This window comes from Coloeus monedula (genome assembly GCF_965178545.1).
Source record: "Coloeus monedula genome assembly, chromosome: 5".
NCBI lineage: Eukaryota > Metazoa > Chordata > Aves > Passeriformes > Corvidae > Coloeus > Coloeus monedula.
In genome coordinates, this window is record NC_138785.1 from 25,917,729 (window position 1) to 25,989,817 (window position 72,089).

General features: G+C 39.1%; 1 protein-coding gene across 1 annotated transcript; it reads right to left on the bottom strand.

Moving 5' to 3' along the window:
* Positions 1-10,092: 10,092 nt before the first annotated feature.
* GLRB (glycine receptor beta) lies at positions 10,093-54,982 on the bottom strand (the record flags this gene model as incomplete). Its single annotated transcript, XM_082281792.1, has 9 exons — positions 10,093-10,389; positions 19,961-20,253; positions 24,379-24,531; positions 27,811-27,951; positions 30,588-30,670; positions 34,032-34,261; positions 40,746-40,813; positions 43,373-43,479; positions 54,861-54,982. 9 exons carry the CDS (start codon positions 54,980-54,982, stop codon positions 10,093-10,095), a joined length of 1,494 nt encoding a protein of 497 aa, XP_082137918.1.
* Positions 54,983-72,089: the final 17,107 nt, after the last annotated feature.

The following is a 72,089-nucleotide window of genomic DNA, read 5'->3' on the forward strand; positions in this document are numbered from 1 at the left end:
ACTCGAAGAAATACTAAGTTTGTTGAGGACACTAAACTGGGAGGAGGTATTAACTCCCTTGAGGACAGAGAGGTCCTGCAAAGAGACCCTGAAAAATTAGAGAGATGGACAATCACCAACTGTACGAAGTTTAACAAGGGCAAGTGCCAGATTCTGCACCTGGGATGGGGCATCCCTGGTAATGTGTGCAGACTGGGGAACAAGGAGATGGAGAGCAGTACCATGGAAAGGGACCTGAGGGTCCTGGTCCATGGCAAGTTGAACATGAGTCATTGTGCCCCGGCAACTGGGAGGGCCAAACTTGTCCTGGGGTGCATCAGGCACAGCATCGCCAGCAGGGCAGGGGAGGGCATCATCCTGCCCTGCTCTGCGCTGTGGTGGCCTCACCTCAAGTGCTGGGGGCAACTTTGGGGCACCACAATATAAAAAAGACATTATTATAGAGTGTCCAAAGAGGATGGTGAAGGCTGTAGAGGGGAAGCTGTATGAGGAGTGGCTGAGGTCACCAGGTGTGTTCAACCTGGAGGAGACTGAGGAGAGACCTCATTGCAGTTACAACTTCCTCATGAGGGGAAGAGGAGGGGCAGCCACTGATCTCCTCTTTCTGGTGACCAGACTGGTCACTCAGGGAATGGCTTGAAGTTGTGTCAGGAGAGGTTTAGGCTGGATAACAAGAAAAGTTTCTTCACCCAGAGGGTGGTTGGGCTCTGGAACAGCTCCCCAGGGAAGTGGTCACAGCACCAGCCTGACAGAGTTCAAGAAGCATTTGGACAATGCTCTCAGGCATCACATCCCAGAGTGATTCTTGGGGCTGTCCTGTGCAGGGGCAGGAGCTGGACTCCATGATCCGGATGGGTCCCTTACAACTCAGAATATTCTATAATTCTGTCATGATTGAACATCCCATGGCACTCATAGCTCACTCTGTGCCATGGCAGGGGATGATTTATTTTACAGGGAACTGGAAAAATACATGGCTTGGTATGCATGCACTTTGCAAATACTTGTCAAACAAAATAATATTAATAATGGAAGGAGAAAATACTGGTAATTTATTAAATCCTGATGCACCATTTTCAAGAAGGCTTAGTCCTAGGGATGCCATTATATCAAAAATAGATATTGATGCATATGCATATTAAATTATAAATGGATAAATGTATCATTTTAAAAGCTACATCTTCTTCCTTTGTTTCTCTGCAGAGTCTTCTGAGGAATTTGGATCCAAGTAAGGAACTGTGAGGTTATTTTAATCTTTTTTAGATATAAGAAATCAGAAATATTAAAGGAAAGAATGCATGCATGTGTGCAGTAGATTTGATTCTCCTCTGACAATAAATCAGAAAGAACTACAGTGGAAAGCCAATGTAGATGAGAGGGAAGATCAGGCACTTGAAATCATTCAGACAACTTCCAGAAATGTTAAGACTGGGAGAAGACAAATAGAGATATCACTATTTTATGCCACTGAATCTATGATTAATAATGACTGAAATATTTTTTATTGCTATTTGTGTGCATTACAGTAGTGCCTTAAGGCACTGTACAACATATTGTAAGATAATATTTTTTGCCCCAGCCACATCCAATCTAAACAAAAGGCCCTTGGCACAACAGAAAGCCACCTTATTGTCCTCTGTCACTTGGTGCAGAGGAATGCACCAAGAAATAATCTGCCAAACTTGCACTGGAGACCTGGGAAAGGGACACTTGGCTGTGCTTACTGGGTACGGTGGTTAGCTACAGAGCGTCACTTACATGCGATGTTCAGACTTGGGCTGTGCACAGAACTGTCCCCCAGCTGGGGCCCGTGTGCTCTCAGCCAACAGCAGCCAACTACTGCTTGGTCAGAGAAGAAATAATCCCATTGATTGAATTCTAGCAGCAGGAACTGGCAGAAAGACCATATTAAAGAAGAGCATGATGGCCTTGTGCAGATATGAGGTCAATACGGACAAGACCACCTGGTCTATTTTATAAAGCTTTGGTTTTTATTTTCATCTGAGGAATGAAAACTGTTGAAAGATTCAATGTTTAAGGATGGAATCTCCTTTCAGACAAAATAATTTATTCCAATTGTCAAAGCTCATCAGACTCTCAGCATGAGTCTTGCATAAATGGGTTTATTCCTGGCTGTTTCATTTGCACACTCCATGAAATTTTTTTCCACCTATTTAATTTCATCAAAAATTTCTTCACAGACACTAGCAAACTTGCTGCAAGAGCACTGTAATGCAAAACACACTATCTCTTCCTCATGTTCTTGTGGGAAAAAAATAGGGTAAACCACAATATATTTTAATAATTAGCATGCTTAGAAAAATACCCATTTTAAAATGCTGTTCCTGAAATAGGAAGAATATGGAAGCATATGACAAATAAAGCAATAAAGCCGTGCTTATGGGTAACAGATAATAAAGTGATGCCAGTTTGGATATGCACTTGCTGTTTAACATCTCCCATGATAAAATTTGTAACATTCTGTATTCTACAGTAGCGGTATACAACACTCCCATGAATTTGCAGTGTCTGGGAATATTACTGTGGCATCAGTGTTGCTATTTTTCTCAAGAAAGTGCCTCTCTGTTGCAAGAAAACTCATCAAGTGTTGAATGGGATGAACACATTATTGCAACGGCCCAGGGTTTGGGAAACGTAGCTGTGTTTTCCTCTGGCCGGCTTGCTTTGAATGCAGCTGTACAGAACAGGTCCTATGCAGGGAGGGGTCTTGTCCTGATCCAGCCTTCTGTGGGGCAGCCAAAATGACTTCAGCTGCAGCACATCTTCTGAAACTTCCTTGGCTTAAAGACCACAGTAAGGTGAGAGCTTTAAGTCCAGAGAAAAAAACCAAAGCTGCTGTAATCCTCTCCTGCCATCACGCACATTTGGTTTTATTAATGTAAGAATTATGTATTTAAGAAGCTTTCACCTTGGGGAAGCAACTAGAAAATATGAAGAATTATTAAATAAAGCCTAAAGTTTAATGTCACAAAGTAGATGATATCTCATGGTGGATGCTGTATATCATTGGAATTTGCTTGAAAAAAGATTGCTTCTGTAATAGCCTGGTCCTGAAGCACATGCAGAAGGGAAAGGGAAGCAGGGTTGTCTCAGAAGCTGACACAATCAGACAAATATTTTAAAAAGCCTACAAAGATTTTACCCCCTCCAGTAGGCTGAGGCTAAACAGGATCTGTCAGAAGCGGGAGCAGGTATCAAGACAGGCTTTGTCAAAAGCAGAAGCTGATGCTGGAGTGGTACTGGTAAGAATCATTACTCTTTACAGTCAGTTCCTGTCAGTATTATGCCTTTGAAATAGCCAGTCTCCAAATTAATGTTTTCCACTGAGCTGGCCTTTGAGAGTCAAAGAAACAAATTAATCTGGAAGAGCGAGCCTGCCTGAGACACTGATAAATCTGTTATGACAATGTAAGGCTTATTAAACACTGAGAAACATTATTTCCCTAGCCTCTGGGTCAGATGAAAGTTTTAAGGTTAATAGAGGAAATCAACATTTTAAAAAATGTCACATTGACTACTTTCTTTTTGTATTCTGCTTTTCACAGGAAATTCATACACTTAAAAATATAATGCATGTAGTGGAATTTTATCTAAATATCAGAATACTTTGAGGTATAGGGACAGAACTGAAATGGCTGAGCACATATAACGTTAAAATTAAAGAAAAAAGAAGGTCCCAGGTCTTCTCATATATTACCATTCATGTGTTCTTCAACATCACCACTGGCTTGCCTTTGTGAACTCTATCATAGAGTCCCACACACAGTCTTTGCTCTGACTGGATGGAGATGAAAGGTAGGATATCTAAAGTGTATTGCCAAGGAAATAACTCAGGCTTGATAAAAGGAGTGCTTTGCAGAACAGAAAAGCTAAACAGTACTATTGATTATTATGATGTATTCTGCAGCAAAAGAAGGTGGAAGCACAGGAGCTGCCTACACACAGACTTTCCTCTCAGAAGCAGCCACAGTTTCAGCAGAGGTTTTTCTTGCAGTTTATGTTGCTAGAGAAGATTTCCCCTGAGCTGAAAGGTTTTTGCAGGGGGCAACCATACAACAACTTGACCTGCTTTACTCACAAGGGTTCCTTGGCCCAAAAACCTCTTGAGTTTGCTTCTTCAAGTGAAAAAATGACTCCCACTGTGAATATTCATAGAAAGAAACAGGCTGACACAGATATATATGAAAAACCCTACACTTCCCACTGCCACAGCCCAAAGAACTCATCAGGTAGAAAAGAGTTATACAATACCTTATCTTTTGTACTCCACAATCCTCATATTTCTTCCTGTCAAAGCACATTATGTGGCCTAAGTAACTGCCTGATGGGACAGAAATCCTTAGTAACCCACGTTGTCTCTTTGGTTGGTCTCCATCACAGTAAACCACATTTTCACACAATAAGATGAAAGGCCATTAATATTCTTGTACTAAAAGACGTGTGCTTAATGTACCTGCTGCCTTTGTGTGACAGCTAATGGTACCAGGCAGCTTTAGATTTATCTCAATACTCAAAAGATGAGTTGACTAACAAACTTGAAGGCCCTTCAAATACCTCCCCTGCTAGGAGGGAGTCAGTGGATGCTGTTCTCCAGAACCTGACAGGCACTGACATGTTGAAAAATCCCATGGCGAAAAGCAATCAGTGTCCCTCAAAATTAGGGATGATCTCTATGGACAACCTGCAAGCCAAAAAGACTTTTACAGTCTCATTCTTGTTAGTCTCACCAGTTTCTTTAGTCTCATTATTCATTCAAAAGATTGTGATCTAATATCCACTGCTAGAGGTAGGGACTTTAAACAAAAGGGCTTATAAGAAGGATAATCTTATGACCTAGACTCAGGAGGAAACCTCGTTCATGCTCAGGTGGGCGAATCCAACTCATTCATTTATACGTGCATTGGTCCAGGAAAAAAGCAAACTGGCACTTTTTTGTCACTGCCACTGAATTCTCTTGTCAGTGCACAAAATTAAATATGTCAGAAATCCCGTAGGTGATCAAAAGCTGTGGAGAGAATGTTTTACAGTGCCATCTTTCACATCAGCCGTAGGAAGGATCGCTCCGTGCTGGCACACCGTGCGTCACCCAGCACACACCTACAGTTCACAGGCACGGGCTGCTGAACACCCACACGAGCTAACTTTAAACCAACTGCTCGAGCACAGCAGCCAAGGCAGCACAAAGCTTTATGGGGCTGAACTCCAAGCATATTTTTTCCTGCCCTAGCCAGCAGGTAGGCTTCCCAGCCACAGCTCACCATCACCATGGTGATGTTTCCAGCCCTCCCCAAAACAGCCAGTTTAAGGTTAATTTGGATAAGCCTGCACTAGCTGCAGACATTTCAGTGACTGCAGCATAGACATACAGTAGCAATGAAGGGCTTTCAGAAGCATTTCAAAATAGCCAGGTAATCTTTATTTTAAATGTCTGCTGACACCATTCCCACTGATGGAAGAAGGATAGGTGCAGGGGGAGTACAGGGGTGGGCAACTTTCTTGAGTAAGGCAAAATGCAAGGGAGTGCTGCAAGCAGCCCAGATTGCTTGTGACTGATTTGATACAGTGGCATAGACAAAACCACTATGATGAGGAATTTATGTCCTCAAATTTTTCTTTACATTCCACTGTTTACTTAGGTGTAGAGCTTCATGTGAAAAGAAGTAATTTCCTTATCTTTTGGGAACCACAGATGAGCTTAATTTTCCTGGTTTTTTTTTATTTCCTTATAGTAATATAAAAAGAAGGTAACTCATTTATATACAAAGCAAATTTCTAGACAAAAATTAAATTGTTGACACAAACAAAATTATTATTCAATTGATCTGTATCTGAATTTCTTTCCACATTACCTTCTCTAACCCCGGAATTAGTACATGAAAGCATCAAGTAAGAATGTCCTCTCATTCCCTTATCTGCTACACACCCCATTTGTACTCATTGCAGCACTACGATATCTCAATAGCCTGAAAAATCACTTGACACTGCATATATTTAGGCTGCAAATAAATAATTCAATGCTACCTATTCTATAAATACCCCCATTGCAATCCCCCAGTAACCATAAGGATGAGCTGCTTTAATTGAAGCAGAGACCATGGTCTATATTATAACTGTATTACAACATCTCTTAAGAGATTCCCTTAACAGCTATAACAGACTGCTTAAGTAAGGTACTGTCTCTCTTCAGAGTTAAATATTTTTAAATAAAGATTACTTGTAAGTGCATTTCCTTTAAAAGATTATACAGACAGATCAATCACTGTGGTCATGCCCATTGACACTAGCCCAGAAGGAAGTGTTGCTGCTTTCTCTTTAATAGCGAATAGGGCACTAAAGACATCTTCCTTTACCCTGTTAACAAGTCCAAATTAATCTGAAGACTTTGAAGAATGAAAGCTGCTTGGCAGTGTTTCCATGTGGTCAATCTTCTGTACAGTGCACTTACAAAAATAAACTCCTTTCCTCAAAAGACCAACTGCTCACTTACACCATCTCAGCTAGAATTAAGTGAAGAAAAGAGGAGATGCCATTACACGCTGAAGAGCTGCTCCTAAAACTGGGTGTCAAACATGAGCTGTGTACTACAAGGAATTAATGCATAGCAGCTGATACACTTTTCAAATTACATCCTTACTTACTGCCTACCTTAAATTTGTAGATGCGGTTGAGAAATGAATTAACAAATCTCCATGGAAATTCCTGATGCAATGTTTGAATGTGTTCTAAAATCCTGAAAAATGTCAAAAGATATCTAAAGGGTGATGATACTATAAAAGAACAGAATTAATACTAATTAGTATTTGAATATTACACCTCAATGCTTAAGAACCAAGAAAATACCAAGGTTTACCTTAAGGGTAGAACAAAAATTTGTAACTCTCCTTACCAGTTAAGCAGAACTTGAAGTAAATGTCAGCTGAAACACAGATGGGCTCTCCCTCAAAAACAGATTTTGCTGTCATGTGGTTTGTTCAGACATCATGACTAGTTAATTGGGTTACTAAGCTGCACTTCATGAACCTCACCTTTGCTACTACTTGAATGCCTTCATTTTTATACTTTCAAATTGTAACTGCAGGGAAAATTTCTATAGCTGTACATTGATTTCGTGCCCATTTATTTTTAATTTAATAATATTTTTTTCTTTCATATTATCACGATCAATTAGGATCCTATATTTCGTATACAGTTTTTATATTTGCACCTTATTCTGGAAATCAGTCATTAGGCTGAATTTTACAACTAGAGGGTGCTGGTGGACCATAACGTGAGATGGTATGCAAAACTCTTGATGACCTTTAGTGGAAAGAAGAAAAATAAAATAAATCAATTATTACTGCTCAGTAGGACAAGCGAATGTATTTCAAGATAATATAAATACTGCAATATTATCTAGTGTAAGTAAAAAGAAAATTCATACTTTATAGCTGATACTGGTTCATTTTAAATTTAGTTTCAAATTTGCTGTTAAACTTCGCTTCTGGCCTTAGTTTTTGTGATGTAATGAACAAAAAAACCCTTTATCTGAACAATATACATTCCTTTTGCTTCCCTTTGTGTGAGTTGGAAAGCAATTACAGTGTATTATTGATTAAGTGTTTTATGATAAAACACAAAAGCCGTCAAGTAAGCAGGAAAGCAAGAAGGAACAAAGATTAATTTAACAATAAAATCTATAATTGAGATTTTACAGATAGAATGTGGACACTAATTACAGATAAATCATTTAATAAGAGTTCTAACAAGAAAATTATCTTCCAAAATTCATATATTTTCCAACACAAGGTAATTATTTTTTTGCCTTCCAGTACTGTAAGAAAAAATACAAGTATGAGAATAAATAATGTCTATAAATATACCATTCTGTATGTATAAAAGTTCCCCCTCCCTTCCTTCCTGTCTTTCACTTATCCTTATTGCTTATTAAGTCTCTGACAATTCTGCAATTACCTCCAACTAACAGAAATATTCAAACTTTGAACTAGACCTTAAAGATACCATTTCCCTCAGCCCCTGCTGAACACAGCTCAATAACATCTGGGATTTGCCTTCAATTTCTTTGGATCAGAAAGAAATCCAAAGGACAAACTGTGGCCACCTGGTAGAGTGGCTGCCTGAAACCTCCATGAGACAGTGGCCAGGAAGCTGGTGGAGTGCATGTGACCATACTGTGAAGAGCAGATCTCTTCAACCCAAACACAAGTTGTTGCAGCCAGCCTGTTGATCACAAAGTGGCAGTGGTTTGAAAAAGCCCTGGGCATGCAGCTCCACCAAATGTGCAGTGAAGCCAGCGTGGCACGCCATTCCTCTTCTTACATTCCCACTTTTGACCTTTTGGTTGTGCAGGATTGCTGTATGTGGACAACATTCTCATTGTGGGCAACTCCCAAGTGATCCAACAGTCCACCCGTGGCCTGCATTAGCTCAGCACGTCCTGGACATGCCAGAAATGTAGCACAACAAGTGGGATTGTTTGTTTCCACACTATGGAAGGTTTCATGTATTTAAACCAGTCCCTTCCTAGCCTGTGAGGGGCCAATAGTCCAGATTTCTTTTTATGAATCACAAAGTTAGTGAGAACTGCCTTATTTTCATACTGTAATTAGCTGTGGTGCCCCAGCTTTACAAGCAGAGATGTATTTCTGTATGGCATGCTCTCACGAGCGGAGGCCAAGTCCCCGTTCTCTCTCACATGCCTACCTACATGCAGCTTTCTTTTGGCTGCATTTCTTCTCATGACTTGCCCTTATGAAGGGATGAACCCTGGCATCCACAGGAGACCACAGCTCCTGCACTATGCACACCAAGGAGCTCATGTTTAGGTAGTCTCCATGCCATAGGGTTTCCTCTGGAAAATGGAAAGCAGTCTCCTATCAGAACTGTTTCATGCACAGGACCTTATTCTCCAAAATGTAGAAGCCAAATCAATGAGCTGCTGGCAGCCATTAATTAACACATAGGCACACTGAGGCTCATGACAGTCTCAGCCCCTTAGACCTTTGGACATGTTTTCACTCCTACTGGTGGCTACGTGCTAGCTAGAACACAAACAGAAAAGGTATAATTTTAGTGGGGAAAATGGGATTTCGTCTTGAAAACTGGTTTGTTTAAAATTAAAGATTTCAAGGGGATAAACAAAACAAACCAAATAATAAGTGTCCAATGCAACAACAAAAAAATCGTGACTTACATACTGCAGGCTTGCCAGCTGCTACAGAAGCTGAGCCAGAGGACAAAGTAATGTAAAAATGTATAACAAACCTGATACTGAGCTGCATCTTGTGATGCCTCTCCAAAACTCCTGATACCTTTAGTCTAGAAAGTGGCCCGTTTGTTTTTTATGTACTGTATCTAGTTTGTGCCTAAGGAAACAGCAGTTAAAATTTGGCCCAATGTTTTATTGCCAGCATATTCTAAAATACTTAAGTGCGCCTGCTTCATGGACACAATTGTCGAGGATTTTTTCCTAAATGAGCTGATTTTACAAATTTAGTACTTCTCTGATCTTTATTTTTCCACATAGACAAGATCTGCTTATTTGATGCTGCCTCCACTTACAAAGTCTAAGTAATAATAATTACACCTTAGCTTTTTCTTCAACAGTGCCAGCTGAAATTATACAAGAATGAGATGTTTGGTGGGTGTTTCTTTTTCCTCTGGAAGTCAGCAGAAAAGCTGTTAAATACTACATATACTAGAATACTGATTTTAATAATACTCAACGTGCACATCCATTTCATTGTCAGAAACACTTGAAATTTCTGTATGTTACTAATATCTGAAGAGCGTTAATCAGCTTTATAATGTAGTAGGCATTGTCCTTCATATATATTCCTAAAGCAGGATGTATGCTGTACATTTATATACACAGTTGGTCAGAGCACAGACATTGCAGTGTCATGCTTTCATTCAAATTTCAGATGCCATATGTTCAGTACAATCACACGGCATCAAGATGCAACATATTGCTTTGCAAATGCAAATAATTTCACACAGTGGCCTTCATGACTGGGAAGGGATAATGAAATGGGCTATATTTTACACATATGAAAAAAATAAATAAAAGATTTATCATAAATATATGGACCAGTATATGACGTTGAAGAACAAGAAGCAAAAAGGAAACAGTGCTCTTGCATAAAGATCAATTCTCTTTGCTGCTGATGGAATGACAGGCTTGGGAGGAGGAGGCTTCTTGTTGTTCTTGGCTTGAGATTTCCCGAGCCCATTGTTGACTTCAATGGGCTTCCCATAACAGTCATAATTTGATAGTTCAAAATCCCTTGGCAAGCTTCCAACAATGCTGAAATCATTGGATCTCAGATCAGATTTCGAAGTGCAAACTTTTTTGCATCTGGTCTCACCAACCTATGAAATAAAGAGTGAGGGGAATCATGATCTACTCGCCACAACTCATTAGCAAACTTCATGCATCTGCTAAAGAACACTAAACAAACATATAGGAAATTACTTGTTGATAGGGATACATTACATCAGACTAATTTGTGGAATGGTTATGTTATAAAGTACTTAAGGATGATCAGTCAATCATATAAACTAATCCAAACATTCATAATTGTGTAATTTTTCATGCACAAGGTGCCTCATGCTCTGCAATCTGCTATAGTTAGACTCCTTCATTTTAAGATGATAGAAGGGGAGAGAACATTTTCATGGGGAGTATTTTTGGATATTTGTTCTGTGCTGATGAACCTGCAGGCTTGATACTATTCAATACTTGCATTTTTCTGAGCTCTGAAAGCCATAGTCAGAATTAACCCTAAAATTCAATGTTTGATGCAATTAATTTTAGTTTGTTCTGGTTCTAAAGAGTTGCCAGGGCAGTATCCTATACCTCACCCTAGGGTGACCACCTTGCATGGTGAGAAGCACTTTCTTTGTACCTGCGGAGCTTGGTGCCTCTCTAAAGACAAGTAACACAGATGTAACTTTGATTGAGGCTTTTACTCCCACTATTGGCAAAGTTGATTCTTGTGGAAGGTGGAAGAGAAGCATGGCACTACTCCTTCTGCAAACAGTGGATACACCTTCCCAAATTTGCCAGAGTTATATTTCTCATGAAAGCAGTAAATTTTGAAAACAATGCACTAAAACAGAGGTGCAGGTTTGTCCTGGCTCCAGGACAGGGCTAATTTTTGCAGTAGCCAGGAGGGAGCATGGCCAGGGCACAGAGGTTATTTTATACCACCTCATGTCACTGGCAGGGCTGGAGAAAGGAATTCTCTTCTGGGGTGAAGGGGTTCCTTCTGGTCAAACAAACGTGGTGGAGGGAGCCATCCAGTATTGTCTATTGTCAGGGAATTTTTCTGTGTGAATTATTTATTTTATTATACCTTTTTTAATTAATATTATTGCTGTCAACTGCTCATTTTCTTAACTCATTGTTGTTTTCAGTAAATTTTTCTTATCTCAAACCATGATCTTTACCTTTTATGCCTCCCCTTGGAGTGAGGAGACAGAGCAGCATCTGGTTTTAGTGGGAGTACTACACTGGAGAATACCATTTCTAAGCCACCACAAAATCAAGATTCCAGGGTATAAAAAAGAAAAATAGGATAGGTGTTCCCTGACGGTAGGACAAAACTACACATACAAATTTCTTGCAACTGTCTCCCAGTCCTCAAAGACCTGACAGCCTAACAGTGTTCATTACTGGAGTAGCAGGGGCAAACTGTCTAGCAAGGCAGTGACTAAGACACAGATAAACATGATTATGTGACCCTAGGTGACAGGATGCTGTTATTCACTGATCTGAGACATTCCTTCCAATCAGATCAGACCCAATGACATAGGTAATAAAGATATAAAGCAGACCCTTGTGCAATGAAAAGTGAACTTGCAGGACAGGGGTGTATGTTAACTGAAGAGTCACAGGAATATTACATTTTTTCTATGTTTAAAGCTAGTAAGATTTAGTAAGGAAAGAAACAGAATCATGTATGAAATTATAAGCCTCTTTTTGGATTTTCCAAATGGCTCATACTACCAGCAATACATTGTAAAACTCAGTGACACTAATTGGAACCTAAGTTCTCTCATTCACAGCACAGAATATTCCTGTTCCAACTGCAGTATCTAGAGTGTTCCCCTAAAGGCTGTTACAAGTCGGTTCTCATTCCCATTCAGGACTGGGAGTGGATTCTAGGTCACCTCTGCCTTGTAAGCAGAGAACTGTTCACAGCATGTTCACGCAGAGCTCTGCTTAGTTCAGTGTCAGCTGGAGTACTGATTTATCAGGATGACACAATTTTCCTTGTATGAGCAACCTGGCCCAAATTTTTCTTTAATAAGTATATGTTACTTTTGAAAACAATTTCATCTATTTCCTTGCCTTTACAAATCTGACATTCTTCTATTTACTATAGTCAGCTGCTGCCTAAACATACTTTTAAATTTCTTCTCATACATCTCTTCAACTCTCAAATGTTTCTGTTGTTTTAACTTAAATTCACTTCAGTTGCCCTACAGCTTTCCTAAACAATTTGAGATAATACAAAGTATATATAATATATATATAATTAACTGCTTTTTATTAATTTGTCTTGGTTTGTGCTAGGACCCTAACAATAATCCTAACAATGCCTCTGCTCCTCCTCATTTTCCACATTTACTGCACAAAAAACTTACCAAAGGCTACAGGAACTTTTTTTGTAAAAAAAGATATTGCAAGACTTGATTTTAGAGTACTACACTGAAGATGTGTAAACAAAAGTAAAATGTTGTTAAATGTTATATCCTTTTAACTTCATCCTGGAACAAAAAATATTTTATATCATTCGCCTTATCCTGCTCCAGCATCATGACCTGTGGGCCAGACTCAACCCACAGCATGCTTTTACCAGATTTATTGCTTTTCCCCAGCAGGGGATGGGGAGCAGCTGTTTGGGAAGGGAAGGCTTCTGGGATAATGTAGGGCCACCCCACACTCCCGAGGGAGCTGGGCAGCCACTCCTTGTCCCTCTGGCATGGAGGTGGGAGGGGCCAAGGAGAGCACAGTAAGGTGACAGCTCTTGGGGCTTGGCCCAAAGCACGGACCTAGTTCCCTGTTTCTTCCAGGACTGGACCATTTTGTCTAGGTTTGGTAGGATGGAAAGAACACCTGTCTTTTCATGAACAGCTCAGAAGTACCTAAAAGTGTCTCCTAGAATCCAAAAGGCCCCTTGTGATGATCCTTTCTCACCTTTCACAAAATTCGGACTGACTGGTTCTTGCTGCCAAGCTCAGCACCTGCTGCTGCTCCAGAGCTGCAGCACGTGTGCCTCTGCAGAAAGCCTTTGGTTATAGAATTAGGGAAGAAATGTGAGAAGAAAATGGGGAATGAGATGAAAGAATAAGTGCTGCCTGTGCATGCAGACTGGCAGGGAGGAGCAACTAACTCCCCATCTCTGCCTCTGCTGCTTCTGGTGCTCCTCCTCTCTTTCCACATTTACGGCCCAAACTAGTTACACTAGATTTTCCTTTAAAAACATCCAGGATGGAGAATTTTTTCCATGACCTTGTTCCCGACAAACATATGTACCTTATTTCAAACCTGAATTTATTCGGCTTCAATGTTCAGACACGAGTCATGACTACAGTTAGTCTGATTAACTGCTGATACTTAGAGATGGTAACAAATCTAACCTTGATTTTGCGTAGTTCAGATGATGTAACCAGGCTGACATATGAAGCCGAGAAAAATGTTCTTAAGAGTTTCTTACCTTTGCATCATTACTTCTGTCAACCTAACTGATAACACTTTAAAAAGTTATATTCAGTTTGATTAAATCAATAAACTCACAGCTCAACTTTAATTTCACTGACCCATTCATTAGATAACATGGGGCTGAATTATGAGCAAAATTAAAGATAATTAATACTTACAAACAATAACTATTAGTCAGCAGTGTAAGCTGTGCAGTATTCTCCACTGATTGATGTCAGGCTCATAATTATTCCTGTTACACCACTTAGCTTTTAAAAGTACTGGCACAAAGTTAGCTTCTTGCTGTATTTTGGAACCCTCCCAGATGTAAAGGATTTATTAAAAAAGCAACATTAATGTTCCGCAGCACTCAGAGACCAGCTCTAAAAAATTCTAGATGCAACTTAAGCTGAAATCTTGATTGTAAAATGTCTACCTTTAATAGTTACTGTTTAACATTCTCATTAGCTATTGTGAATGAGAGCTATTTCATCCTCACATTTAATATATCTGGCTTTTCCCCAAACACAGAGCAGAATATTTGTTCAACACTCCCTGTTTCAGCTAATTCTTGATACTTACAGCACCTCTGCCTAGTATAGTACCATTACTCTTCTTTACAAGGTTTTCTATTCTTGCTGTATAGGCAAAGTAACTTCCTATTGCCCTCAGTTATGCTAAGCATCTATCTCCTTACTTACACCTATTATCTACAATTATTTTCTTGATTTCAGCTTATATTAATTGCTATCACCTCCCATTTGCCGGTGAGAAGAAAAGAGAAATGCTTAAAGCTCAGATAGTTTTAAATATTTGGGAAGTTTGTTTTCAATTGTTCTGTTTGTTAGGTTTTGGGGTTTTTCTTAAATTAGAATAGCTTTACTTCTGGTCTGTAACTATTTCAACATTATTTGCTCACCAGCACCATTCATAATTTTTGTTTAAATTCTTCTATCCAGATTAGACAGTTCTCAAATTTGTGAAATCTGACCTTTCACAACACCAAAAATATCAGGACTTGACTCAATTTGTTTTGTGCAAATAGAATAAAGATCCTTGTCAATTGACTGTTCATCCTGTGATCAAGTCCTCTTTATCCATCAGGACAAAGTGTAATATAAAAGTCATCATATTTGAGAGCAGAAATGTATTGTCCATAACCTCTAGCTGGGCTTCAAATGTGCTATAGCACTGGCAGCCTCTCAAACTCTGCACGTGTCCCTCAGGCTGAAGAGCTTCTCCACTGTAATGCTGCGCTCCCTGCCCTACACAGCACATCCTCCTTGCCACAAAACCATCTCTGCTGCTGTGCACCCAACCTCCTTTTGGCATGCAGATCTGTCACTAATGCTGCCAGTTCTATAAGGGGCTTCCATACAAGACAAAGGAGGAGTTTTCTAACAAGCTGTTATTAATCTCTCTTGCACTTGTTCTGTGCTCTTCTCTTGCTCTTGCCGTGATAGATGTAGATCATCAATAAAGTAATGATTTTTTAGCATTAGTCTGTACTCAGACTGAGTGTATTTTCCGGTGCAGCTCAGGAGGAATATGCTACCACACTCCAAATATTCCTTGTAAAGTACAGGACAAAAAATATTAATACATGAAATATCACAATATCATGGCACAGCTGAGGTTGGCAGGGACCTCTGGAGATCATCTAGTCCAACCCCCTGCTCAAAGCAGACTGCTTGGGGCCTTTTTACAGTCATGTTTTGAATTATCTCCAAGGATGAATACAGGAGTCACTGGAGCAGAAAGTACCTACTCTGTACCTGAAATGCTGTCAGGAACTATTAAAATAGGCTGCAGCCTGTGGTTCTGTGTATAAGGTAAAATGTCAGCTGGGTTTTTGATGGTTCTGCAATAAAAATTTTAGTCTGCAGTTCCACTTGAGGGGAAAAAACCTGGGAAGACCAGGTCACAACAGGTCACCACCAGTGGTCAAGTATATTCTAACTCAGTAGAGGTGAACATAACTCATGTCAGATTTCAGAGCCTAGATGTGGCTCTGACAAGATAAAGCAAGCAACAGCACCACTTCTTTTTAAAAATAACTGGCATTAGAGCTATTACCACCACTTGCATAGTGCTATTCATCATCTGCCAGAACCATTCTTTTAGCAAATGTTCTCTCCAGTCATTAGCACATTATCTGTGGGGGACAGCTTCTATTAATGGGCTTGATGAAAATGTGACTTTTCAAGTGAAGGGGTGTTGTTATAGTTAACAGTGCAATCTCTCACTGTAATCACGTCAGCAATGAAAGCAAAAAAAAATGATTCATCTTCAAAACATTTCCCTTTTTGCTTGTTTTTCTCACTGTATGGTGTTTCATTGCTAGGAAACACATGCAAACTCCTACTGAGGATTCCCAATAAAAAACCAGTGCAAGCAGTTATCACCAGGTTGCATAATTTTCTCCTCTGCTTAGAACAGCATCTACTTGCAGCCGCTATGAGCTAAGGGAGCCAAGCTGTATTTTCTCATGGCTTTTTGCCTGAAAGTGCATAGCCACTGCTTCTCCTAGAAAAACACATCAGAAGTGCTTATTTTCTCTTTTCTTCCCCACAGATTCAGGGTGATTTTGACAGACAGACCACTTGACTTTAATCAGACAGTCATACTGATAAACCTCTGGGTTTAAAATGGCACTGATATTTCAAGGGTTTTTGTTGGAGGGAGCATGACTCATGAAGCTTGGACTTGAGGGGTTGGCATATGCCAGCAACATGCAGCTTTTACATCAGCCAGTTCCCAGGATCTGGTGAAGTAGCTACACATGCATGGAAGTCTTTCTCCATCTTTGGGTGATTGGCAAACTGTGAGCACTCTTTTCACCCTGCCGTCTTCACTGTCACTGTTGGTGACTATTGGTCGTGATCACTGACTATTGAGGCAGTGACAAAAGCGCTTTCTGCTGAAAACTTTCAGCAGACCCTCGCAGATTCTGTTACAGGGGAACTCTTCTCCTAGCCTGCAATTACGAATTACATTAAACTTCTAATGTTTAGGATACACTGAAAAGCTTATCCTTTTACTCCATAAAAATGGAACAATAGCTGCTTGTATTTTTAGGAATTATCATGTGGTTTTGTTACAGTTGTTTTTTATTTAAATCAAATACGCCAGGTCTCCAAACCAGATGCCATTTTAACTTTCACAAATGGAGCAAGCACACGACAACAAGTTGTTCCACGAAGACTGGAACCAGGGATGCCTGATTGCCCCACTTGCTTCCCTCTGATCCTCCCCACAGCAAGGACCTTCTCAACCCAGCAGCTCCCTTGTACCTTACACACAGGCCCTTTGCCCAAATCTCCTGCAGAAACATCATTGCTGCAACACTGCAAAAGCAGCAAGTGCACAACTTGCTGTTCAGGGAATGCAAACTGCCATGGCATCAGGATCCAGGGCATTTTGAAGTGAAATAAAGTAACTTCTCTTTTTAAATTTGATTACCCTTTAATAACTTACAGATATATATCAGCACCATTCAGTTAATATTTCATAATATTTAACATCTTAATTTAAACAGGAGAAACACTTACAAAGGGAATTATTCATGCTCTCTGTTTTTCCCCACTTGGAGTTAACTGCTTCCATGTCTTTTCTGTTGGCTTTACCTTCAAGTCTCATCTGGTCTATCCACTGTTTCAAGCCTAGCTATGCTGACATTTCCAGCTACACCCTCAGTCACTTTTGCCTGAGTATCACCTCCTAGTGGAAAAAGAACATCCATAAACATTTCTACAGGACATATACTTATATCAGGGGCGCAGTTATAAGTTGTCCTTTTCTCCTAAAGTTATACACTGGGTCACCTAAGTCTTTCCAGACATTTAGCAAAGTATTTGCTCTTGCCTCCCACACAATCCTACATGACCCTGATGAGAAACAGCTCCTGAAGTTCTGGGACAGCACTCTGGCCTCCTTTTGTTTTGTATTCTTTATGCTTTTCAACATACAGGTTTTTTTCCATTACCTGCTTCGTTAATGTTTCTCTCCCTTGCATATTTTCCATATGACAAATGCATTCTCTACTTGATCATAACTAGGTCTGCATGGGAGCAATCCAAATTTTGTGGGGCAAGCCTAGTTTTGGATTAGGAGTCAGAGCTACCAAAAGATTTACACCTGTTCTGATTTAGGACTTTAGTACAGGCTTTTCCAGGGCTGAGAACTTTCAAAGTACTCCTACGCGGTAGCGGGTTCAGAGAGGGAGTTTGCAGCTAGGCAGATTTATAGCTTTCAAATATATAAAATCTAGCACCACTGTCCTACCACATCCTGATGTCAGACGATTCATTGGTCTGGGAGCTTTTTCTATCTCAGCCTGGTCATCTTCCCAGAAATTACCAGGATACCTTTCCTCTGGTAGGTTGTGTTTCAAAGCAGGTGGATTAATTCAAGCTGGATCCTTACCCATGAGCCACTCAGACACATGAATAGCTTTTACAGCAATGAATACCTATTTCCACTGTGTCTTGGTAAATAATGGTTTTTTTTGATCTCTGTATAAAGATCATGAGAAGCTACTGGAATGTTAAAGGTCTCTCATAACAAACTGGGAAGACCCTGAAAAGTGCAGGTCAAACATGAGAAGCTGAGGCTGACATTTCAAGATTGTGGAGGGGAGATGCTACAAGAGGAAGGCAGACTGAATTCTGAATTCTAAAAACCGTCAGCCTACTGCTAGACATCATTCATGGGGAACGTTCCTGAACTTCTGTGGATAATGATTCCTCTTCTTCTAAGTCATAAAACACACTGAACACCAGTGCCTTCTTGAAAAAAAATTAAAATATGAAAGCACAACATAGGTAGTAATAGATAATTTTGTCTTCCACATGGATATGACAATGGCATGTACCTGAGAGGGTGTGTATACCAAGGAGAATCAGTAATTCAGCAATTGGTTTTGTTCACACTACTTTTTTTTGCTAAACTTGTCATTGATCAAGCTGAACACTTAACACTTTTTAAGTACTGGAAATAGGAAAAATATATTTGATGCTGATCTGCTGGATTTTTGCAACTATTCTGTCAAAAGAAACAGCTGAATTTGGGACTTGCAGATTGCTGAACATAAAATTACCACATTCAATTCAGGGACAGCAGAGCCATTTTCTTCTACTCAGTTCTCATGTTGCCTAGGCTTGGGGAATTACTCATGACACAAGTCGAAGAAATCATGGGGTTACTCTAAGCTGAGAGTAGTTGCCTACCAAAACATTTCCCAAAGATTCTTCTACCAGATGAAACTAATGGTAGTTAAGTGCACTGTTCTGCAACGCCTGCAGCTCTTCTGGGCTGGGGGCAATCAGTTATGGCGTAAACCCAACTTGATACTACGACAGGGTTTCTGCCACTCTGGCATAAACTACTCCTTCCCTAAACAAATACTGAAGTCACAGTGTACCAATATTACCACTTGGATCTGGCCTAATAGCTTTATTTTATACAACAGAATTGCTAAGTCATTGAAAAGGAGAAGCCAAATTCATATTAGTCACGTAGAAAGAAGTATTTTCTTCTGCAGAATAAATGTCAAATATCACTTAGGACTGAAGGCATGGGATATCTGGTAACTCTTGGAGCACAAACAGGGGCTTCTAAAATGTCAGGAATTCAGTAACATGACGGAAAACTTAGCCCTGAGTGAAGATGTACATGTCATCTTTATCCATAAAATGAAATCTGACTGATTTACACATAAACTCTATCTAGCAACACAATAAATGCAGGAACTGTTTGACACAAACAGACCTGTCTTTTGTTTACAAATGCAAGACTTCTGGATTCCTGGCTTCATCAGCATGCAATTCAGTGCAGCTGTGGCCATCCCGAGGGAGCAACGAGCAGGGTGTTATTTGAGTATGTTCTCAGCAAATACTGAGAGTTCTGTCCTCTGAATAGTTACAGTTTGACAGCTGCTATTTATTATGAGAAAAATAGCAACTGTAAAGCTGCTTGCTACTTTATTTACCTGAAGCTAAGCAGCAGCCATGGTGCTACAATATTAAAAGACAAATTTTTCACTTAGAACTTCTGACCCCAAATCACTAGGGACCAATTGTTCAGATTGCTAGCCATTAGTTACCAGCATGTTTCTCATGTCTTGGCCATTTCCAAGATTAAGAACTATTCAAAAATATTAGAAACGGTATATTCCTGGAACTGGGTTAATAGACAATAATGCTGATTTTGCATAAAAAGCTTTGCAGCTCCTACCTGTAAAGTGCTGATGTGAACAGGAGTCCCTGTGCCATTCACAGTGTTCTTCTTGGCAGCATTTCCTCCCTTCCCTTCTGCTTGCTCTGCCTTGGCAATCTTTGCTTTTTCAGCTTCGATTCTCTTTGGATTGTTTAGCATTACCTGAACCACAGCATACTCCACCAGAGATGCAAACCCAAAGAGAAGGCAAACAATCAGCCACACGTCTAAGGCCTTCACGTAAGACACTTTGGGAAGTTCAGCGGCAAGAGTGGTACATTCAGATGCCAAGCTGAGCACTGAGAAAATACCTACAAAAAGAGAAAACAATATATTGAATAAGAAAACTTCCCTTTAATGGCCCAGGCTGTGCTCTTCCTCTGAAACAGACAATAGTGAATGATGTTTTGTAACAGTGAATGGGACTTCACGATGTGGTCGGTGCAGCAGATGTACAAAGTGCACATGCCTTCAGCTAATGAACAAGTTAAACACTTAGGTAGGATAGTGCAGTTAATGATGAATTATTAATAGCAGGACCTTCATTTTATAAACAGAGAAACAAATAAATGAGGCTAAACTGGTTGTTATGGTTTCCCTGTCCCATCACACATCACACAGTTGGGAAATGGGCTTTCCAAAGACTTATCTTACAATGTGCATGTAATTCTGGGAAGGTAGAAGAGAAATATGTGACACTTAAACCTAAAAACTCCAAGTCCTTTAAATTAGACTGGCATTGTCTAATTTATATACATATATATATATATATATATAGCATAGAAATCTAAACTGTGCTATAGCAGGAACAATTCTCTGAATGACCTGTTCACAAGTGTGATATTCAGACCTCAGGTGAAAGGGAAGTTTTTGCTGAAGGGCAAAGTTGCACGAGCAAATCAAAAAGCCTGTGCTCCTGATTCATTGAGAAGATGAAACCGTGGAGGTAACTGAGGGTCTAAATCATTCCCCATTTGAGTTTCCAGGATCTAGAGGAAGCTTTCTAGATAAAGAGCATTTGACAAAGCCCTTATGATGAAAAAAGCCCATGTGTGCAAAGGCTCTGTTGAAAGGTCACACTCATCATGGATTTCACCAAGCATTTCCCCTAATAAGGCTTCCAAATGTCACCATCAACACAGGATTTCTATCACAAGAGACAAAATACAAGCTTGACCCCAAAGAAAGATTTCTAACAGGCTCCTGTGAAAATAGTAGCATGAAAAGCTACATTTGGAAAAAGCTAACTTTAGAAATAGCTGTCATGTGGGGAAAACTTACTTCGATCTCCAAGTTCAGAATGTCCCATTTTGGTTTTGTGAATGCTAATGATAAAAATCTTTATTTATGAATGGGCAGCTAAATGAAATAGAATTGATGTCTGTAGAAAATGTTGGTCAAAAGGAGATATTCAGTTAGCCACAACTATGTTTCTTATATTGCATGAAAAATTTTGTTATTCATAGAGAGATGATTTCCTTCAGATCCATTTTAAATAACTCGGGATGTGAAAATGTAAATTAAAATGAAACTATCTGTATTGGCCTATGAAAACGCTCATTTCTATTTGATCACGAACAACACATTCTTCAGCTACTGCTCCTATTTGAATTTTGATAAGATTGATATGACACTTTATTTGGCATTAATCTCTAATGGACAATTTACTACCTCCTAAAACACTAAAGTGTAAAGAAATGTTTATAGTCATGCGATTTTAAACCACAAAATTTTATGATGTTTGACTTAGAAATGTGTAGTATCAATGTATCACTGCAAAGCTGTTGGTTTTTTTTTTTTTTTTTTGGTCCATGGGGATAAAAAAGAACAACCAGATGTGTTATCTCAGAACAGAATGATATAGCAAATACTGAACAAAAACCTCAGTGTACGCTCTGGCTTATTTTCCATCTACTGTAACTGAAGCATTTAAGTACAAATGTTCCCATAAAGATAGAAAGTGAGCATAGAATACTTCTCTTTAAAAAAAAATTATTTTCACTTACCAGCACCTGCAGACTGGGGATGAACACTAATTATGGATCACAAGGAACTGCATTAACAAGTACAAAAAAGGCTATACTGCCTCATTTGCCTGTGCCCAGCATGCTGTTCATTCTCTAACAGTGTACTCTACCAAGTACTATGCATGCCTATGCTTGACTTCTGAAGGGCAGCCTCTATCCTTCTCCTGAATAACCAAACTAGCTAATGACATGGACCAGCTCAACATCTTGGATATAGTATTTTTGTTCCTACTGACTTTAAAAGTGTTTAATATTTTAATACATGATAATTAATATCATACCTGGTGCCAAAAACATTTGTACACCCACTTTTTAGACCTTAAAGTATTATACCTTACAATCTTGGATTGAATTCTACAGAAATAACTTATAAATTCTAGCTGAAAAGATTTTTGTGGAGCTTTCATTAACATGTTCAGTAGAGCAATTGAGATCATGGTGACCAGCAGCTAATTTCCATTTTTCTGAATTCCTACAATGAAAGGTTCACTATAAGAGACTAAGAAATGTCTAGGTTTTCAGGTAACAATAAAGTGAGACAGAAGCACAGAAATATTCTATTCAGCAACCATTTGCTGCCTGATGAATATTGGCACGGCCTTGGAGACCCTAGTACCAGAATTTTAAGTCGCACTTTTAGCAGCAGCTGCCTAGGTGCCTACTTACCACAATCCAAAGCTTAAGGCTCAAATGTGAGTGAGGAGCATGAACAAATAAACTGAAAGATCTGAAGTAGCTTCTCATTTAGTAAGATCTGTAAGTAGCCACTGGTACACTTTCTTGGGGCTAGATATCATTTACTTGACACACAAATGTTAATCTTGTTGTATTTCAAGGTCAAGGATCTCAAGGATGTCGCTAGAAGAGTTAGTTCGTTGCTCTCCCGAAACTGAAGAAACACAAATCTTACCCCAGTGACAGTGTTAATAACTGTCACACTAAACACTGACTCAGCTAAGGGATGGTCAGATTTAGAGGTTTTTTGCTTTTCTGGCAATTAAGGAAAAGTCACATAGCCAGGTCAATGGCTAGTATCTTTGAAAATGCATTATTTGAGAAATGCTAATACATAATAGAAGCCAATAAACACAATGAACGAAATAAATAAACAATAAATAAGCATGCATATTTAGTTACAAAGACAATGTTACTTAAATCTAAGACACTTATAAATCTAATATATCATTAATAAGCCCATCTGGTTCACTATTTGAAGCATGGGATTATAAATTTGGCAGTAAAGCTTGATTTCGATTCTAGTTTTCCAGTTCCTCTTTCATTCTTTTTAATTTAATGCCTGTTATATTTTCCCCACCCTTTTTGTCTTCAAATGTTCTCTTAATGATTTGCATTATGTAATGCAACCTTGCAACTTTTCAAGGTGAAAGATTATATTTGTTACTTGCCATGAAACTAATAAAGCTTGAGACTCCTTCCCAAGTAACTACTTTTAAAGATCAAAAGAAAAAAAAAAGAAAAAAAGTCTAAACAGGAGTCATATCCTGTGGAGATGTGGAGGTTCCAGGGTGGGTAAGAGATTTTTGAGGAAGGCAGGCAGCAGGAGGGATTCTGCAACTGCACCACTTGGGTATTGGAAACAGGTGCACTAAACCTCCTGGGACATGGCAAAGATTTGGAAAGTATGGGCTTGGAGAGGAGGGAGTGCTAGGGAAAATGGGAGCCTTGGGAGGCCAGAACATGGGAAATGGAATCCAAATAGGAGAAGTGTCAGGATGGAAGAGCCTGGCTCTGCATGTCACTGAGCTCTTGGGGTCAGCAGGTTTGGCCACACCAGAGCTGTAGTGCTGTGTACAACCCAAGTAGTCAGGACAGTATTGTTTCTACTAACCCTGTGTCCTGCTATTTCATTGAAATGATGCTATTTCATAATAAATGAAGGGCCTGCCTACTATGTTGTGCTGAGCAACATGACTGCATGAGCTTGAAGCACTCTCATGAACTGAGTCTCTAATGAAATAAAGCCAGTCAGGTAACAGGAATGCTCTTCTCCAAACATCATTGTTTCTATTAATCTTCAGAAAGACTGCTCCAATAGGTACCTATTATCATCCTGCTTTCTTACTGATTATTCAAATGTTGAAATTCCTGTAAAGTGCATATTGCCACAGTGTTTGCAGCATCACCTGTGCATAGATGGATCAGATTTGTCCAGGTTGAGAGGAGCAGAGACAGTGTGTTTGTCACACAAATGCTGGAACTACTATCAAGTGAAGTCTTAATGCCAAGGTGGAGTTTACAGGACTAGGAATGAGCAGATTTCAGTGAAAATGATGAGCAGATAATGGAAGTGGAGTTGCTTTCAGGGTCCAGTGTCATTTAGCCAAAGCAACTGAGAATGGCTCAATGGTGTTACAGTGGATTGTGACAGTACGTGAAAACGCAGGTTACCCAGTGGGACTCTTGCAGCACTTGCATCAGGATTGATCCAAAATGACAGCCAGGACAGAACAACAATTAGCAGTGTAGGAGCATAAACACCCATCATGTAAAATCCAACTTGTCTTCTTAAAGTGAAGATCACTTCTACACAAGTGTAATAACCTTTAAAGAAATAAATGCATTAATGTTTAATGTGCTTTGCCGGTGAACCTCTGATCCACATCTTCCAGGTCTTTTTCTGTTTAAGAACAAGTGTTCAATGCTTTGATTTTCTTTATAAAGGTAAAGAGTTTAATTTGAAAAAAAAATTCAAATTACAGATCTACTTAAGCACCAAATGTGGTCAGGCTGCGGTACTCTGTGCTGTGTAAGGAACCCTTCATCTTTTCAAAACACACCAGTAGCAGGAGGCTGAAGTGACTCCCAGCTTGATGCTGGCTTCAAGATGCAGTCCAGATAAAACCAATGGGGTCTAGCAGTCCTACTTGCTTAAGTTCATCTGAAAATCCTACTTAGCATTAATTTGTGCAAAAGATGAATTAAGAAATACTAGTCTAGAAAGTTTAGAATGGAAAGATGTGATCTGAATGTGACTCTAAGCAGAGATTTCCCCAGTACTGAAAGCTGGTACAGGTGACTTCTAAAATTGGTACAGACATTTCAAAGAAACTGTGAATTTTGCAAACAAGCAATAAAGTATCAAATCTTATAAAATTAAGATCTAGAGCATACAAACCTTCAAAAGATGTTTAAGATGAATTCAACAAAGAACAAAGTTGAAGTTATTACATTTTTTGCTGGAGGTAACAAATGTATCAAGAAGTCTGACAACCAGAAAATAATTTCTGTCCATATTTTCACTCAATTAGTAAAACTGGAATTCTTATGGTAATAGTAACACAACAGTGTTGTAAAAAACCTGAAAACTTCACAAACTATTCTATCACAAGGAAAAGGCATTCCAACGTTATATTACAACAACTTCAAAATTCAAATCGGACTATATTTATCAAACCAGTTGGTGCAAAACTGATTTAGAAGATAGAATGTGTCAAAAAGTTCTCTATTTATCTTCCATATTGTATTAGTTAAGTGCTGTACAATGATAAGTTATTGTAAAAGTGCTGTTTGGGCATACAAACACCAAAACAACAAAACAATAAAACATTAAACATAAACATCCTTGTGTAGAAGACATTCTACTGTGTTTTATAGTTCATTCTATCATCTTCAGTGACCTGTTGGCTGAAATATTTTCCCTCTTTAGTTTATGAATGGATTCCAGATACTTTAAGGTTTTATTTTCAAATGAGAGATGACCTTCAAAATCATTATTTGTTTGTGTTATGTAGGAAATGCATTCTGCATGCCTGCATTTGAATAATATTTCATTAGAGCATAGTATCTATTGCCCTCACCATTCAGCTTGAAAGGACCTATTTGATCTGTCATAAAACTGATGAACAATAGGAAATTTGCAAATATAAATATTCAACGTCTTGCCACAAAAGCAGCCCAGATTTGCTGACCCTCTTTCACCTTAGGTAGGTATGATAAAACATCAGTTGGCAAAATAGGCAGTAAAGATTAAGTTTTTTTTGCAATTATCAAGGAACTCCTACAAAAGTAGTAATTTTGAAAATCTGCTCCTTGATGCAAAACTTCTCTTGATTATCTGACAAAATCCTTAGCTGAATTAATTTTAGCTCTGTGTGTGAAATCTGCTTTTAAAAAAACACCTTCAGCATAAGAATTTTCAAGTTAATTAAAAAAATGGAGTATTGGAAACAGCCTTTAAACATACTTCAGAGTACTGAAATATTCCACTCACATTACTGAAGTATTAATTCTGGGTTTGATTATGAGAACGAACAGATGTTCTTGGCAGAAAGGATTTGCATTAAAAGAATTGTGAAAACTTTAAAAAATGGTTCTCTGATGTTCTTTCTTTAATGTTTAAAGCACACACAGAATGTGAACATTTTACTGAGCATTTTGCACAGTGTCATTTGTGGTCACAAGTTGCTGAAACTTGAGAGAACACTGATTTTCTTTGTGCATAATTCTTAATTTTTTTTTTTTAAGGTTCCAAAAAATATCTCAAATATATAAAGTTTTTTTGACATTTAATTTCAGATTTAGGGCACACCTCAAAATTATCACAAATAGAACATAAGGTTTACAATTTTCCCATTTGTATGAATTTCATTTGGGAAAATGCAAGATCAATTCCTTTAGTTTTTCACTACTTTATAAACTATTTTTTTTTTCAGTAAATTCATTGTTTCATTAAGAACAAAATATTTTTCTCACTGCTAAGCAAGGTTTTACCATATTCTGAATGCAACCACTGCTAGCTGATGGATATGCTTTCAAACAAGCAGAATTTACCTGAAGAGAGCTAGTTTCTTATTAATTACAAATTATAAATCACCTGAGATGCTGAATTATGTACTTAGGCTAAGAACTCACTCATTATGCAGTTAAAAAACAAAGCCCACTTTTACTTTCACCACCTTTTCAAGTTAAATTTTTAACTCTGAGATCTGTTAAGGTTCCTTGAGATCTCTCCAGGCTTGGAATGTACCACAGGAGCAACTGCAAGTAACAGAGTCTCCACTTCACCCGAATAGGAAACATGAAACTTGCAGAGGGTCCTCAGAAGCTGCAGCACCACGGCCTTCCTAGTTGAGTTTTAATGGGAGATTTATTCCCGTGATGTAAAAGCACTGACTAAAATACAGCTGTTCTTGTAGAAAGTCTTGTGGTTGCCACAGCATGAGTAGTTTGGATATAAGCAGGAATCAATTCCATAGGCAGGAATCAATCATGGTAAAAAAGATAAATCATTAAAAGCCAGAGTACAGAAACTGTTGGAAAAAATGGTGCCCACATTAAAAAAATAATCATAGGAATAAATAAATACAGGGTTGAGGATCACAAGCAGCTTTCAAAAATGACAGAATTTCCAAAACACTTAGAGGAAGGAAGAACCTGCAGGGTGAAGCATTCGGAATTACTGTCTAATACTATCCACTTATGGAACAAAAGCCTAAACAGAAAATCAAAATTTACCCACTTTGCTGCAACTGGCATGATTCAGCATGAACATTCTTTCAGAAAAGTTAGATATTTATAAGCATAAACAAGTATCAGGACCATAGAAATAAAATGGTAATAGTAAGATCACGAGATGTGTAAGCAAAACCAAGACAAACATTTAATCCCTTCTTCAATTTGGTTATTTCTGTATTTGAATTAGTTTGTAATGATCACATATAAAACTTACCATTGTATGAACTACTCATTAGATTAGTTAAAAGTAATCTGTTTTAACCCATGAAATATAAGACATGGACTGGAATATTAACCATTAACTATAAACAGTAACCGAAGGAAGCTTAGAGTTTTTTAACCAAGGAAATAAATTATATTACCTACCTGTGCCTTTGTAATACTTGGTACAGTTACCATATTCAATATCCTCCTTTTTAATATCAAACTGAGGCAAAGCAATTTTCTCTAGCTGTACAGGATCTCCAGACTGCCAGATAAACCGTAAGTCATCAGTTGTGTAACCAACTACAAGAACAAAATAATTGTTTAAAGAACCACCTCAATCACAGTAAACTCTGCAAGAAAACCTAGTATATATGTATTATATATCTTCCATTCTTTTTCATCTCCTCTTCAAATAAATAAATACAAAAATTAAATAATCCACAGCTGCATTTTTATGTAGGCCTAAGTTAGGACTTAGTGGCTGAAACACTACATTATCAGCAATACTAGGATGACTAAGAGGTATTTCTTACAGCGTGTATTTTTCAAACAAAGAAAGCAAAACTGTATTTTCCACAGCTTTCAAGCCTCCATATTCATTCATGCTCCAGCAAAATACGAAAAAGCTGAATTTTAATAGCACTTATGAGTCCAAGTAACTTCAAGAGAATTTAACAACTCAATTACTGTGATGAATCTTGGTGTTAATGTAAGACAACTGCTCTGCTTATTTGTTCAGTCTAAAAGCCCTGATTCATGAAAGCATTGCCATTCAGGAAATACCTGACCAGGAATTAGAGCAGATGTACAGTCTGACAGAAATCAGCTCAGTGCCTTCATGATCTCCTGAGTACAGACAGATCTCAGCAAACCCCTGAGTGCCCAAATAATAATATGTATACCACCACCAAGTGAGAGGCAGTGCAAGTTAGACTCACAATATTCAAGAATAAAGCAATAATGAATGAATATGCATAATCAGAATCATGATTTTGCATGACATTTTTTTGCTACCTTCTGTTCATTAAAGATTAACTTAATTCAAACAGAGATAATGTGTGTTAGATGGGAACAGAGATGAGGAAACATAAAAAAGATGGAGTTGGAATACATCGTTTTGCAGTTCAAAGCCTGGGAAAAATGTTTAAAGAGCCATTCTTTTTCTGAAGGCATTATTCTTTTTAATTTTTGAAAAACAGCTGTGATTAAGAAAGTGAAGCTGTTCATAAATGATGTCTCTATGATTCACAACAATTTAATAAAAATCACAATGTTTCAAAGCTCCATAATATAATATACTATTAAAAAAAGTTGTTCTGATGTTTCATTCATAAAATCGTTTTCACCCTGTTCCAACACACAGCAGATCACAAAACTGCCAAGATCCTTTATGATAACAATAACTGGAGAGTGAAATTTCTGTCTGTAGAGAATATGTACAACTGGGGATCGTAACTGTGGATATAAGAACATCTTAGTAACAACTGGTGGCCTTTTTTGATTTTAAAGTCTAGCAAGTAAAAACAAAATATTGATTTGAAAATAACCTAAGGAGAATAAAACTGCCAATTTCTAATAGGGAAAGAGCTGGGAGGACAGATAGGAAGTCATGGGTACCTGTCTTACTTTTGATAACTGAATTAAAAGGTAGAAGAAAGTTTAGTGCAGACTCTTTCAAAAGGAGCAAATTCACTGAATGTGAGTATACCATCTTAGCACAATTTTTTTTATGAGTAGTTTATCCTTGAATGACTATACTTTGCAACACCTGTGAAGCAACCTGGACCAAGAAATCTTAAGTGAACTTCCATTAGTATTACTAACTAAGTCCAGTTTAACCCCAAATTGATTTGGGGTTATCATAAGAGTTTACTTCAGCTGATGTACATATATAGTACTGATAAGCAAAACTGCTACGGACATACTAAAATTCTAAATATAAATGCTGACAACCAAAACCTAAAATAATAATAATAATAACATTAATTATTATTATTGTCATCCTCATTATAATTATCATTATTATTACCCTTGTCCCCATTGTGATACCCTGCCCAGCTTTGGTTAACCTTGCTTTTCTTCACTTGTGACTTCCTTTCCCTAATCTCACCTTTCCCACCAGACCTGCTGGACTAAGAGCTGCACAAGCTTTGTGTTACAGCAGGACCAGACTGGAACAAGTCACCTTCCTTCTTTCTGCTTCACGCTCATCCTTATTCAGGAAAACAGAATTACCAAGAAAGTGGGATCACCAGGGATCAAAGTGCTGGAAAAAGCTGTAGTTGAGTAGGAACCTGTGTATGGGCATGGGAAGGAAGATAGATTTCAGAAACATTTTGTCTGCAACTTCCAGCATGGCATGAAGCCCTTCAGAGATGTGACCTGTCTGCCCTGTTGTAAGATTAAATCACCTGGAGACCAGAAATAGATGCCTGACTACATCCAAAACACATCCTGAAACCACTTTCCAAAGGTTTGATACTAAATGATCTCACTCCTTTGACATCAAATACTTGTCCTTTGGTATTGTATCAAAGGAGTTCCAAACAATACCAATAGATCATCAATGCAAGGGGATAAATTGGGCCTCAACAACCTACAAAGCAGCACAGGTTGTGGAAGTTAAAGCTGCCTGGAAAAACCATTTTTTTTTCCAAATGATATGTTTCCATTTATCTCAGTTTATTGTAAATGCTTTTATAAAAGTTCTCAATTATCATCTTGCTTGATAGCAAAAGCTAAAACAAAGAGTGCACAGTGCCATATCAGTAAGAAACATCTTTGATAGGGAAATGTATATTGGTAGGAACCAGTGAATATCAATTTCATTATTCATTAAAAATGTTGAGATGAAGTATACAGAATTGATAACTTTTGTTTGATTCTCATGCATGCCTAGAAGAGAACTGTTTTTATGGACAGAGTGATTTACATACAGCTTTCCAATTGCATCTTGCAGCGCTGTGTATCCATAGGAAACAAGGTCAAGTCCAAAGGGCATGACAGCGTAATAGACAACCTGAAAATACAGAAATTATATTTTAAAACAGTGTGAGCTGCCAGGTAGGCAGTAGACGGCCATGAGAAAGAAAAAAATCACAGGTATTTGATTTTCATCTTCTAAAAGAGCACAAACAAAATTTAGAAGTTATAATTAGCAGTTTGAAATGGATATCTCACTAGTATAAAATAAGAGAATAAAATTCTATAGAGGGTTTTAAACACATAATAGTTTACAAATTAGAGAACTACAAATATAAGACAAAATACATTTAGTTCATAAGCATAACCAAACCAAATGTCCATACAGAACAGAGTCCTGTCTCCAGAATTGGCCAGTGGCAGACTTCTAAAGAAGAATACGACACTACAGCAATCTGGAAATGTTATTTTGCCAGATATCCAGCAGCACCCAAAAGTTGCACCTCAAGGGCTCCCTAAACCAGAAGTTACTCTTCAGTATTTAAGGGACATCAACAGATTTTTTAATCTCCAAGAAGATGTTTTTCTTTCAGCTGCTTTCTGGAATCTAGGTGTCCTGGTTTCAGCTGGGACAGTTAATTTTTTTCCTAGTAGCTGGCATAGCGCTGTGTTTTGGATTCAGTATGAGGATAATGTGGATAACACACTGATGTTTCTGGTTGTTGCTCAGTAGTGCTTACTCTAAATCGAGGCCTTTTCAGTTTCCCATACCCTGCCAGTGAGCAGGTGCACAAGGAGATGGGAGGCAGCAGGGAAGGGATGGGCATCGTTCAGCAGGTAGTGAGCAATTCTATTTTGCATCACTTGTTTCTCTTGGGTTCTATGTCACTCTTCCCCTGTGCTTTTTATTACAATTAGTATTAGCATTAATACTTTTATTTTGTTTTACTTGGCTGCAATTTTTAAGCTGTTCTCGACTCACAACTTCTATGGGCTTTATTTTCCTGCTTCTCCTCCCCATCCCACTGGGGCCAGGAGGAAGTGAGCAAGTGGTACTTAGTTGCCAGTTGGGGTTAAACCCCGATACCACATAAACTTTAACATGAACAGCATCTTGCAGGAAAGAATGCCATAGCTAAGCTGCACACACTCTAATCACACCCTTTTATCTATCTTCGGCCTGTCTCAAAGGTCTTTTACTGTAAAAGAAGGCAAAAAAATCAATGTCCATCCATTCTCTCTGTGCCATTTGTGATTTAGAGACCTCTATGCCACCATCTCAGTCATTTTGCTTTTTCCAGTGTGAAAAGTTCAGCCTTGCTCAGCTGTTCCATACCTTTGACCATCCCTGCCTCCCTTCCTACAGCTGGAAGACCAGAATTACATTCAAGATGCAAGCATAGTGTACATTTATGCAGTGGCATAACATTCTCTTTAATCCCCTAATACTTCCAAGAATTCAATTCACTTTCTCAAACAGCACTGAGCTATTAGCTGACATTTTCAGAGAACTAGCCATGACTAGTCAAAGCTTATTTTTTTGGTTGGTAATAACCACCTCAAAATCAATCAGGTTTTATGTGAAGCTAAAATAATTTTTTCCCTCATGCATCATTTCCAGTTGTTGACATTGAATTTCATCCCAGACTTTGTTGCCTAGTCATTAGATTAACTTGTGGTTCTCACTGTTGTCTCTTATCTTTACCATTCTACAAATTTTGGTATCATCAAATGCACTTGCAAATCCAGTTTATCAGTTGATTTATGTTGAACACAGAACACAGAAGAGATTTTTTTTTGTGGGAGTCTGCTGTTTACTTCCCCTGATGTGAGCAGTAGCTGTTTATTCCTGCATTCAGTTTCCTAATTCTCAACTATTTGTGCAAGAGCTTTCCCTCATACACATTTTTTCATGCAAGTATTTTGATAACTGGAGAATCTTTCATTTATATGTCATAATATCTCTGTAAACTAAAACCACAAGACATAGAAATTATATATTTTAAAAATGTCACCAAATCACAGTCCCTCAAAAAATTCATCTTACCTGCATACATATAATGTAAGAACATAGTGTGCCATTAAAATAAACCAAATATTTTTAGAGGATGACAATAATTTCTAACTTTATTGAACCTGGTTTTCTTATCTGCAAGTTTTCAGAGAGTAATATTTCCATCAGAAACACTTCTATTAGTATTCACTCAATATTCACTAACCATTAACCATACCTATTGAGCTCATTTATAAATAGCTGCAACCCAGAAAAAATATTTGAGAAATGTTTCAAGGTTTCATTTAACATTCATTCTTTCAGATGGGAAACTTCTTTCATAGCTGGAAGTTATTTTCTACTTAGAAATATTAATTTCTACACACCCCAAACCTCCTACAGAAGCATGTAATCAAAACCAAGACCTTCAGAGCAAGCCAAATGAAATGCTTTGACTGCCCAATGTATTTTCTTTTCTGATCACTGCCAGCAATAGTCTTGAGACTGACTTTTCTCATCCTGTTTGGAAATGGGCAAAAAACCCCCTGCCTCTTTCATATTTTCTTCTTTCTTCTATCCATTTCTATTGCAGGAAGAAATAGTTCACATGACCCTAGCTTCTGAAGGGGTTCCCTCTTAAAGGTAATGTTGCAGTATATTCAGATAATCATTTTTACATTTATCAGGGCAATATGTTACAGCTCATACCAGAAAAAATTCACTTCCTGTTAGGAAATTGAGCCCAATCTCTACAAACTATAAACTCTCCAGATCTGTAACTCACTATGACCTCCTTTTTAATCAACTAATTTGCTGGTTTCAGTGGATGACTATTTTTGTGGCATCGTGTATACCTTTGATAAACCAAGTCAAACCACCACCAAAAAAAAGTTAATTGCAATTAAATTGAACAACAATTTATGGACTTCTGAAAAAAAGTAACATCCAGTAAGGCATAGAATTTAATCAGGATTATTTCACAGTACTTTTACAAAACATACGTATTCACAAATTTTGTAATTTCTGTGTTTCCCTATATCTTTATCAAGTAATCATCATTTACTTTAGTTGCTGTAGAAATTCAAGTAGGGTGCAACATATACTCTTTTACTAAAGGCTTCATTTCAGATTACTATCCACTCCAGTATGCTTCTAGGAACCTAAGCAACTAGTGGAAGAGTTTAAATTTAGTTTCCAATCATACAAGTTCAGTGTGTCAGCTTAACATGACATACAAATGTATATACACTTCAAATTTCTCACAGCTGCAGTTTTATCAGCTGACATGCTTTAAAACACCTTCATCTGATTTCTTCACACATAATTAATCGCAGCATTGTTTACAAACTGTCATATAAATTTAAATATTAGTCATAACTTGCATTACATTACTAAGGCTAATAGAGCATATATATTTCACATAAAGTCACTTTAAAAAAATAGTGGAAATATATAAACAAAATACCTCATACTGACTAGGACATCTCCATCTCGAAATATAAAAAGGAGGATATTTTCTTGTGTGACATCATGGAAGTTAGCATTTTTTTCATTTGCAAAGAATAAGTCTGGCTTCCAAAGACACTTAAACATAGTTGGGTCCACTGTCAGTGTATCTGAACCTCTCCAGTCATTGGGCAGTTTGAGTCTGGGGTCATTCCACTTCTGTCTTAGAAAGATGTTGACTCTATAATCCTGATGGGAAGAATAAACAAGTATTAGACTAGCCAAAAGTCTAGCAAAAACCCCACAGAGAAATAAAACCACTCTATCAGACTCAGAAGAGAAAAAAAAATTATTCTCTGATTTTTCTATCACACAGTAATCACTACTCAAATTACATTACGAAGTGTTATGTTTAACAGACTTTACTACGGTTAGATTACATCTCACTCACGTTTTGAATATAGCAACTTTCCTTAAACAAATGACCAAATTGCCGCTCCAGAATCATTTTTTGCATCCCCTCAGTAGCAGTTCCCTGTTACCCAGGTGTAGAGAAAAGCATGCAGCAGGGCAGAGAGAGGCCATAGCTTGGCTACACTAAATGGCTGCAGGCAGCAGGCATGATATCACTTTTATCATGATATCCTGTGAGTGCCCATTCCAGTTTACTCTCCATTTGGTTACGTGGCACACTGATGGCAAAATATCACACTATAAAAGCAGTAAACAGACCAGGTAGATAATGGATTTTATACTACACACCCAGAATACAGTCTCAGACCTTCTGACCGTGATCTGGAACTATTTTGGTAACAGGAAAACTGATGCCAGCTTGCAACATAAGTACTGAGGTAGCATGTATGAAAGGAGAAACAGAATTGGTCTCAAAGAGACAAAATCAAGGCTTTACAGAAGAAATCTCCTTCTGGATTCAGAAGGACTCTGGCTGAAGGACGGACAGTAGTAGAGCCATGCTCAATGAGAACCTAATTTCGCTTTTGGGAATTGGAGTAGCATGTGTCTCAGGGCAAAATGATACCCTGCACGTGTTCTGTCCTAAGTGAAAGCTGTGTGCATCCGAAGGAAAAATTTGACCTAGAATATCAGCTATGATTTTTCAGTCTTATCTCATAAGTCTTTTTGTTTTTTACATTTACATTTAAGCCAGCGCCTCTTTTCGATGTATATGTAAACTAGGCAGATCACGTACAGAAAAAGAACAAAGCTATTGCTGAAGTAAAGTTAAACATAAAAAAATGAGCCAAAATTCTGTATGTAAGATAATTTCTATCTCCAGTCTTCCTAGTTGCCTTCTATAGCATGCTTTGTTTTTTCATAATTGTCTATTAGGTACAAAGCCTCCTGAGATAAGGGCTGTGTCTTTCAAAGCAGTGGAAACACTGCCACTTCTCTATAATTATAGCAAAATGCTAGAAATCTGTGAGTGAAGGTTCTCGACATATTTTTGGTTTGTCAATGGATTCTGGTTTATAAAGCTTTTTATTCTACATGTCAATGACTCTTACACATTTTTTTGTTGATACAGCTGAATTATCTTCCATTGTACTTACTACATTTACAGTCCAAAGCAGGTGCCATGTTGAGACAGTCATGCTAACTTCAACCAGAAGGAGTTCACTTGGCTAAAACATCATGGATAGTAATTTGTTCTGTTGATTTGCTCTGTAAATTTAAGTACAGTGCCCACTTTCCCATGTCCATTCCACCAGTAAAATTAGTCCATGTATTTCTTTATTACACTATACTTTGTAATATTTCTCCTTACTGCATTGTAAGGAAAAGCAAAGCAAAACTAAGTACTTGTTACTTGTTGGTAGTTGGTTTTGGAAAAAATATACATAGTCTGACTCATATTCATACAAAGACCAATAATGTCTTTCCAAAGTAAAGAAGAAGCAAAAAATAATGGTTAATATGAAGTGAATTTGTACTGGAAGGCTCTCACAGAGAAGCTTCATAATTGGAGGGAATTCAGGTCATTATCTCAGAAAGCATCTTTTCAATTATATGTAGATAATTGAAAATTTCCTTTACTTGCTTCTTGCTGAAAGTTCCCATTCCATATGCACTTCTTGTCTCAGTGAAAAAAATTACTCTAAACCATATGAGATAAATACTGCATACCATTCATGCTCACAAGCATTACACTATTTGTTAAACTGAATTCAATTTCCCCATAAACAAGTGCACTACCCTAATTTTATACAAAATCAGATGCCTTCTCAAAGCCATAGGCAAAGGGTAAGCACTGTCCAACACTTGCCTTCAGCTTACCCATTCAGTAGAAGGAGATGCTTACATCACTGAAAAGCAGAATGCACTGGCAAAATAAGAATTGGAAGTAAGATCAGGTGGATGCTATTTTATTTCCTGCCTTGCTCTATTACAAATGAACTTAAACACCAAACAATCAGATGTTTCAACATTTTAAGAACTTGAGTCTGTTCCCATTTAACCCAAAGGAAGAAAAACCCCATTAATCTAAAATGGGGAAGTTCAGGCCTAAAGTAGAGACCTTGATGGGACACTTGGAAGAGGAAGGCCACCATATACTCTAGGCAATAAAGAAAATGTAGAAGGAAGCAAAGAGATGTCACAATACAAAACTGTGGCTAGCCAGACAACAATGTACAAAAGGGCTGCTTCTTAGAAGAGTATGACCCTTATAGCATCTGGCAGCAGTAAAAACAATGATCTGGTATAAATCTGTCTTGAAAAGGGTCTGTAACCAGTCCACTCAAATTTGCACAATAAATTTTAAAATTTAGTAAGTGCACTACAATTAGGTTGAACAGGGGCTGAAGAAGCAGTCTGCATGGAGGACATGGTATTCCTACTGTACATTTTACAAATTTTTTTTGAATATTGCAAAGTGATTGGCATTTTATAGTAACGGAGAGTCAAAGAGCAACTAAAAAGCCTGAAACTAGGGGAAGAGGATCATGAGCATTAGAGCTAGGAGGACCTGTCAGGTAGAAAGAGACATGGAAGTATTCTAGAGGGCTTTGTTTTCCCATGCAACTCCAACAGAAGGCAAGTTGTTTTCAGAGAAGCTGGGAGGCATTCTAGGAAATATTTCAAAAGTCTACTAAACAGTGGGCATGTGGCCAGAAAACCACCTCAGGCCAGAAAGCAAGCATAGCCTATACATCTCTCTGCAAAATGGAGCACATAGATCATGAAAGACTAACTACATAAACTGCACTCATACAAAGAAAGGCAACACAATAATGCTTCCTTTTAATGAAGTAGAAAATGTCATTTTTAAGATTAAAATAAGGAAACTGAATTTTTGTTTATATTCATGAATATTAAAAAGATGTTTCAGAAAGGTTTTAAAGTAAAGGAGAAGGAAGAAGTGGTGTTTTGTCATTTGAGTCAGTGAAGAAACGTCACACTGCAAGCAAAAACTTTGAATATAGATTCTGTAGACAGAGAGTTGGATCATCATCCTAGAAAAAAAAATAGCCCTATGGGTATTTATACCAGAAACTCTCTATCCCTAGGAATCCTTGGCTGGTCATCCAGTTTAAAACAGTTTCTAAATCTGATATAAACACCATAATATACCACAAATCTGCAGTTTGAAAAAACTTGCGCAACTCAGAAGCAGAGTTAACATGGGATCCTAGACAAGGGGTCTCACGATATAGAAGGAAACAAATTACAGGATTCAAGATAAAGGGAGCTTACTGGAAGGTAGCAGCTCCAGTGTAAGCTCCTTTCCTTTCTATCTGTACAAATTCTGATTCTCTCTGTAGTTCACTAGTTCTTTTGCTTATTTTTTTCCAGGTGACCTGCTTGATAAGTGTGTGGAAACACTACAATACTCTTCAGTATTAAACAACACAACATGAACACTATCATTTCTAGACACAGAGCAAACATTTGCCCTTCAGATTCTTCACAAGGGCTTGATTAAAGCAATACAGGATTCTGGGCATAGGACCCACAAAATGGGTATTATTTTGTAAACAATGTAGCTTCAAACATGTTGACGCTTTTCCATAAAGAAATTCCCTCCTTTCTTAAATCTAAGTGGACTCTAACTCAGAAGGAGGTAACTTCAACTCTTCATTGACAACTGCATAGCTAAGAATATAATTATCTCAGGACCAGAAGGACAGCAAGCAAGGCCTTTTCTCACTGGCACTCTACACATTTGCTTGTTGGGCCTTCTACCATGACCTCACTTCCAATCATCTGGCCCCCACTGGTTTTTTTTCCCACACTTCCATTACACAAAAGAAGGAATCATTGCTTTGGCATGGCCTTACCCCAACATAGATTTGGCAGAAATGTAGGAGTTAATTATTACAGTCAGCAGTGGCTTAAGAGCAAAGTATCATCACAATATTTCGTTGACTGAAAGACTTAGAAATAAATACTTCCACAAATTTTGGTATCATTCCAACCAGTTTAGTAGCTTCTGGTAGAGACAGTGTATTAATCAATACTCCTCATTATTCTCATCAACACCAGAGACAGTAGAGATGTAGCCAGACACTCTCTTCTCTAACACCAAGGAACATTTTCAGCAGTTCTGGTACTTCTGCAAATGTCTCCTTTTCGGAACACAAGAGACCCCTCTGATCCTTCACAGACTTGGTGCCTCACCTCCAGGAAATATTTTTCCTGTGACTCTGGAGGTACAAGTCTTTTCCTAGTCTAAGGGATCTTTCTACTGTCTGATGTATTACCCAGACCATTTGAAGACTAGTACAAACCTATCCTCAAGAGAGCAGTGATTCCTGAATGTCCACTGCCCACTGCAACAGGAAGACTTTTCCAAGTAATACATGGAAGAACAGATTGACTGTTTATTTTGTTGGTGCTTCCTGTGTTACATTAAGGCAATCAAGAAGTAATCCAAATTCCACATAAACATGCTTAGCTATCACGGTGATCAGCTAGACATAGAAATCTAAATAAAAGCATAAACTAAAGTAAGGATGGTGTCTGAAGTTCTGAGTTATGGAGGAGTGCATGACTTACAGAACATACTCGTAAATTTGTGAGTGACCATAACAGGAAGGCACAGACAGACATACATACATAGCTGCAGAGAGCATGCTACTTTTTTTTGGAGGGGGTGGGGGGAAGCACATCCCTCACATTCATGTTTTGTTACTATTTGAATCTGGGTGAATTGTAAAAAAGCCTCTTTAAAATTCACTTTTTAAAGCATGCAATTCATTTCAGAAACTTGAAAGGGCCGGCTGGCCTAACATACTTGACATTTTAAGACACTTATCTCACTCATACTTTCCTGCTCTTCTTCCTTGCCCTCCTTTAAACTAAAGTCCTTTTTTTCTTTTCAGAAATAAATCTCGTGGCCTTTTGGGCAAACTTACATTTTTTTTGTTTTAATACTACTTCCCACTAATGCCATTAGTTCACTTATGATTACTTGCAGTCAAACACAAGTCTTTATTCACTGCTAGCTAAAGAAACAGAAATTTCTGGCCAAGCTGTTCAAAACTGTTCCAGCCACCAAGTATGTTCAACTTGGAGTGGCTCTGCAGTCCTATTGAAGAGTCATTAGGGTAACATGTAAACTGGTTCTGAATTTTAAGTGGGCACTTACTTCCAACAACAAAAAAATGTGTTTTATTGCTTATTAGTGCTATTGTGGTTTATTACTTCTCTGCCATTTTGAGTCAGAATGCTGACTTAATCACAGCATTAAAAAAGCAACTTGATTTTGTGAACTGCCTTAATGCTTTAGATGGAGCAGGTCACCAAAGCAATAGGGGAATGCCTCAGAACTCCCACTCAGTGCATGTCTTGGCTGTGGTTTTCCATGTACTGGCACAACATGGTGCACTCCCCTCTTTTTTATGCAAAAGAAAAACCTGATCAGGTCAGAACATCTCCAATAACTAAATCAATTTTTTGGCAATATTTTTGATAGTATTTATTGGAAATACAATTACAAAAAAAGATCTGCAAGTCCCAAAATATCAGAAAGAGCTTTGATGAAGCAACTCATATTTTGAAATTGATTTTATTTCCCAAAGAAACAAAAGAAGTCAAAATTGCAATGAGGATTAATTCATCCTGTTATTGACATGCTTTTTTTGATAATTTTCTGGCTAAACTAGAAACACATTTTTGGAAACTTCACTCCCTAGTTTATCTTTCTCATGCAGTAAATAAACAGGAGTCAGGCTATGGTTATTGATAGTCCATTAATTTACTACTCCTCCTTCTATCCTCCATTATTTACTTACATCTTCAGATCCACATAAAACAAAGAACCTGTATGTTTCATCCTTATGCATGTCTGTTCTTTTTCTCTCATATACAGTCCTAGTGGTTTGGGGTTTTTTGAATAACACACCAAGAAACCTATGTAATAACTCTCAGGGAGATTCTTTAATTCATACTATCAAATGGGTTCTTCCAATGCACTTAAAAACTTATGGAAATTAGTCTCTCTCTTGCATCTTAGAAACCATGGATTTCCTTTCATGTAAATCAGATTTGAAAAGCTACAATAATCTGTGGACACATATAGAGTGAAATAGATGAATAGGTTTAGGTTTATGGCATAAAGCACAGCCAGACAATCACTACTTCCATTATCTTAAGTCTCAGTGTCCGCAACCACAACAATTATTTCTATTTTATAGTTCATAATCCTCAGTCTGGAATTTAATTTAATAAGAACATTTCCATGTGTACTACAATAATTTAATTTCACTCTTACCATAGTTGTCTCTTGAATTGACCCAAAGCTGTTAATGAAGATGTTGACTGCAACATCGACTGGAATTCCTTTAAAAAAATAATTCTAGTGAGCTGCACAATCCAGTAAAGGTACATTATCCTTCATTTAAAGCTCCTTTATACCATTATCACAATGCCACAATGTAAAATATTTTTTTTATACGGTCATACAACTTTATCTTTTTAAGTTAGCATATATACAGTTTTCAAAGTCAATAGAAATCCCTAAACTTCTTTATAACTTAGTGATAAGACAACAGAAAAAATAAAAATCCTTATTCCAGAGAGCTAATCTTAAAGAATTCTGCTAACCATATATCTAAATGAATAATTTTTGAATTCCATGATTTTCTGTTATCACAGAATGCACAAGCCAGTATTACTTTTGCACACAGTGTAACAGATAGAGGCAATTCACATTTCCAGCAGCAGACACTTTTAACTGTCAAGGTCATAATGACAATTTATCATCCCAAATTACCTGTTTATGATTTATGATATTTCCTTATATTTTAAGAGGATACCTCTTTGTGCAAGTCAAGTACATAACCGTAAAGTATGCAGGCAGGTAAAGATTAGTGCATGCATTTTTCATGGCTATCTAGCCTCATTATGAAAGAGTTGGAAAGCTGTTCCATTTTACAATGGTTACCAATTCGTCAAGAAAAAATTTCTAGAAGTCAGCAGCTGTGAAGATATTAAGATGGCCTGGATTTTTTCTCTTTTCCACAGCCAGGATTCCTGTAGTTGAAGAGGGATGGTATGACAGCTGCTACATCTGCCCTCTGTCACCCTGAGGGAATTGATTGGCAGTCATTTAATCTGGTGTTAACAGAGAGTTATCACAGAGCAAGGAGAAGTGGCCCGATAGCTGAGAGAACTAATTATGGGCCACTAGTTTTATTTAGTATCTCTATTGTGTGAGTGTCAGAATGTCCACTAGATACAGGTATCTGATCTCATTTACACTGTTACAAATATTCAGTGGGTTTCTTCCTACTTTCAGCAACAAAAGAGATAGAATATATGAAGACTGTTCTGACAGACTAAGTAAATACAGTACAAAGTAATATATAACTCTTCTAATAGCGTGTTTGTCTGCATAAAATCCTTTTATATACATTTAAGACATAAATTCAAACTCATTCTCTTGGTCACCAGAAATTTATGAAGATAAAATTTCACTTTTTTCAGGTAAACCAATTTGTTTGGTTTGGTTTAGTTTGGTTTTGGGGTTTTTAAATCAGACTACTTATGTGTGATGCTTTTGGTTATGCAACAAGCATAATACCTCTTCTAATGCCTGTGACAGAGCACCCATCACATCACTAGTAGCCAAGAGTGAACTCTCTCTTCCAGATTCGAATAGGAAGTGCTGTCCAAGAAAATCACTCATGCGTGAGGAACATTTTAACATGGGCAAACCACTTGTCAGAAAATGTTCTTTTTCTTCCACCTCCCTCTGAGCTAACATTACATGTCCTCCCTTTCCCTTCCGTCTTGATTCTTACCAGGCTGCCAGAAGGGTTATCAAAAATATAAAGAAATCTGCAACATGCCTTGTGATTACAAGCTGATTATGCTGAAGAACAGGTAGAGAAGAGGCTGGACATTTATTCTTTGTGACAAGGCTTAGTGCTGAAAACATATAAATATGGTTCTACAGAGAATAAGAAAGAAGTAGTACACTTGCTGAGAACTCAGTTTAATATGTTTATAAAACAGTTAAACAGAACATCTGAAAACAGCCTCTTCAAAAGCACAATAAAAATTAAAGATTTCCAAATTTTTCATACTCATGATATTCATGCTAAAATATCTCTTAATGCACATTATATGGGAGTTCTAAAATGAAAGAGCTGTTTTACATAAATGGCACAGCCTACATATAATAAAATTGTCTACGTCTTTTTTCAGAAGGTAAATAATCGAATTCCTGGAAAGCCTAATTTACAGCCTAACTTGTGTGAGTTCTTACAGGTTTTGCAGAGAATATATATTCCATGTTTTTCTGCACATATAAGGAGTCACACTTGCCTACACAGAAGAATCCTGCAACATCTGACTACAGGGAGATGTTTTAAAGGCAGAAAATGTGTTTAAATGCATTACCTATTTGAATTCCCAAAGTGTGTAAGCTTTCTAACCAAAATATCTTTAAAGGATTGAATAACTGTATGGTTTCCTAATAGTGATACTGCTGACCCCAACTTTTTATAGTCATCTTAAAGGATGTCTATAGAGAAATCTGGTGTTTTAAGATACTGTAAAGCAGAGTCTAACTAAAATGTAGGGATAAAAAGATATTTTAAAAACTTATTCTATAAATTATATTTCTACTTTTAAACAGTCTTTTATAAAATAAGACCAATAGTAATAAAGCATCACATACTATTATGACAATGAAATCCTAGCATATTATCTTCCAGCACAAAAGGACAAGTATCTTCTGTAGTTTCACACTATCTAGGGAAATTTCCATTAAAAAAAACCAAGAACCCAACAACAGAAATTTAGCTTTTGAATATTATCTCTATATAAATTTTCTCTTTGTGAAAAGAGTAAAAGTTAAAATCCAAAGGTTAAAAAAAAAGGGCTTTGACAAACCTTTGAAATTAGGCCTTATCCTGGGATCATAGCTGAGCAATAGCCTATTCAAGATATTGCTGGTGGAATTAGCAGGTACTCTTGCAAGGTCTTCAGCTGATTGCTGCCTGTAAAAAATGTTCATTAGTTACTATCAAGACAGAAACAACTGTGTGCTTAAACTGAAGTAATTTTAAAGTAATGCCATAAATGCCATTTTACAAGCAAAATGTGTTCATTATTTTCAGGCACCATAATGTATAGTCTTCCTTTCCTTGAGAAGTTTCAGTATTTTTCAAGAAACTATTTGTGTAATAAACAAAAATGCTCTCTGACATACTCTCAACTGTAAACTTGGAAGCAACTAAACTGCAATTCACTAATTGTTCCCTTCCTTCCTAACATAAATATCCAGAGGGACATGATTTCTTCATCAGCAGAAAGCAGCCACCTGAACTATTTTTAGTGACTGTCAGATTAGGAACCTTAGTAAATTGACAGCCACTTTGTAGGTGCCAAAGCATGCAGAGGCTTTTGGCAGTCTCCTGCTCTCGCATGCCTGTGCCAGCTATTCTACCCAGAGCTGGAGGATTGCATAATCTCATTGTCAAGTGCTAATAAAAGCTTTGCTACAGAAAACAAGGCCTTGGACTCTCCTCTGGTTTTGCAGGGGGAATTTAAACATCTTCATTACCTTGCCATTATTGTGCTGGGTGTTAAATGAAAACCATTGCTACAATCAAAAAGAACCTGTGACAGGTAAATAGTTACAAGAGTACATGAAATTGAGTGTAATAAAAAGCAATACGGGTGAGTCAGTCCCCTCCCCAGGTAATTTAAACACCAAGCAGGCTCATAATGTTATGTAAATTAATTTGTATGTTTCCAGAACCTGTTCAGTGACTGTTTCCAGTTTTGAATTCCACCTCATAATCACTTTTCTATCCCTTTTATGACTACTCAGCTTTCTGTCATTACAGTTCAGTAACCAGGATGCCATGTAAAAATAAGACAAATACCCTACAGAGGTATAAGTCATGCGCATCAACACTATCATCTTTTGCAAACAACTGTATGTGTTTTAAAAAATGATCAAGTTTATTTCCAAAATTTTTTCCATAATCAGCATCAGATGCTGTTGCTTTCTTCACCCTGTAATTTCTTTTTTTCCTTATTCTCTCCCATACCAATGTCAGTTTGACAGCCCTACAGGTTATTCTTTGGAACATTTCAGTTCATTGCTTTTGTTCTTCTCATCCTTCAGTTTCCTTCATGTCCTCTGGGATTTCTGCCTTATTCAAACATTTGTTGAAGGAAACACTAACTCTACAGAAGGCTTTTGGCCAATTAGAAAAAAAAAGGAAATCATGAATGTAATTAGACCTCCTGATTTTAATATGTCCCATTATAGTAGCTCCTGTTCAGCATTTTCTTTACTGATTACTGGGAAATTAATTAATTAATAAATAACTGCCAGCATAACATGACATCACTATTTGTTCAAAAAACTGGAGATGAGACCAGATCCTAGCCCTTGAAGAGCTTTTATGAATAAACTCACCTTTAAAAACAACTGGTTTAACTAAAACTGTAAGGGAAACGGGGAATCAGATCTGCTGACTTGGTAGCACTCACTGCATCTTCCCAATGAGATTTAATCTCCTCGGTTAACATGTAACAGCTAAAACATTTATAAATAAAACTAGGAAGGAGTTCCCTATTATTAAAAACATGTCAACCATTTATGACAACATAACTGCATTTTATTATATCATAATCTCCTTGATACCCTTTGAGCATTTTATTCTCCAAGAAAAAAACCCAGATTCCTGTTTTCTCTGTTGTGTTCAGGATGTTTCGGAAACCTAAAGCGGCATATCTGGTTAGCTATTTTCTTGTATTTGCTTGATGTTATAAATGAGGAAAAAATTATGGCAACAATATGGCACTAAATCCTCCTTGAAATTTTGGACTACTCAACAGTCATTAGCAGGATAAATATGCATTCCAAAGACTAAACAGAGATGTACCTATCAAGACGTATGTATCCAAGAGGATAGCTTAAACTGTAACATACAGGAAGAGAAAAGAATTGTGGAGCAGCATTAAGTGGCTGCAGTATGATTCCCCACCCATCTCTTGCACTAATCACACTAAAACCTCTGTGATCTGTAGCAGCCACATAGGTGAACTAATTGTTCCAGCAGAACTTATCCAGAGATAACTGGTTTTCCAGTAAAACAAGGAAGTATATAGAACTGTATGTTCTGCATACAATAAGCCTCTGCTAATTTAATATTAGAGCAATTAAAAAGCAGTATGTGTTCTAACGCCTTTGAATAATTGACAAATTCACTTTCAAACAATCCTCCCAGGGCCGAGTTTGTAAGTTTTTATATTTGACTTAGAATTGGATCATTATGCAACAGAATTGTTTTATTTCCTCATTTGGTCTGGACTAGATGATCACTGTAGGTCCCTTCCAGCTGAAATTCTATTCTATTCTATTCTATTCTATTCTATTCTATTCTATTCTATTCTATTCTAATACAGTACTATTCTGTAACCTTGAGATGTGTTCAGTTTTTAGTGATGACCTTTACCAATAAAGAGGTTGCCACAGAAATACCATAAACCAGCTCTGTATGCTTTTTTTTGCAGTTACCACTAGTTGGACAAAAGGGAAACATAAGGTTAAGATTATTTTCCATTTTCTAGAAAGAGCAATTCAGAAAAGAATGTTCATTTAGCTATTAAAAAGGCAGCAAACACTATGTACGCTGCATTTTATCTGATACAGAAAGGTTCATGGCACTGCTTCCTTGCAAGTCACACATGTTAACATAGAAAACATCTACATCAGATGCTTACTGAAAATACATTTATAAAAGAATCTCCTTAATACCAACAATAAGATTACTTTCTAAATTATGTATCTCCAGTACAATGAAATATGAAAACAAATCCAAGCAACAACTAATGAACAAACTTAAATACTTTTTTTTATTTTTGTTGTGGGTTATACAAAGAAGTTCATTAAATAGTGAAAACAGTAATCTGAACCACACAGGATAACATGGACACATAAATGAAATACACATGCTCATAAAAAGCAATGAGGAAAAGAGGAAAAAGTTTGAGAACTTTTTTGCTGTTTGTTTGAGCAATAAACAGCAAAACAAAGCCAAACACACCTGACAAGTTTATCTGTCTCTTCAAGTAAGAGAAAGAAAATGGTAGTTTTGTGAGATCTGAGCTGCACTGCAGAAGTATATTAATACAAATGTCTGTTCAGGCTGTTTGTTCAAGAGCAATCCAAAAATTGGGCAAAGGAGATTTATTGCATTGCGAAGACAGTGATGGAAAAAACAATGGGAGAATAGCTTGCTGGTAAAGAACAACCCAATCACATCTGCCACAAGTTGTTGGGCTGTGTTTTGAACTTAGAGAAGTGTGTAAGTGCATCTGTCCTTGCTTATCTAAGAACCAAATGAAATACAATGGCATTGGCTGTTTTGAGTTAGGAGCAGAAGCATTGAGATTCAGTAATTGCTACTTTTAAAGGTCACTTTGAATGAAGTGGTTTAAATAGCTACTGGGATGGAAAAGTTCTGCTGAGCATCAGTCATATTTTCACTGTGGTTCTTTTACTGCATGCTGTCATTAAACTACCATCATTCAATAGCACACACGGAAACTTCATCAGAATGACTGGATTTCCTTCTGAGAGCATTGCTGACCAAAATGCCTAAATTTCACCTGCAACTTAATACATCAGATGTGTTCCTTGGGGTGAGCTAAGAAGTTAAGGACACTTTCAAAGTGACAGATGAGCAAAAAGACTTAATGAGACAGTATATGGTATGTGTTAGGTGCTTGGATAAAGAGGGTGGGACTATTAAGGGAAGATATTTTTCTAGAGCCACAACCACCCCTGCTTAATTGGCCATTACGGAATGAATTAATTATAGGCATATTTGTATATTACATAAGAGAAAAAGGATTTGAGCTGAGATCTGCCTTCCTAGAAGAATCATTACTTCAGTGTGCTGAGGCTGAGTCCCACAAAACAACATTCACACCAAGAAGTTACTTACCACTTTTTCTAATTCAACCTACAATTTTCCCACTTGTAAAAAGCCGGTAACTTAGATTTTCACCAGTTGCAGCACACATTTTAATTTTAATGCATTTATTTCAACCGGAGTTGACTGCATGCAGAGCTGATGGAAAGCATTAAGAAATGGGAATGCAGCACTCTTTACAGTAATTGCTGAGTTCTAAGCAAGGTACAGTACATACCAAAGGATAAGGCAACAGAAGCCTCCAGTTGCTATGGAGGAAATTTAAAAGCAAGTAATTGTAAAGCTAGAATTTGCCCTATGAAAAATTTTACCTAAGTAACAATTAAAAAACCCCCACACAACCAACATACAAAATACCCAAGCCCAAAGTATGATTTTTCTTTCTCTGAACAAATAAAAGGAAAAACAAGCACTATTCTTGTATACACAAAAGTATCCACACTTCTACAGTGTCCTCACAATCCAGAGAGAAAACAAAGTACAGTCAGTCTTTTGCTGTAACATCTCTGTGTGAAATGCCTGGTCTTTCAGAGGTTACATCTGGTATCACTGACGAATCAAAGAATTACTCTACAAACTGTATTTCACAGGATATGCAGTAAGGTGTCCATCTCCTCTTCCACCTCAGCTCTACACATTTTATCACTGCCTTTGAAGATCATGACCAACATTTTCAGTTGATGGCAACAGGTAATTATTTTCATAATTCACTAATCAAAATCCAGAAGTTTAGATAAGCAGATATGCAGGAGAAAAGGAAGCATGTATTACACTTTGTTTGAAATTTATATAGCTTTACATTTGTGTTAGGCAAATGTGTCAGAAGACATTATGTCTCTATAGGTCATCATGACATTTATTCTCTCAGAGCTCACTGAAGTTACAAGGAGTCCTTACCACATGCAGTGCTACAGGAGGAAAGAATATAAAAAATATTCTACACAAACGGGAAGAAAACTTTTCCACAGTTCTAGATTACTGACAGATAAAAATATGTATCTCCATATTAATAGTAATCTCCAGTAAAATTTCCTATATGATGCTGAAACAACAGATTTCAGTGCAGTTTATTTAATCTATATGATGGAAATCGACATTTTAGTCATATAACATGGCTATGTACATGGGAGAAAGGTAAAAATAAGTTTGGGGAAACATAATATCTATTATCCCAGCATATCTTTTAAGTACAATTTTCCTGGCATAAACTATCAGTGTTCTGCTTGGCAGGCATTTGATTTTCTGAGTGCAATAACTGTAAGGATAAAAACAGGTTAATACATATCAATGACATACAATATAACTCTTCTGAGTAATCTCTCTGATGTTTAGTATGTTTAATAGCTACATTTTCAAACTGTGCGAGGTGACACGTCTATTCCTAGAAGATTAATTACAATTACTTCAATGAAAAGTGGTATCACTAATTACACCAAAACTATGGAACTCTGAGTCATTGTTTACACGTCTTTACGAAAGCAGCTGACAGCTAAACACCTAAAATTAGGTATGTAGCTTCAGTACCTAAATTTGGAGGTAATGCAGTGTGGTGAACAAAGAGAAAGGTTCCTTCATAGCTAATTTTGAAATGGAAACCCAGAGTAGGCACCCTGAATTGTGACCTATGAGTTGAGGGGGTGAAACAGCTTGTCTTTCATCTCATGCTGTGTTGTGGTGAACCATGCTGTAGATAGACCAAAGACAACAGTCTCCTAATGTGGACATGTAGACAACCTTCCTACAGTTAGGTAGTGTCAATAGCTGCTAGTGGCACTACTTCACTCTTTGTCTAGCAGAAACCTCTTAAATCCAGCTTTGGTTTCACATTCAACATTACCAGAGTTAGACACCGTAAGGAGTGTTTATATCGTAATCTGAAGTGCCTTATTAGTCACTAAACTTGGGAAAAGCAAGCTGGTTCATCTGCCTGCCATAGAGCCGACAGCCCCCAAACCAGGAGAAACAGGTTAGCATGGTATTTCACCCAGCCTGAACTAGCACTGCTCACAGCAATGTTTCTGTTTCTTAAAATTAGCTTGCTGGCTCCTAGCTTAGGCATCTCTGCACCCCACTGAAGTCACCACCTGTAGCCATTGTGCATAATGCTGTGTCTTGATATAGCACACAGATATAAAATATGACCAGCATCCAAATGTTTAAGCAAAACTACAAACATTTTAAAATTAAATTAATTAATTAATTTTATCCACATCAGTTCCTTGTCCCAGTATTTTTTTTTTTTTTTCCAAATGCTGTAAGTATGGAGACAATAGAAGGACCTTGGTAAAATCCAACCAACTGCACGGTGGTATAAGCGGCATTGTAAGAGGAAAGCATAAGCTGAGATACATTCTATATAATTTGTCTTGACAACAGAATTTAGACCTATGGTTGTCCTTGGGCTTACGGAAAGGTGGTGCAATTTAACCCACAGATCCCAGTTTTTTCTCAGTCAGGAGGTTGTATATGAAATACAAAATCTGTAAGTTTTCCACACAATTACAGTGTCTCATCACGGTGGTGTTGAGAATGGAGGAAACGCTGCTCACTGAGAGGGAAAGTTACTGAACGAGAACCAGTCTATTGTGGTTAATTACTGTTTTACAAGACAGCTTAGGTTTTGCTTATATAGCTTTATCTTTTACTGCCTACCACATATAACCACTTTGAAAACAAATTCGCAAACCTTCTGGAATGTGGCCCTATCTGTCTGGGATCACAGCTTTCCATGAGAGTTACGCGATACAGAATAATAAAAGCATCAACCAACTGCTGTTACTACAGGGCAGAAGAATTTTTATAGGAACAAGACCTAGGATCTGCAAAGTACTTATCATTGGAATGACTGTCAGATGTATCTTCCTCCACAACCAAATTCAGGCTTTCCTTTCAACTTCATTCCACCTCCTCCCACAAACTGTATCAACCCTTCCACTGCACCTACAAATGAAAATGCTCACAGACTATCAACAGCGTCTTCTAGATAGTGGGAATGAAGAGAGACGTGATTCCACTTTTCCACCATTTACATTTTGATCACAAAAATGGGCTTGATCACATACTACGGATAGAGAGGTGATGTATACCCAAATAGTCAATAAAAAAAATCTAGTCCTTGAAGAAATGGAGAGGACCCAAGGTATAAAATAAGTTCTGAACTTTTACTTTAGTCTTCATAGGAAGAGCATGTCAGAAGCTTAAAGTTAACTAAGGGAAATTTTAGGACAGAGTTTCACACAGCTCTATGCTTTAAACACATCAAAGGCTTTCTTCCAGAGTTCCACTGTCTTTTGTTGTTGTTTTTTAAAAGAAGCTGTTTATTGAACCTTTGCATCTACGACCTTTCTAAGCTTCTGCCCTGGCAGATGGCACAAGCCATGTTTTCTGGAGGGCTTAGAGGGCCATTTCACAGTTTCTGAAGTAACTGATATGCTTTATTGAATACAAGCCAAATATGATTTGTAGTCCTGCTTTGTGGGTAAAAAAGGTCTCTATAGATATTACACAGTATTTAGTTAATCATCTACATGAATATAAATCTCCATGTGGACAAATGCATAAAGGTGAAGAGGGATGCTGTTTCAAAAGCACAGTCTTGCTATCCAGACAAAAAGATGAGATTTAGTGACTGAGGTTATGCTCTCAGCATTGCCATGGCATTAGGGACACCGACGGATCTTCAGAAGTGAACACTGTGCAAGTGAACAGCTGAGTCATCCTAAAACCAAAATTAATAGGGACAGCTGTGATGATGATCATAGTCATTACTGGTTTTGTTAGCTGCTATGTGACACTCTTACTTCTCTGTGCCTTCTCTAACACTAATAACCAAACTTCCCTTTCCTTATAATTTCATTTGTCTAGAGATCTTCCAAGTAGTTTTGAGTAGAGACCTCCTAGGCTACTAAGGACTGTGGGGATGACAGCAGCAGCTCAAACATCATAAAATAACTGAAGTATTTATTATGGTGTAACAAAAGGAAAAATGTTTTTCAGCAGTGCTCTAAGTCACAGCTAACTGTCCCACATGTTTAAGAGAAGCAGGTATTATAAGGAATTATGAAGAAGTTAATAAGAACTAAGTAACAAAGGTCATGCAAGTATGGGCAGTCTGTGAGCAGGAAAGAGATCAAGTGACTAAATCCACCTGTAGCTGTATCAAAATCATCTGCATTAAGTATATGAAATTTCAAAATAAGCATTGTAAACAGAAGAATGTAATATAATTTTTTTTTTTCTCTTGAAGGGGTGGGCCTGATTTTTTTTTTTAAGATTTTCCATGGAAAAAAAAGGCAAAAGTTTGTTACTAAATCTTTGTACTTCATTGTACTATGCATCTGTGGAAGCCAGTTTCTCAGATTTATGGTGCAAAACTATCACATTTTAGGCCCAATATGTCAATTTCTTTGTTAATCAACAGAGATTCAGGAATCAGACAGAAGTATAATTACTCTATGTTTCATTTGGAAAGCCTGAGGTAAGAAGGAAAATGATCTAAATGTAAGATGTGAAATCTTACATCTGTTCTGAGCAAGCATTAAATCAAAGTAAGAACCAAATGATTAAGAATCAGCTTCAAGAAACCCTTCAATAAAAAAGCAGGGAAAAACAGTTTCAGGAATAAACGAAAATAAGATGGCAAATCAAGACACTATTACACAATGCACTGAGAAGTACAGCATCATGAATAATCACAAGTAAAAGGGTTTGTTCTAAGATACAAAATAGAATTTTCCTAATTTAAGGAAGCAAATATCTGTTTATGAGACAATAATGAACTTTTTATGGGGCTTCTAATCAACTTGTTTTCATCTTATCCTAGTAGTAGTTAATTTCATGCCAGAGGGGCACATTTGGCAAAAGGCTTGTATTCTGGAGAGCCATAAAAGTAAAAGTTCAAGTATCCTTAGGTTTTATATAAACAAATTCATGCTAAAGTCCCAAACCACTCTTATAGCCATCCATTTCTTAACATCAAATTAAGGAACTCGGGCAGCAATATCAGGTTCAGTATAAATTTCCTGGATAATGATTTGTATAGATTTGAATTTCATTACAAAGTTTGCAAGAAAAGACTGTTTTGTATACAACTACTAATGCAGTTTTTATTCTTTTGAAGAAGTAAAATTTAGCTTTTCACATGTTGAAAGGAAATAAAAGGCAATAATTTGTTACAATTAAGGTTTAAATTTTACTGCACCACTAACTTCAAATTAAAAGTGGATTAAGAGTTTAAGTTAAAAATGTACCGTTTCATTAGGAATCTGTACCATTCAATTTTATAAATGACAAAAAATCCTATTTTTTTTGGTGTGAAAAAGTAAAATGCATTCTTCTAAAATATTTCTCTTATGCTTTACTAGGAAATCTTTTATTTAGACACTTCCTTGAGTAGTTTTAGTCAACCCTTATAGTGTTACTTAATTCCCACTCCATCATGTTCTGGTTTGATTGTGAGGAAAGATTTTTTTGCTTTTTCCACAAAGGAAAAATTATTACTAGTAGGCAACCTCTTTTATAACAAAAAGTGTCACCAAATCAAGAAGTTTTGTGAAAGATCATTTAAAATAATGCTGATGATTGGAAGTTTGCCAACAGAAGCCTGAGTTAAGAGAGCATTAGGCAATTTCTCTGCCAGACAGAGCCGTCTTTCACTGCTCATTCACATGAGAGGTCTCCTAGATGCCAGCCACAGAAATAGCAAACCCACTACTACAAGTGGTTGTCTCTCAAGCTGTGAACTTCAGCCAAATAAGGTATGGGTAACTTGGTCACTATTCAGGAAATCGAACAGGACTCATTGCTACGGCAACTCTAGCCAGGGGCACTGCACAGTGCAACATCAGACAAGTACTGTATTCCCCCAGTATTTCTGCAGACAGCTTCAATGACAGCATGTATTCAATGCTTTTTCAAGTGTATTGGTGACAAATGACATTGTATTTAATGGTACCAAGAAATATAGGGCTTAAAATAGAACCAAACAAGAAAAATCCAATCACCTACTAAGATAAAATGACATTGCTGTTTCGAATTCTACTAAGACTAAGTCAAGAACAGGGGGAAATGCTGGCTATTTAAACAAGACCACAGAACACCTGGATTCAGTTCCCAGCTGCCTAACTCACTTTGCAAGGGCTTCTGTTCTGATGCCTGTCCTGGGAACCCTGACATTTCTCTCCTTGTTATAAACTCTCACAGCAGCTGAGACCAAAAGCCTCATTCAGAACTCAACTTTTAAAAGGGGAAAAAATGGGTAGGGACATTTCAGATGAGTCATGATCGCATTTGAGACATATCTTAATGTATTCTAAGGACAGATATAATTTTTTAGGTTTGATATAAAAAAAAAAGAAGGAAAACATGCACTACATGTAGAAACATTCTAAAATCTGGGATTACAAACAAACATCACTGTCAACATTTGAAAAGAGTGGTAACTTTAAAAAATATTACTTGAACAGTGATTCTGTCTGATTATTCCACTTTTTGTTTTGCTTTGTTTTTTCTTTGGAAAAAGTTGATTAATGTTAAATAGCCAGTCTAGCATTCTGTACCTCTTCTTTTATGGTCAAAGAAGAAATATGTTGTAAATTTGTCTAAACAATTTTATTATTTCAGTCATAGTGATTTTCTGCACTTACTGGCAACTTATCATAGTCCATCAATCTTTCCCTCAGATATTTACTATGTAACACTAAAAAATGAGTAAGACTGGCCAAGAAAACGATAAAAACAGCATCCACAAATAAAACTTTTGCATTTTCACATGGATCACAACCTAAAATGTGGTAAGCATTAGGAAGAGGGAGTATTTTTAACATCAAATAATCATAGGGGTCCAGAACACATTGTCTATTCAACTGGGCAATCATGGATTTTAATTTCTGTATTTTTATAGGGAGACTATTCCACAAGGGCATACTTTATAGCAACAATCAATCAATCCACCTCCATAAAAGTTATAGAACTGTAAATGATTGATTAAAGATGCTGAAGACCTTAGTTCTATTCACCATGCAGTAAGAACATGTGTAGAACAAGCCTTCTCTTACAGAACTAGCTAACCAGAAGCTGAATTTCAGCTCAACAGTTTCGCACCCTCCTTGCTTTCCTCAGTACACCTGCAACATGGGACCATGCTACTGTGTCCCCACAAATAGCAAGGCACTGGGTTGAAATCCACAAGAAAAGGAATCATTACTATTGATTAGATCTTCCCTTTCACTAAAACAGAGAACTTGCTGCAGAAGGAACACATTGACAGCCCTTAGCTATGATGCTGGTCAAACCCATTCCCACCACAGACCCCATCCTTTCAGCAGAAAGCACCACCTTCTACTTCAATTGCCACATAATTTCCACTGTTAAAAACAGGGCAGGATCACCATCATACAAAAGCATAAAAGAAAGCAGGAACATACGATGGACATAGATATTGCTTCTTTTTCCCCTTTCCTTTCTTTGAAGACTTCTCTTTGGAATAGACTTCTTCAACCCATATAGAGAATGAGATGAAAAGTAAAATTGCTAGTAAGAACTTCATCTTGAAGATTATGCTTCAGAGAAATCTTCAGTCTGTAGCAATAGAAAAGAAAGAGGTTTATGTTAGTAGGGCTGGAAATGGCAAAATGAAACACATACCTGCAAAAAGTAAACAAATTTTTCACGGGGAATGGACTTTTTGTTGTTCTTTGTTGTCCTGGTAGAAAGAATTTGTTCAGGTGTATCCCTGACATGGAACTGACTTAGGCAATGTCCAGAGAGTCAAGTAGCTTCCCAAAGTTAAGACTGACAGTGAGGAACAGATTTAAATGCAAGTTTGCTCCAGTGTGTTTAAGAAATGTGCTGTCCTTCAAAGATTGCCTAACCCAAAATACTCAGAAGCTTGGAAACAGGATTCCTCACCAGAAATGTCATACATCAACTGCATTAAATACAAAGTCAACCAGTCATGAAGCACGGCAAAGAACTGCAAGCTCTCTATGACCTTGCACATATAAAACAGCAACCATTTCAATGCTGGTTATGAGAAGGAGTATAAATATAATTTTATGTACAGAATTTAAACACAACTGTTTTGGATGAAGCATTTCCACTGCAGAGCCAGCACCGAAAGGGCCTTGCAAAGATGACTAAACACAACCTGCAATACTATGCTTTATTGCATTGTGCTCAGTTTAATATTTAAACTTCTGTGGGGCAAAAGCATGTACCCCAAAGGCCAGGAGCTGAGTTTGTGTTTAGCCAGAGCCAGCCCCACCTGCCCCTGGCCACAGCACTGCGGCACCCCAGGCATTTTCCATTTGTTTGCCATCCCACAGATAATTCCCAAGCATTTCCTTGGGCTAACGGAAATCTCGCAGATGCCTCAGAACCTGCTGCGTTTTTCACTTTTATTTATTTGGATTTTTTCCCCCCATTGTTTTTAAGGAGCTGTGCGCCTCTCTCTCTCTTCCCCCACCTCCGGGAGGCACCGGGATTCTTCAGCTCTCCCTTCCCCGGGAGCCGCAGCATCGCCACCCTCCCCCGGCCCGGCCGCTAAAGGTCGCGGGTCTGCCCCTGCCGCCACCGGCCCCTCGCCCGGCCTCGCGGCCCGAGGCCTCCCACCGGCACCGGGAAGGGAGCGGCCTCCGCGCCGCCGAGCGCTCCGCGGGGAGCGGGACGACGAGACGAGCGGGGCTCCCGTCGCGGCCCCGGCAGCACCCCCGGGCTGTGCCCCACCGCCGCCCGCCGCCGCCCCACGGGCGCTGGCCGAGGTGCTGACGGGGCTCGGCGGTGCCGCCCGGCGGAACGGGGCCCTCGAGCAGGACCCTCGATCCCCCGCCCGCCCCACCGGGGGCGCGGGCCCCGCCCGCACACGCGGCCCCGCCGCCGCCACAGCCGCGCCGCCCGCGCCCCGCGCTCACCGCCGGACGCTGCGATCCCCCCGCGCTCAGCGGCAGCGGCGGCGGCGGCCCGGGAGCGGGCGGGCCATGCCGCGGCCCGGCCGCAGCGACAGCGCGGCTCCTCCAGCGGCGCAGCGAGCCCCTACCTCCGGCGGTGCCTCCGCGGCCAGTGAGCATGTGCGGCGCCGCGGCGCTCCCCAGCGAGCACGTCCCGGAGCCCGCCCACACAGGGCACTGCGCGGCGGGAGGGGGCAGCGGGGCCGACCTCCGCACCCCCGGGCCTCCCGCCGCTGGAGACGGGACAGCGGCGAGGCGGTGGTGGTGGAGAACGGCGTGGCGGAGCGAAGCATCTCCTGGTCTCTGGCGGGAGGAGAATGCGTTCGATGGTGGTGTTGAGAGATACCTACTACAGTTGGCAGGAACAAGAGAATATTAGTGGAGAGGGGCTGAGTAGGATGAGGAAGAGGCAGTACAGTCTTGCACAGATTAGTAGAACGGTGGATCATGGGCCGAGGCCAATTTTATGAGGTTCAACAAGGCCAAGTGCTGGGTCCTGTACCTGGGTCACAAAAACCCTGTGCAGGGTTACAGGCGGAGGCAGAGTGGCTCCAAAGCTGCCCAGTGGAAAAGGACCTGGGGCTGCTGGTCAATAGCAGCTGAACATGAGCCAGCTGTGCCCAAGTGGCCAAGAAGGCCAATGGCATCATGGCCTGTATCAGCAATGGTGTGGCCAGCAGCACCAGGGCAGTGACTGTCCCCCTGTTCTTGGCACTGGTGAAGCTGTACCTTGAATCCTGTGTTCAGTTTTGGGCCACTCACTACAAGAAGGACATTGAGGTGCTGGAGTGAGTCCAGAGAAGGGCAACAAAGCTGGTGGAGGGTCTGGATAGTAAGTTCTATGAAGCTGAGAGAGGGGGGTGTGTTTAGCCTGGAGAAAAGGAGGCTCAGACAAGACTTTACTGCTCTCTACAACTTACTGAAAAGAGGTTGTATAAAGGTGAGGATCAGTCTCTTCTTCCAGCAGCCCCTTGAGAGGCCCAGGGAAGGGGCAGGAGGCAGCCCAGGACACCAGGGTGGGCAGGGAGAATTTGACAGCACACCTTTCACTCTCCACCACCGTATCTTGGCAAGAGCACAGATGCACCTACCAGGTCCAAGCTGATGTAGGGCCAAGGCATAGGCCCAGCTTCCTGGGATGAGGACCCCCTCCTTCACTCTTTTTTTTGTCCCACAAGCAGCCAGAGAGATAACCCTAGCATTGCTGATGCTCTCCAGATATGGCCATGAGAGTGGAAGTCATTCCTCTCTGGCCTCTGGATGCAGGTGATAGTAGGACATGGCTGAGTTGCCACATGCTCTGGCTTGGCATGTCACAGGATGAGTCCATGTGAGAACCTTCACATAACACACACTGAAAGCTAGCAAGGAAAGGAAAAGGTGTGCTGCCATCAGCATGTAGTGAGGACTACCTAGTTTAAGAGGGATTTAAAAAATTTCAGGGTGGTTGAACTCAGACATTAGTATGCACACTTTGTGCATGCAGCAGCACCTCCCCATCACTGCCAGCATTTTTCTACTAAAACCTCGCCCTCCCTCTCCCAAACGCCGAGGACAAGGCACATGGAACTGCTGTCCCACAGGGATGGGGATTCCTACCTTCAGAGACCCCTGCAGAAAAGCAGGTAGGTTGCAGACCCCATTTGAGGGTTGATTGTTCCCCCCTCCAAGATAGTGCTGTAGAGCAGGACCACGGCACAGCCCTGCTTATGTTAAAGCCAATGGAGCTTTAAAGCGGATGGGGTGGGGGGGGAAGGAAAGGCATGATTTGGTCAGAAAAGAGCATCCTGTGCGACAGAGCTCCAGCACTAACACTTGCTGCATTTGTGGTCCCTGTGGCAGTAAAAAGAGACGGTGGGATTTCCTCAGTTTGGGGAACATCCATAGAGCAGCTGAGGGCAGGAGCTCATGATGAAAAGAGAGAAGGTGAAACCTGAGGGATGGTGGGAACTGCAGCTGAGGCTCAGGAAGCCAGACAGGGGGTAATGCAGCACCTAACAAACCCCAGGAACAGCCTGGGCCTCCCTCCAACACTCTGGTTTCATTCCCCTCCTGCAGCTGGGGGAGCAGCTATGGCTTCTCTCCTCAGTCCGCTCCTTGCTTCTCCACTCATTCCTTCTCCCCACATTCCTGAGCTGTCACAGTGAGATGTGAAGAAGCAGCTGGTTTTGAACTGTTTCCAATGAGCTCCCTGCCCACAAATGTTAAGCTGAGCAGGCAGGTTGGGCTCCAGCTGTCTGGGGACAAAGGCAGCAGTATAGGAGGACCAGAACGGGCCCTCCACCTAAATTTTTTTTGACTGCTGAGTATGGGAAGGTTAGACTCTGTCTTGGACTCCTGAGATGTTGCTGTATGTGCTACTGCATCCACCGTAGAGTGCCTGTAAGTCCCAACACAGCTGAACTCACAGGCAGGGTCTTTGTTTTCTAGGTACAAACCCACGGAATAAACTAGCAATTGCCACAGGCCATACTCTCCCCTGGAAATGTTTCCTCTCCAAACCAAAAACTTACCCAAGGAACAGATAAGGCTCTATGGCTCTATGCCACACTTGCCAGTAACCTTTCTTTCATGACTTTGTTCAAAGACAGTTTCTTTTTCCTGAGAAGAGCTTAGCAAAAGTATTTTTCTATCGCAGCCCCTTTGAAGCAACGCATGTTGTAACACCTCATGCTGGGGCAAGGCAGGGACCAGTCATGGGCAGCAGCCCCTGGGGTCCCAGCCAGCTCCCCAGCCTCTGCCAGCCCAAAGCACCCACCACACCCCAAGGAATGCTCCTCCCCTCCCTTACCCTCCCCTCCCCTCCATCTCAGTTTTGCTGTCCTGTCCCACATGTGCTGGGGCTCGGCACCACTTCCAGGTCATCGTTCACCTGCAAGCTGGGGAGTGCCTGGAGGACAGGGGCAATTGCTTTGGCAGCTTCCCTGTGCCTGCCACAACATCAGGCACATGAGAGAATGGCAGCTCCTTCCGGGTTCCACTTTCAGCTGGGATGGCAATTCCCAGTGTTTCACCCTTCACAGCCTCCATCTCCTCAGCCAGGCAGGCTGCAGTTAAGCCACATGCCTGGGCTGGCTCTGGAGCAGAACTGCCCATGCAGAACTGAGACACCACAAGCCCCCATGCCAGCTTCCAGTTCCATATTCGTCCCTCACCCACACATCTGCAGAAGGGAACATGGCACCAGGAAGCAGATGGCAGTGGAGAAGGCTGATGATTAAATTCACTATTTTCTGTTAGGAAACTCCAACTTTTTCTTCCAACTGCAGCAAGCCTGACTGGGGCTTGCCCCCATGCATTGGGACACACAGGAGAAGCTGGCACGTCTCAGAAGGTGCAGAGCCCCAGCCCTGCTGGCAGGGAAGATCCCAGGACCTGTTCTTTGGTGGTTAGTACCCCAAAGCCATAAAACCCCCCTCAATTCACAACATTCCATGTGAGCTTCAGCAAAGGAATCACTCCTCCAACAGTCAGTCACAGCACATGCTGGGCTGCACAGTTGGTTGTTTTCTAATACCAAGAAACCACATTAAAAAAAACCAAAAGTATATGTTGCAGCCCAAACCAGAACAGTTCCTGTTTCAACCCAACCTGACCAAGTCCCACAGAGGCTGTTCATCCTGAGATAGGCTCTCCCATGAAGAAAGGGGAATCAAAAGCAGGTCAGCCCCAACCTCCCATAGGCATGTTTCCTGGCAGGGGAATGCATGGACAAAATAAATTTTAAAAAGAAAAAGGAGAGAGTTAGTTTTTCTCTTCTCCTTAAGCAAAAGAGTTTTTTGCAAGTGTTTTCAACTTTTGGCAACAACCAAAGTTAGATATTTTGGCTGGATACCCTCCACTTGCCACAGCAGTGACACCAGCTCTTTGTCCTGACTTGCTGTGAGCCTGATCTGCCTCTACCAGCTGCCCTGGCCTGGCTGCCCTTGTCCCACCATGGCCCCCATCCATTGCCAGCCAGACATGGTGGCACCATGGAGCAGGTTCTGGAGCCTCCACCCCACTGCTAAGGGCAATCTCTTCCATCAAAGCCCACAGGATGCTTTTCAGAAGCTTGGAAAGCCTGACCCACAGGGCGCTCATCCTCTGCCTTGACCTGCCAGGTTTCCACTGCTCCCAGGCAGAAGGATTTTTTTCTTAATTGCTGCCTGCATTTCCTCATAATTTCTTTTATTCCCCATTGCTGGGGACACAGAGCTGCTTCCATTTATCTCCAGAAACATTTGATTTCATTTTTCACTTGCTCCCTCCATCCTTGCCACTTCTGTTCATTTGCCTTTTAAGCAGAGCTCTACCCAAACCTGCACTACATTACTTCTCATGACCCAGATGTTTTACTATTATTTCAGTTCTTCTAAAGTTAATGTGCTCCTAACCCTGTTAGCTTAGAGCACTTGCTACAGACTCAGGAAAACCAGGACTGGGGCAAATCCAATCCCGAAGGGAGCGAAGAAGAAAGCTTGCTTTGGGCAGCAGGATCCATCTCGATCCATCGGGTATAGGCATTGGCAAGAGCTTCCTGATACAGGGCAATGCAGTGAAGATTCTATAGGAAAAGGCCTCTTCTTCTGCCTCTCACACTATAGAAGCTGTCCAAGGTCACAGACAACTGCTTTCCTACCTGGCAGCATCGTCTTGGCAGGCCAGCAGGGACAGAATAATCACTCCACCCCCACACTCCACACTTGCAAGAGGAAGCCAGAGCTGTCATTAATGCAAGACTCTGGAGGACAGCCTGCACACTGTTCAAATGTCCTATTGCAGTGCCGACTGAGCTGGCAGTGCCCAAATAGGAAGAAATGGAGAAAACAGTCTCATGAGAGAGCCTTCTACCACCAAGCCAGCTGATCATGAGTAACAGTCCAGCTTCTGCTGATTGGTTTTGGTCACATTGGTTTGTATTTCAGAGATCTTATTGAAGAGGAGTGAATGATATCTAAGTTTTACTAGTAAATGAATGTATAGGGACAGACACGCGTCTGTCTCAATATTCATTGTATTTCAGAGGGCAGAGGTAGACTTAACTATCTTTCCTCTGCTTGCAATTGCTGCCTTGTCCAGAGGAACTATCTGACCATGTTAAATTGTCTAATTCAGGAATAATTCCCATAAATTCCTGATCTTAGACAATATTTCCTAGAAAATAGTTTTGTAAACCAAATGCAAAATGTAACAAGACATTTCCTTGTGATCAGCCCAGGGACATTAATTGTGTCTTTAGTCTGCAGTCATGCATATCTGAAGGTCCAGCTCTGCTGTTCAATCACACAAAAGATACTTTGCAGCTGTATAAGATAGAATTTCTTTGGGTTTATTGCTCTTTTAAGTCTCATTAAGGTATTGAATTTTGTGTAATAACACTGTATATATTTCAAATAGCTTGTTTCAAACTTCTGGGGTTTTTTTTCAAGTGATTGATACAGCATTTAAAATAATAACAATAACATTAAAAAAAAAAAAAGGCAGAGGACTCAGAGATTAGTCCTGTGTATTCTGTAAAGGCACTTGTCTTAAAATACAGATTAAGATAATGCCCCTGCAGAAGGAAGAAAAGTAGGAGAACAAGCAGACTGGCCTGAGTGGTCACTAGACATCAGAAAAACCACCTAGGAAAAAGTGATTACAAGTTCTTTAGTCACAAAAATATATAACTCATAAAGCATCTACTTTTCTAGAGGAGGAATTATGACTGAAAACCAGAACTTCTAACGTCAAATAGCTGACCAAATTTTATTAGAGCCTTTACCAAGCTTTTTTCAGGAAAGCAAATATATATTTTTAAATTTCTGTTAACACAAGAACCCATGCATTGGCTTTCAGATTAATTCAGTTAAAAAGCCAGGGAGACAGAAGACCCAAATCAAATGAAAATCATATTTCCTTAGTTTCAATGCTCACCAAACTTGGGGTTTTTATACATTAATTTGATTTAATTCACACAATTAGAAAACACAATTTTAGAAAAGATTTCATATTCTGCAACCTTTGTAATTATAAAAAGGTTTTTTTTCAATCACCTTGAATTCAATCATCTTGATGGTTATGGTGATCACCCCAAAGGTTTAGAGATTTACAGGGCACCTAAAAAAGACTGATTTCCAAAGGATGATAACTCTTTCTTCTTCCTTCCTTCTCTATTATTGTAAAGAAGGGTATACATCCTCAGGTCATTGTAGGAAATAGGGACAAAATAGGTATTTGGTATGAAAAGTTCCTCCCATCTGGCACAAAAACTGTGGAAGTAACCTGATTTTGTTTCTTTAAAATGAAGACTAATGATTTTCCTTTCATTTTGAGATACAGGAATTTGAAGCAGCAAACCCAGCAGCAAACAAAATAGCAAACAGATGAACCATCAGATGAAGAATATTATTGTCTGTCCTCCTTAATGTTCCAGTTCCCTCATCTCTCTCTCCTTTACAGATACTGAGTATGACAGATGATCCTTACAGGGTTGATCTGGCAAATCTGACTGGAAAATTCAGACTACTATGCCCTGGTGGAGGCTCTAAAATTAAGACTTTTGAGAGAGCTGCACACACAGTGAAATGTCTCATTAAAATTAAATGAGAAAATTATTAGAAACCTGTGCCTCATCAAACATGTTAATGCTGGTAAGTGTATATATATATATATATGTTAGGCTTTATGTATCTGATAGATACAGAGCTTCTCAAAACAGCAATGACATACATTGATCATAATAGATATGACCATATTCATAATGCCTGTACTTCACAGGAAGCAGCCACATGTCTAATTGCTGTCATGGATTTATAGAAAATCGAGATCATACAAGATGCTGAAAACATGTTCCTTGCAGCCTTATGCATTTTATTGCTTACATTTACTATGTAGCTATGCCTTTGCTGACAGATCTCCACGTGCAAACCACTGTCAAGCTGTTTGTATGACCTCAAGATTTTTTGCCCTGTGGGGTGGTGCACACACCACTCCCCCAGCCCTGGCCACACTACAATCCCCGAAACACTCCCTAGGCCTCCGCCTTGAGGAGGTGCACCTGGAGCTTATCAGGAACACTGCTCCCAGGAACTAATACTGTCTAATGACCACCTGGACTGTAACAAACAGCCCTGGAAACTTGTTTTTCTTGTCTGAACAACCCAAGTGGGGTAATACTTTCATTATCAAATTTTCAAAGAAAGTTTCTGACCTGAATTGTGGCCCAGATGGAAGATTACTATGACTAAAGCCACTTCTCTTGTGATCCTAAAAACAGCAGCCCAAAGTGAGACCCTCTGAGCTCTCCCAGACCACAGCAGCTGTGACCAGTGACCTCCCTCTGCCTGGGACAGCTCTCAGAGCCAGTGAACTCTTGAGTTTGCTCTGTGCAGAGGATCACTGAACCATGACGATGGATCCTGGGCTCATACCCCAGCTCCCCGAGGTTCAACCCTGTGCCTGTTGAGAAGATGCAAAGGCATCTGAAATTATTACTTCACTGAACTCAAGGGTAATTTTTCACAGGTACCTTGTACAGACTCTGTCTGTGCATGCAAGTGTGAATATGCTGTAGCAAATTACTAGGAATGTTGCTCACCTAGATTCTTAAGTACTTTAGATTTGAAAGTAAGTTAGGCCTCTAAGTGAGTTACTGTTATGCTATAGCAAATTCTATATGAATCCTTCGTTAAGTTGTTGATCCTAAGTTACAGATTAAGTGCTGTTAAATTTAAGTGCTGTTAAGGTTAATGGCTGTTGAGCTTTCAGGCACTAACTGTTGGTAAAGGTCAGGCTCAGTTTAGCACGAGGGTCTACTCTAAAACTTGTGACTCAACAGGAGGGTCTTCTGTATTCTTCTTTACCCTTACCCATTCCTATCCTTTTCCTGCCCAACCTCCTCCCCTAAACTTTAAAATTTTTAAAGACTTTAAACTCTTTTTGCACATTGTAACACTCACAGTGTTAATAACTTTAAAAAAGTTTTGAACACAATTATATACCTATAATAGTGTTAAAAAACAACTAAATGTCTCTTGAAAATTACAGAGGCTCATTTTCTTCCTGTAAGATAATATTTTAGAAAGTTGAGATTGTCACACCAGTTTTGTGAGAAAAAAAATTAAATAAAAAGATACCTATTTGTCTGCATCCACATTTAACTCATATGCTCTCATTTAACCCCTATGTCTCAATAAAATGGTGTAATTAATTGGCTGAACACATTTAGTGCCATTGTGGATTCTTTTGTGGATTATACTGTCATTGAGGAATTGAGATACAAGTCAGTGGTGAAAAGGATTAGCCTGTCAGCTTCAAAGTTCTTAAAGGCAGTGTTTTTTCATGCATAAATGGTAGATGTAAATGACTAGTGAAGAGTTAATGCATGATAAGTAATTCTTATCAACATGCTACAGGCATGAACTGTATGCCTCATGAATAACTACGCCACAACTATATCTATACAAATTGATAAAGAATATAGCTTGACCTTGAAAAGAATCAGGAAGACAGTTATTACTGAGATGTCATTCAATAACACCTTCTATACTTTCTGCCACAGAAACACTTTCTGAAGGTACTTATTGCATGCAAAGTGCTATACAAAATTAAGTACCTGTCTTTATTTCCTCTACTTACATAATAAAAAGAAGAGACAGGTGCCTTGTTGGACGCATGGCAATTCCATCTGATAAGAGTTTTAAGCATGATTCAGTATTTCTCCTGGCTGACTATTTTGGAAAGGTATCTAGATGTTCCTGAGGACAAAAGCGAGGACAGCATGCAATATCACATTCAGATTTCCTTTTTGCCCACCATAGCATATGTATTCTACCTAAATCACACTGCTGATGTGCTTTACTGTAGTAGTTGCTCTTTACTTAAATTCTTCTTGATTTGCACTCAGTCTGAACAGCTGTCAGCTACCTGCTAGACATATGGTGCCAAAGGCCCGTAGGGCAAATTTCTTACAACCCACAAGATGCTCAGTTGCAGTCTCTGGAACACTTTTAGCACGCTGGCATGGTGTTATAATGAATTGCACCTATCCCAGGCTCCAATTCCAAACTGGACATGAGCCCCAAAACTGCTACCTAAAGAAAACAGATTCTTTCTACCTTTAAGAGACCTATTTCAGCAGAATCTCACTCTAAGGGCTTAGTTTGATTCTTAGTCTAAAAAATTGATATTCTCTATATTTGTGCTGACATATATGTCTGAACTTTAGAATCTGTCTCCTCATCCAGATTTAGCAATTCAGAAAAGGGACACTACCATAGTAATTGAGAGAATGTCTGGGTTACCACACCAGTGTGAAGGATCCATGCACGTTAAAGGATCTGCCTTAGGAGATCCTAAAAGGCGCTCTTAAATTTACCCTGGAATTAAAGCTCTGCTATTTTCTTTCAGAAAATGAGGAGAACTAGCAATGCCTGCCTGCTGATTGTTTGGGTAAGGAGTGAAATGAGGACTGTGAAATGTAGTAGAACCATTACCTGTACAGCAGTGGAAGTCCTGGAGAATGAATGAACTCAAAAAGAAGGACAGGTGCCTGAGGCACCAATGTCAGTATGTGACACACTATTTAAGGAGATATTTTTTGAGAATAGGAATGTTGGACGAAATTAGGCGTTGGAACAATAACTGTTATATGAACCCTCTTGGCTGAGCATACTTCTCAGAGGCTTGAATACAATTAAGCACAGAAGAAAGGCCATGTCCTTCTGGTTTGAAAAACACACTTCAGAGTAATAATAATTATATACTTGGTGCCTAGTTATTACACTTCATGGTTTCTCAGAAATTATCATAGCAACTAATAATTTCCAAAGTAGAAACTTCCAAAAATATGCTACCCAGAAATCCCTGTAGAAATATCCCATTCATCCTAAAAGGACAGCTTGTTATGGGAACAAGTATTTTACACATTTTGCCTGAAATGTACAGGGTAAATTACATACCTTACATCAATATTAAAAATCTAGCACTTCAAGAAACTTCAAGAAACTGTGCTGAACTGCTTATTTTTTTTATTTAAATGTCTAACTGTAAACAGAGATGCAAGAGGTTTTAGTATGGGTGGTCATTTGATATTAAAGAACATAGTGACCTCTTAATGCATCCTTAACATAATTTTCTCTCGTCTAAGACATTATCCTTCCTGTCTTGATGTAAGAGAGACTTATACATGCTAGTGGATATGACATCAGTGTTGCTGAAGAGAACTATTTTTTATGCTAGAAAAAATACATTCTTATTTCCAGATTGCATCTGATTACTGTTACATTTTTGCCTTTGCATAGGTTCACTGTTATATCAACTCAGGCCAGTCAGCAGAGCCATTCCCTTTAGTGTAATTATTCACATCCTTAAGTGTGTGTTGAAATGATTTTTTTGATTAATGATCTGTATTTTATGTTAGCACTTATCTTGAACATAGCAGTTAAAATCATAGATCCTGCAGTGACTCTAAATGCCAGACTAAATGAAAATATCCAGTTCTGAGCACCTAAAAGATTAGGACTGCGGTTTGTCTGCCCAGACAGATATATTTCATCAAAGTACCATTCAGTTTTTCTGTATGCAGAATGAATTCAGTAGTGTTCATGCAAAGACCATGCAGTCATTAAATATTTGATGAAGATTATCAAATGACTTCATAAAAGCAGCCATGCTACTTCAGACCACTGGGCCCCATAAAACAACATTTTGTCTGCTCTGATGGCCACAGGCAGGTGCCTAGGGAAGAGTATGGACAGGACAAGCAGATGTTACTTTTTACCCAAATATCTTTCTAAATTCCAACTGTTTTCAACTCAGGGGATGTCTTAATACCATTGTGAAAGTACATAGACCTTAGTATATTAGAACAAGGGGCACTGCTGCCCTGTCACTCCAGGATTAGGGATAGAATATGGGGAAGCTTGGGTACAGAGAGGAACTGTCAGACTGCAGAGAAAGTCTGAGACTGGCTGTTGCAACTGTCCAGTCTAGCATTATGGCTCTGCTCCAAGAAATAAATTCCCACAGGGCAGAAAAACTGGGTAGATAATAGCCAGAAATCCCATGGGATTCCCCAATGTCTTTATGACATTGTTTTCTTCTGATTAGCAGTACATGTCCATAAGTACTTGCCCCAGTTTTTCAATTTTTTCCCTATTTTTCTTGTTTCATAACCTAAACTCAACTCAGATTCACAAATAGAAGTGATTTTCAATCCTTATTCTGATCCTACCCTGCTTCTCCTGTGGTCTGCCCAGTAAGTTTGTGAAGAAAGATCTTAGGTTAGCATGCCAGCATCTGGATCCAAACATGCAGACTTCCAGTGAGACAGACCAGACAGTAACTATTCTGCTTTCCAGTGACTAGGAGAATGAAACTCTGAATCTGCCCTAAGCACATCTCAGAGAGGAGCCTCTAGAAGCTGTTTTCCATCTCATTAGAGTCCCTTGCTGCTGGATGTGCAGCTGACCAGCAAAAGGCCACAGAATCTGCTGAGACCACACTTAGGAAGGACCTGGTCAATCTCTTCATGACTGGCATGTGAACCAAAAGCTGAGACCAAGTCATGGGATCATATACCAACATAATGAACCAGTAAAGATGTCAGCAAACTGGACAGTGACTTTAGGAACAGCCACTGTAGTCGCTATATATAGCTGGTAGCAGCAAGGATAGCAGAAGTGTATCTCTAATGGGTTTTACAACATTTATAAGTCCCATTAATGTTCACCAATATCCAGGGAGGCCTCTTTTCTGATGGCTCATCTCATCTAGCTCCTTACAGCCAGAGAGAATCTGGAGGCTCTTAATTACTGACATTATTTACTGGTTATTTAATGGCCTAGATACTGAGGGTGATGTTTTCTGATGGAAAGGTGATAGTATAAATAAAATACATCTGAGGCAGATAGTCTCAAAATCACACAAGGAATAAATACTATCAGTGCTGCAGTTGCACTCCTCAGCTATGAAACTCAGGAAAAAATAGATTACAAGAGACATTTTGCTGCCATTCAGCCTCCTTTTGAATGTTTTGCCATGCTGCAGTGGTATGCTACAGTATGGTGTGATGCAAACACAGCATCTTGCTGTCCAGAGCAGTTTCATGCCTTTCCATCTATAGATCTCAGGCACATACCCCAAGCTGTCTGACCTCAGATTGCTTGGACCTTGTCTACCACACAAGCTGTCCTTGCTTTTCTCTCTGCTTCAGTCACTATGATCTCACTATATTCCTCTCTCTATTCCTATTATGGAGTTTCCAGTCCAGCCTCTCAGCACCCGCTCTAATCTAATCTTAATGACTACTGTCAGCCTATCCAATCCCACTCTCTGAGTCTTGCTTGAGGGCCTGAACACTAACGCAGAGCATGTGGAAGATATCAGGGCTCTCTCACCCATTGCCAGCATGGGGGACTCAGTTCCAAACTGCCTGGGTGGGCTCATCAGTGAAGCCTCGATTGGAATTAAGGACCTCTAGATAAAACAGTTTTAGACAACAGGCATAAAGGAGATGAGTTACACTGCTTAAGTTAGATGTTTAGGCTGGCAGTCACAAACTAGGAAGGTTGAATGGTGATTGAACAGCACTGGGCATTAGAAACACTGCCTAGGGGAGAGAGAACAAACTGTGGTGTTATATTGAGGTAGGAGCTGATGGTAAGGAGGTTGAATTAGCGCTAATAAGGTTCGAACTAGACCACATTTCCTTGTTTGCTTATGCTGAGATAGACAACACAGCCCAACCTTACTAAAGTTGAATGATTTCACTCCTGCTTTATTCACTTACAGTGCAGGCCAGTGTGCTGTCAGCGAATGGTTGCCTCGGTGTGTTTTGACAAGCCCATATTGTATGCTTCTTAGCACCTCATCTTTTAGGTGTACACAATTTGATGAAACAAATATGGTATGCCCTTTCCCTTTCTAGAATTTCACATTCCTCTTTTGCTCTCTTGGCACGATAGTTGAATAGAATTGAACCAGCATCAGGTTCACAGTTCCAGCAATGTCTTGTTTCCTGTCTTTAAATATGTGGCTAACTTCACAAATACTATTAATCAGATTAATAGCAATTCTCTGAATTTTCAGATCAGTAGCTAGGTTAGTCACTCCAAAAATGAAGTGACTTCCCTTTTTTATGGTCTTATTAAAATTACTTCAAGTACTGTACCCTTTGCATAGAATGGATATAAGGGTACTTATATCCAGTAACAATAACTCTGCTGTTTATTTTATTAAATATATCAAAATTAACTGAACAGTTCCCTTTAATAAGTACCTTGGCTTGGAGCTTTGCAGAGATATAGATCACAGCAAAACATAGAAATCTTGAGATGATCACTGTGATTTGCTAAGAATGAAAAAGATGTAACTGATATTACTCTATGCAACACATTATCATTATCTCTGAAATGCTCCAGTGAATTTTTTCAACAAACCAAACAAAAAAAGAGACCTGATGACTTGTTCAAAAGCATGGACAGCCCTTGCTCAGCCACAGTTAATAAAAAAAAATCCCTTTTAGTACATGTATTTTTGTACATGTGAACCAGGACTTCGTGCTCTAGTTATGGAATATTTTTGTCAGTATAGATTAAAGGATTTTTAAATTGTTTTTCTTGTCTTTCAAAACAACTTTGTTGCCAGTCAGCTGTTTACAGTACAAGTTCAGAGCAAGAGTTTTGTTATTAAAGTGGTGGGAAATAAACAAATGCAAACATTAAAGTGCAAAGAAATGTAACCAAAAACTTTTATTAGCTTAGCCAGAAAAAAGGTCACATAAAAAAATCTTAATTTAAAAAATGTATTTTTTCTGTAAAACTAGACACTGATGTTTACTGATGATTCAGTCCAAATACGAGTTGCATGTGCAATTTGATTGACAAAACACCTCGCCCACACCTCGGCCTGCTCTGACCACAAGTCAATTGTGTGGAAGGAGATCCAGCCATCCAAAGCAGCCCCAACTCTGTCCACCCAGGCATCTCCCATCCAGATCTGCTGGGAAACAGTGCTGCTGGCCACTGAGGTTTAGCAAGAGATGATTGCTAGCTCTGCTAGCACTGCTTTCTTCCTCTGTCAAAGGGGAAAGCCACACAAAGCTAAGCTGTTTGACTTTGCCTTGGGACAGAGCTGCAATCCTCATATATCCCAGCAGTGGTTTCAGCTCAGAAGTGAGGTCAGGTTTTGTCATTTCCTGAATGAACTCAAACCCTGCCTGGGATCTGATTTAGACAGTAAGGAAAAAAGAAAAAAAGCCAAACCAACAAAAAATCAACTATGGGGTGTAGGAGGAGGGAGAAGGGAGCACATAAAAGGAAAAAAAGGAGAAAAAAGAAAAAATGGAAACAAAGGGGAAAGGGGCAAAGGAAAAAAAATCAGTCTTCCCAGACCAGACCCTGGAATATAAATGGAGCCCCTATACATGCCCTTTTTCCCTTGACTTGATAACTGAGGCTATCCACATCGATGGGGAGAGAGTCTCCCCAGTCCTGTCTGTTTGTTTGTTTTCTGAGATGAGCTAGCAGGGAAATTCCTATTAGTATTTTCTTTACTAAATCTCCCCAGGACTTCCATGAGATTCACCTTGTTTTCACTGCCTTGGTGAGCATTAAGTCTTCAAAAGCTATTACTGTCAGTGTGTCATAAGAACAGCATCTTTCTGGAGAAAAAACTTTAAGTCTTACCTTTCCCATAATACATCTGTCCATAGATTCTTGCTCTCCTTAAGAAGCTCAGGAATTTCCTTGGTTCTGACCAAGTATAGATCTCCATTCATGGGTATGAACCAGGCTGTGATTTGGGCTTCACTCTTAGGCTGCTGCAAATTGGAGACATTCTTTAGATGTGTGGTTCCTGACTGGTGGCTGAAGTGAAAATCCTATTTTAAAGGACACTAAGGTGTTGCACTGACATTACTAAGTGGCGCAGATATGTTGTATTTCTGTATGGTCTTAGGACTGTGTATGTCTTTTTCCAAAAAATTATATTTGTGCAAATGTCTGTCTGTAGGCACACACTGCACACGCATGAAGAGGTAATGCTGCAAGTGAGGTGAGCCAAGGGCACTCTGATAAGTGGCTTCAACCTTGGTTCCACCAGGGGAAAAGCCATTTCCCAGCACGCTGGTCACACACTCTGGCACATCCTGCAAGACTCTAATTGTAAGTGCAAGGCATATTCGACCCCTCTGGTACTCTAAATAACAAATGTGCAGCTATTCTTCCCCCAGAGCAAAACAGTCATTTTTAGTTAACTTCACATTAGCCATTTAGTGTCAGTAAAAGAAAATACCAGCTCTTTATCTGTTTCCCCCAAGACTGTGGGATACAAGTAACCTATTAGCATCCAGCCAGAATGGGTTTATGAAAGGCAGGTCCTGCTTGACCAGCCTGATCTCGTTCTCTGACAAAGTGACCCACTTGGTGGATGAGAGAAAGGGTCTGAATGTTGCTGACCTGGAATTCAGTAAAGCCTTTGACACTGTTTCCCACAGCATTCTCCTGAAGAATTTGGCTGCTCACAGCTTGGACGGGTGCATGGTTCTCTGGGTAAAAAACTGGCTTGATGGCTGGGCCCAGAGAGTGGTGATGAATGGAGCTCCATCCAGCTGGCAGCTGGTTACCAGTGGTGTTCTCCAGGGCTCAGTATTGGGGCCAGCCCAGTTTAATATCTTTATCAATGACCTGGACGAGGGGATCGAGTGCACCCTCAGTCAGTTCACAGATGACACTAAGCTGGGTG